Source organism: Schistocerca serialis, chromosome 9, assembly GCF_023864345.2.
Source record: "Schistocerca serialis cubense isolate TAMUIC-IGC-003099 chromosome 9, iqSchSeri2.2, whole genome shotgun sequence".
Lineage (NCBI taxonomy): Eukaryota > Metazoa > Arthropoda > Insecta > Orthoptera > Acrididae > Schistocerca > Schistocerca serialis.
In genome coordinates this window covers 539748703-539820791 of record NC_064646.1, presented here as the reverse complement: position 1 = coordinate 539820791, position 72089 = coordinate 539748703, and positions in this window count along the sequence as shown.

The following is a 72089-nucleotide window of genomic DNA, read 5'->3' as shown; positions in this document are numbered from 1 at the left end:
TAGTGTGACACTAGTTATAGATTCCGATGCTTCACTTCAGGTTTACTGTATCCCTTGGACCTTATTATTGACGATGAAACACAGAAATTGCATCGGAATTAAATACAAAAGGCACAATGTCGACTTACGTACAAGAAGACTGACTCTTCCTACTGTCTACGTTTTGAACCATTCCTGTGACACTAGTGATAGATTCCGATGCTTCACTTCAGGTTTACTGTATCCCTCTGACCTTATTGACGATGAAACACAGAAATTGCATCGGAATTAAATACAAAAGGCACAATGCCGACTTAAGGACAAGAAGACTGACTCTTCTTACTGACTATGTTTGAACCATTCCTGTGACACTAGTTATAGATTCCGATGCTTCTCTTCAGCTTTACCGTATCCCTTGTACCTTCTTATTGACGATGAAACAAAGAAATTGCATCGGAATTAAATACAAAAGGCACAATGCCGACTTAAATACATGAAGACCGACTCTTCTTATTGACAATGATTTGAACCATTCCTGTGACACTAGTTATAGATTCCGAAGCTTCACCGCAGGTTTACTGTATCCCTTGGACATTCTTATTGACGATGAAACACAGAAATTGCATCGGAATTAAATACAAAAGCCACAATGCCTACTTAAGTACAAGAAGACTGACTCTTCTTACTGACTTTGTTTTGAACCATTCCTGTGACACTAGTTATAGATTCCGATTCTTCACTTCAGGTTTACAGTGTCCCTTGGACCTTCTTATTGACGATGAAACACAGAAATTGCATCGGAATTAAATACAAAAGGCAAAATGCCGACTTAAGTACTCGAAGACTGACTCTTCTTACTGTCTATGATTTGAACCATTCTTGTGACACTAGTTATAGATTCCGATGCTACACTCCAGGTTTACTGTATCCCTTGGACCTCCTTATTGACGATGAAACACAGAAATTGCATCGGAATTAAATAGAAAAGGCACAATGCCGACTTAAGGACAAGAAGACTGACTCTTCTTACTGACTTTGTTTTGAACCATTATTGTGACACTAGTTATAGATTCCGATGCTTCACTTCAGGTTTACTGTATCCCTTGGACCTTCTTATTGAAGCTGAAACACAGAAATTGCATCGGAATTAAATACAAAAGGCACAATGCCGACTTATGTACAAGAAGACTGACTCTTCCTACTGTCTATGTTTTGAACCATTCCTGTGACACTAGTGATAAATTCCGATGCTTCACTTCAGGTTTACTGTATCCCTCTGACCTTCTTATTGACGATGAAACACAGAAATTGCATCGGAATTAAATACAAAAGGCACAATGCCGACATAAGTACAAGAAGACTGACTCTTCCTACTGTCTATGTTTTGAACCATTCCTGTGACACTAGTTATAGATTCCGATGCTTCACTTCAGGTTTACTGTATCCCTGTGACCTTATTGCCGATGGAACACAGAAATTGCATCGGAATTAAATACATAAGGCACAATGCAGACTTAAGGACAAGAAGACTGACTCTTCTTACTGTCTATAATTTGAACCATTCGAGTGACACTAGTTATAGATTCCGATGCTCACTTCAGGTTTACTGTATCCCTTGGACGTTCTTATTGACGATGAAACACTGAAATTGCATCGGAATTAAATACAAAAGGCACAATGCCGACTTAAGTACAAGAAGACCGACTCTTCCTACTGTCTATGTTTTGGACCATTACTGTGACTCTAGTTATAGATTCCGGTGCTTCACTCCAGGTTTACTGTATCCCTTGGACCTACTTATTGACAATAAAACTTAGAAATTGCATCGGAATTAAATACAAAAGGCACAATGCCGGCTTAAGGACAAGAAGACTGACTCTTCTTACTGACTATGTTTTGAACCGTTCCTGTGACACTAGTTATAGATTCCGATGCTTGGCTTCATGTTTACTGTATCCCTCTGACCCTCTTATTGACGTTGAAACACAGAAATTACATCGGAATTCAATACAAAAGGCACAATGCCGACTTAAGTACAAGAAGACTGACTCTTCTTACTGACTATGTTTTGAACCATTCCTGTGACACTGGTTATAGATTCCGATGCTTCACTTCAGGTTTACTGTATCCCTCTGACCTTCTTAGTGACGATGAAACACAGAAATTGCATCGGAATTAAATAGAAAAGACACAATGCCGACTTAAGTACTAGAAGACTGACTCTTCTTACTGTCTATGTTTTGAACTAACCCTGCGACACTAGTTGTAAATTCCGATGCTTCACTTCAGGTTTACTGTATCCCTTGGACCTTCTTATTGACGATGAATCACAGAAATAGCATCGGAATTAAATACAAAAGTCACAATGGCGACTTAAGTACAAGAATACTGACTCTTCGTACTGTCTATGTTTTGAAACATTCCTGTGACACTAGTTATAGATTCCGATGCTTCACTCCAGGTTTACTATATCCCGTGGACCTTCTTATTGACGATAAAACACAGAAATTGCATCGGAATGAAATACAAAAGGCACAATGCCGACATAAGGACAAGAAGACTGACTCTTCTTACTGACTATGTTTGAACCATTCCTGTGACACTATTTATAGATTCCGACGCTTCACTTCAGGTTTACTGTATCCCTCTTACCTTCTTATTGACGATTAAACTCAGAAATAGCATCCGAATTTAATTCAAGAGGCACAATGCCCACTTAAGTACAAGAAGAGTGACTCTTCTTACTGTCTATGTTTTGAACCATTCCATTGACACTAGGTACAGATTCCGATGCTTCACTCAAGGTTTACTGTATCCCTTGGACCTACTTATTGACGATGAAATACAGAAATTGCATTGGATTTAAATAGAAAAGGCACAATGCCGACGTAAGTACAAGAAGACTTACTCTTCTTACTGACTATGTTTTGAACCATTCCTGTGCCACTAGTTATAGATTCCGATGCTTCACTTCAGTGTTATTGTATCCCTCTGACCTACTTATTGACGATGAAACACAGATATTGCATCGGAATTAAATAGATAAGGCACAATGCCGATTTAAGTACAAGAAAACTGACTCTTCTTACTGATTATAGTTTGAACCATTCCTGAGACACTAGTCATAGATTCCGTTGCTTTTCGTCAGGTTTATTGTATACCTTGGACCTTCTTATTGACAATGAAACACAGAAATTGCATCGGAATTAAATACAAAATCCACAATGCCGACTTAAGTACAAGAAGACTGACTCTTCTTACTGTCTATGATTTGAACCATTCCTGTGACACTAGTTGTGGATTCCGATGCTTCACTACAGGTTTACTGTATCCCTCTGACCTTCTTATTGACGATGAAACACAGAAATTGCATCGGAATTAAATACAATAGTCACAACGCCGACTTAAGTACAAGAAGATTGACTCTTCTTACTGACTATGTTTTGAACCATTCCTGTGACACTAGATATAGATTCCGATGCTTCACTTCAGGTTTGCTGTATACCTTGGACCTTCTTATTAACGATGAAACACAGAAATTGCATCGGAATTAAATAAAAAAGGCACAATGCCGACTTACGTACAAGAAGACTGACTCTTCCTAATGTCTATGTTTGAACCATTCCTGTGACACTAGTTTTGGATTCCGATGCTTCACTTCAGGTTTACTGTATCACTCTGACCTTCTTATTGACGATGAAACACACAAATTGCATCGGAATTAAATACAAAAGGCACAATGCCGACTTAAGTACAAGAAGACTGATTCTTCCTACTGTCTATGTTTTTACCATTCCTGTGACACTAGTTGTGGATTCCGATGCTTCACTTCAGGTTTACTGTATCCCTCTGACTTTCTTATTGACGATGAAACACAGAAATTGCATCGGAATTAAATACAAAAGGCACAATGCCGACTTAAGTACAAGAAGACTGATTCTTCTTACTGACTATGTTTTGAACCATTCCTGTGACACTAGTTATAGTTTCCGATGCTTCACTTCAGGTTTGCTGTATACCTTGGACCTTCTTATTGACGATGAAACACAGAAATTGCATCGGAATTAAATACAAAAGGAACAATGCCGACTTACGTACAAGAAGACTGACTCTTCCTACTGTCTATGTTTTGAACCATACATGTGACACTAATTTTGGATTCCGATGCTTCACTTCAGGTTTACTGTATCCCTCTGACCCTCTTATTGACGATGAAATACAGAAATTGCATCGGAATTGAATACAAAAGGTACAATGCCGACATAAGTACAAGAAGACTGACTCTTCCTACTGTCTATGTTTTGAACCATTCCTGTGACACTAGTTATAGATTTCGATGCTTCACTTCAGGTTTACTGTATCCCTTGGACCTTATAATTGACGATGAAACACAGAAATTGCATCGGAATTAAATACAAAAGGCACAATGCCGAATTAAGTACAAGAACACAGACTCATCCTACTGTCTATGTTTTGAACCATTCCTGTGACACTAGTTATAAATTCCGACGCTTCACTTCAGGTTTACTGCATCCCTTGTACCGTCTTATTGACGATGAAACACTGATATTGCATCGGAATTAAATACAAAAGGCACAATGCCGAATTAAGTACATGAAGACCGCCTCTTCTTATTGACAATGATTTGAACCATTCCTGTGTTACTAGTTATAGATTCCGATGCTTCACTTCAGGTTTACTGTATCCCTTGGACATTCTTATTGACGATGAAACACAGAAATTGCATCGGAATTAAATACAAAAGGCACAATGCCGACTTAAGTACAAGAAGACTGACACTTCTTACTGTCCTTGTTTTGAACCTTTTCTGTGACACTTGTTATAGTTTCCGATGCTACACTCCAGGTTTACTCTATCCCTTGGACCTTCTTATTGACGATGAAACACAGAAATAGCATCGGAATTAAATAGAAAAGTCACAATGCCGACTTAAGTACAAGTAGACTGACACTTCTTACTGTCCTTGTTTTGAACCTTTCCTGTGACACTTGTTATAAATTCCGATGCTTCACTCCAGGTTTACTTTATCCCTTGAACCTTCTTATTGACGATGAAACACAGATATTGCATCGGAATTAAATAGAAAAGGCACAATGCCGACTTAAGTACAAGAAAACTGACCCTTCTTACTGATTATAGTTTGAACCATTCCTGAGACACTAGTTATAGATTCCGATGCTTTACGTCAGGTTTACTGTATACCTTGGACCTTCTTATTGACGATGAATCACAGAAATTGCATTGGAATTAAATACAAAAGGCACAATGCCGACTTAAGTACAAGAAGACTGACTCTTCCTACTGTCGATGTTTTGAACCATTAGTGTGACACTAGTTGTGGATTCCGATGCTTCTCTACAGGTTTACTGTATACCTCTGACCTTCTTATTGACGATGAAACACAGAAATTGCATCGGAATTAAATACAATAGTCACAACGCCGACTTAAGGACAAGACGACTGACTCTTCTTACTGACTATGTTTTTAACCATTCCTGTGACACTAGTTATAGATTCCGATGCTTCACTTCAGGTTTGCTGTATTCCATGGACCTTCTTATTGACGATGAAACACAGAAATTGCATCGGAATTAAATACAAAAGGCACAATGCCGACTTACGGACATGAAGACTGACTCTTCCTAATGTCTATGTTTGAACCATTCCTGTGACACTAGTTTTGGATTTCGATGCTTCACTTCAGGTTTACTGTATCCCTCAGACCTTCTTATTGACGATGAAACACAGAAATTGCATTGGAATTAAATACAAAAGGCATAATGCCGACTTAAGTACAAGAAGACTGACTCTTCCTACTGTCAATGTTTTGAACCATTCCTGTGACACAAGTTATAGATTACGATGCTTCACTTCAGGTTTACTGTATCCCTCTGACCTTATTGCAGATGAAACACAGAAATTGCAACGGAATTAAATAGAAAAGGCATCATGCCGACTTAAGGACAAGAAGACTGACTCTTCTTACTGACTATGTTTTGAACCACTCCTGTGACACTAGTTATATATTCCGATGCTTCACTTCAGGTTTACTGTATCAATATGACCTTCTTATTGACGATGAAACACAGAAATTGCATCGGAATTAAATAGAAAAGGCACAATGCCGACTTAAGTACAAGTAGACTGACACTTCTTACTGTCCTTGTTTTGAACCTTTCCTGTGACACTTGTTATAAATTCCGATGCTTCACTCCAGGTTTACTTTATCCCTTGAACCTTCTTATTGACGATGAAACACAGATATTGCATCGGAATTAAATAGAAAAGGCACAATGCCGACTTAAGTACAAGAAAACTGACCCTTCTTACTGATTATAGTTTGAACCATTCCTGAGACACTAGTTATAGATTCCGATGCTTTACGTCAGGTTTACTGTATACCTTGGACCTTCTTATTGACGATGAATCACAGAAATTGCATTGGAATTAAATACAAAAGGCACAATGCCGACTTAAGTACAAGAAGACTGACTCTTCCTACTGTCGATGTTTTGAACCATTAGTGTGACACTAGTTGTGGATTCCGATGCTTCTCTACAGGTTTACTGTATACCTCTGACCTTCTTATTGACGATGAAACACAGAAATTGCATCGGAATTAAATACAATAGTCACAACGCCGACTTAAGGACAAGACGACTGACTCTTCTTACTGACTATGTTTTTAACCATTCCTGTGACACTAGTTATAGATTCCGATGCTTCACTTCAGGTTTGCTGTATTCCATGGACCTTCTTATTGACGATGAAACACAGAAATTGCATCGGAATTAAATACAAAAGGCACAATGCCGACTTACGGACATGAAGACTGACTCTTCCTAATGTCTATGTTTGAACCATTCCTGTGACACTAGTTTTGGATTTCGATGCTTCACTTCAGGTTTACTGTATCCCTCAGACCTTCTTATTGACGATGAAACACAGAAATTGCATTGGAATTAAATACAAAAGGCATAATGCCGACTTAAGTACAAGAAGACTGACTCTTCCTACTGTCAATGTTTTGAACCATTCCTGTGACACAAGTTATAGATTACGATGCTTCACTTCAGGTTTACTGTATCCCTCTGACCTTATTGCAGATGAAACACAGAAATTGCAACGGAATTAAATTGAAAAGGCATCATGCCGACTTAAGGACAAGAAGACTGACTCTTCTTACTGACTATGTTTTGAACCACTCCTGTGACACTAGTTATATATTCCGATGCTTCACTTCAGGTTTACTGTATCAATATGACCTTCTTATTGACGATGAAACACAGAAATTGCATCGGAATTAAATACAAAATCCACAATGCCGACTTAAGTACAAGAAGACTGACTCTTCGTACTGTCTATGTGTGGAACCATTCCTGTGACACTAGTTATAGATTCCGATGCTTCACTTCAGGTTTACTGTATCCCTTGGACCGTCCTATTGACGATGAAACACAGAAATTGCATCGAAATTAAATACAAAAGGCACAATTCCGACTTAAGTACAAGAAGACCGACTCTTCTTACTGTCTATGTTTGAACCATTACTGTGACTCTAGTTATATATTCCGGTGCTTCACTCCAGGTTTACTGTATCTCTTGGACCTACTTATGGACGAAGAAACACAGATATTGCATCGGAATTAAATACAAAAGGCACAAGCCGACTTACGTACAAGAAGACTGACTCTTCCTAATGTCTATGTTTTGAACCATTCCTGTGACACTAGTTTTGGATTCCGATGCTTCACTTCAGGTTTACTGTATCCCTCTGACCTTTTTATTGACGATGAAACACAGATATTGCATCGGAATTACCAACAAAAGGCACAATGCCGACTTAAGTACAAGAAGACTGACTCTTCCTACTGTCTATGTTTTGAACCATTCCTGTGACACTAGTTATAGATTCCGATGCTTCACTTCAGGTTTACTGTATCCCTCTGACCTTATTGCCGATGAGACACTGAAATTGCATCGGAATTAAATACAAAAGGCACAATGCCGACTTAAGTACAAGAAGACTGACTCTTCTTACTGTCTATGATTTGAACCATTCCTGTGACACTAGTTGTGGATTCCGATGCTTCACTACAGGTTTACTGTATCCCTCTGACCTTCTTATTGACGATGAAACACAGAAATTGTATCGGAATTAAATACAATAGTCACAACGCCGACTTAAGTACAAGAAGATTGACTCTTCTTACTGACTATGTCTTGAACCATTCCTGTGACACTAGATATAGATTCCGATGCTTCACTTCAGGTTTGCTGTATACCGTGGACCTTCTTATTGACGATGAAACACAGAAATTGCATCGGAATTAAATAAAAAAGGCACAATGCCGACTTACGTACAAGAAGACTGACTCTTCCTAATGTCTATGTTTGAACCATTCCTGTGACACTAGTTTTGGATTCCGATGCTTCACTTCAGGTTTACTGTATCACTCTGACCATCTTATTGACGATGAAATACACAAATTGCATCGGAATTAAATACCAAAGGCACAATGCCGACTTAAGTACAAGAAGACTGATTCTTCCTACTGTCTATGTTTTTACCATTCCTGTGACACTAGTTGTGGATTCCGATGCTTCACTTCAGGTTTACTGTATCCCTCTGACCTTCTTATTGACGATGAAACGCAGAAATTGCATCGGAATTAAATAGAAAAGGCACAATGCCGACTAAAGTACAAGAAGACTGATTCTTCTAACTGACTATGTTTTGAACCATTCCTGTGACACTAGTTATAGTTTCCGATGCTTCACTTCAGGTTTGCTGTTTACCTTGGACCTTCTTATTGACGATGAAACACAGAAACTGCATCGGAATTAAATACAAAAGGAACAATGCCGACTTACGTACAAGAAGACTGACCCTTCCTACTGTTTATGTTTTGAACCATACATGTGACACTAATTTTGGATTCCGATGCTTCACTTCAGGTTTGCTGTATACCTTGGACCTTCTTATTGACGATGAAACACAGAAATTGCATCGGAATTAATTACAAAAGGCACAATGCCGACTTACGGACATGAAGACTGACTCTTCCTAATGTCTATGTTTGAACCATTCCTGTGACACTAGTTTTGGATTTCGATGCTTCACTTCAGGTTTACTGTATCCCTCAGACCTTCTTATTGACGATGAAACACAGAAATTGCATTGGAATTAAATACAAAAGGCATAATGCCGACTTAAGTACAAGAAGACTGACTCTTCCTACTGTCAATGTTTTGAACCATTCCTGAGACACAAGTTATAGATTACGATGCTTCACTTCAGGTTTACTGTATCCCTCTGACCTTATTGCAGATGAAACACAGAAATTGCATCGGAATTAAATACAAAAGGCATAATGCCGACTTAAGGACAAGAAGACTGACTCTTCTTACTGACTATGTTTTGAACCACTCCTGTGACACTAGTTATATATTCCGATGCTTCACTTCAGGTTTACTGTATCAATATGACCTTCTTATTGACGATGAAACACAGAAATTGCATCGGAATTAAATACAAAAGCCACAATGCCGACTTAAGTACAAGAAGACTGACTCTTCGTACTGTCTATGTGTGGAACCATTCCTGTGACACTAGTTATAGATTCCGATGCTTCACTTCAGGTTTACTGTATCCCTTGGACCTTCTTATTGACGATGAAACACTGAAATTGCATCGGAATTAAATACAAAAGGCACAAGCCGACTTACGTACAAGAAGACTGACTCTTCCTAATGTCTATGTTTTGAACCATTCCTGTGACACTAGTTTTGGATTCCGATGCTTCACTTCAGGTTTACTGTATCCCTCTGACCTTTTTATTGACGATGAAACACAGATATTGCATCGGAATTAAATACAAAAGGCACAATGCCGACTTAAGTACAAGAAGACTGACTCTTCCTGCTGTCTATGTTTTGAACCATTCCAGTGACACTAGTTATAGATTCCGATGCTTCACTTCAGGTTTACTGTATCCCTCTGACCTTATTGCCGATGAGACACTGAAATTGCATCGGATTTAAATACAAAAGGCACAATGCCGACTTAAGTACAAGAAGACTGACTTTTCTTACTGACTATGTTTTGAACCATTCCTGTGACACTAGTTATAGATTCCGATGCTTCACTTCAGGTTTACTGTATCCCTCTAACCTTCTTATTGACGATGAAACACAGAAATTGCATCGGAATTAAATACAAAAGCCACAATGCCGACTTAAGTACAAGAAGACTGACTCTTCGTACTGTCTATGTGTGGAACCATTCCTGTGACACTAGTTACAGATTCCGATGCTTCACTTCAGGTTTACTGTTTCCCTTGGACCTTCTTATTGACGATGAATCTCAGAAATTGCATCGGAATTAATTACAAAAGGCACAATGTCGACTTAAGTACAAGAAGACTGACTCTTCTTGCTGTCTATATTTTTAACCATTCCAGTGACACTAATTACAGATTCCGATGCTTCACTTCAGATTTACTGTATCCCTTGGACCTTCTTATTGACGATGAAACACAGAAATTGCATCGGAATTAAATACAAAAGGCACAATGCCGACTTAAGTACAAGAAGACCGACTCTTCTTACTGTCTATGTTTGAACCATTACAGTGACTCTAGTTATAGATTCCGGTGCTTCACTCCAGGTTTACTGTATGCCTTGGACCTACTTATGGACGATGAAACACAGAAATTGAATCGGAATTAAATACAAAAGGCACAATGCCGACTTAAGGACAAGAAGACTGAATCTTCTTACTGACTATGCTTTGAACCATTCCTGTGACACAAGTTATAGATTCCGATGGTTCACTTCATGTTTACTGTATCCCTCTGACCCTCTTATTGACGATGAAACACAGAAATTGCATCGGAATTAAATACAAAAGACACAATGCCGACTTAAATACAAGAAGACTGACTCTTCTTACTGCATATGTTTGAACCATTCCTGTGACACTAGTTATAGATTCCGATGCTTCACTTCAGGTTTACTGTATCCCTTGGACCTTCTTATTGACGAAGAAACACAGAAATTGCATCGAAATAAAACACGAAAGGCACAATACCGACTTAAGTACAAGAAGACGGTATCTTCTTACTGACTATGCTTTGAACCATTCCTGTGACACTAGTTATAGATTCCCATGCTTCACTTCAGGTTTACTGTATCCCTCTGACCTTCTTATTGACGATGAAACACAGAAATTGCATCGGAATTAAATAGAAAAGGCACAATGCCGAATTAAGTACAAGAAGACTGACTCTTCTTACTGTCTATGATTTGAACCATTCCTGTGACACTAGTTATAGATTCCGATGCTTCACTCCAAGTTTACTGTATCCCTTGGGCCTTCTTATTGACGATGACACACAGAAATTGCATCGCAATTAAATAGAAAATGCACAATGCCGACTTAAGTACAAGAAGACTGACTCTGCTTGCTAACTAAGTTATTAACCGTTCTAGTGACACTAGTTGTAGATTCCGATGCTTCACTTCAGGTTTACTGTATACTTTGGACCTTCTTATTGACGAAGAAACACAGAAATTGCATCGGAATTAAATAAAAAAGGCACAATGGCGACTTACCTATAAGAAGACTGACTTTTCTTACTGTCTATGTTTTGAACCATTCCTGTGACACTAGTTTTGGATTCCGATGCTTAACTTCAGGTTTACTGTATCCCTCTGACCTTTTTGCCGATGAAACACAGAAATTGCATCGGAATTAAATACAATAGTCACAACGCCGACTTAAGTACAAGAAGATTGACTCTTCTTACTGACTATGTTTTGAACCATTCCTGTGACACTAGATATAGATTCCGATGCTTCACTTCAGGTTTGCTGTATACCGTGGACCTTCTTATTGACGATGAAACACAGAAATTGCATCGGAATTAAATAAAAAAGGCACAATGCCGACTTACGTACAAGAAGACTGACTCTTCCTAATGTCTATGTTTGAACCATTCCTGTGACACTAGTTTTGGATTCCGATGCTTCACTTCAGGTTTACTGTATCACTCTGACCTTCTTATTGACGATGAAATACACAAATTGCATCGGAATTAAATACAAAAGGCACAATGCCGACTTAAGTACAAGAAGACTGATTCTTCCTACAGTCTATGTTTTTACCATTCCTGTGACACTAGTTGTGGATTCCGATGCTTCACTTCAGGTTAACTTTATCCCTCTGACCTTCTTAGTGACGAGGAAACACATAAATTGCATCGGAATTAAATACAAAAGCCACAATGCCGACTTAAGTACAAGAAGACTAACTCTTCGTACTGTCTATGTTTGGAACCAATCCTGTGACACTAGTTATAGATTCTGATGCTCTACTTCAGGTTTACGGTATACCTTGGACCATCTTGTTGACGATGATACACAGAAATTGCATCGGAATTAAATACAAAAGGCACAATGCCGACTTAAGTACAAGAAGACTGACTCTTCGTACTGTCTATGTTTGGAACCATTCCTGTGACACTAGTTATAGATTGCGATGCTTCACGTCAGGCTTATTGTATCCCTCTGACCTTCTTATTGACGATGAAACACAGAAATTGCATCGGAATTAAATGGAAAAGGCACAATGTCGACCTAAGTACAAGAGGACCGACTCTTCTTACTCTCTATGGTTTGAACCATTCCTGTGACACTAGGTATAGATTCCGATGCTTCACCTCAGGTTTACTGTATCCCTCTGACCTTATTGCCGATGAAACACAGAAATTGCATCGGAATTAAATACAAAAGGCACAATGCCGACTTAAGGACAAGAATTCTGACTCTTCTTACTGTATATGTTTGAACCATTCCTGTGACACTGGTTATAGATTCCGATGCTTCACTTCAGGTTTACTGTATCCCTCTGACCTTCTTATTGACGGTGAAACACAGAAATTGCATCGGAATTAAATACGAAAGGCACAATGCCGACTTAAGTACAAGAAGACTGACTCTTCTTACTGACTATGTTTTGAACCATTCCTGTGACACTAGTTACAGATTCCGATGCTTCACTTCAGGTTTAGTGTATCCCTCTGACCTTCTTATTGACGATGAAACACAGAAATTGCATCGGAATTAAATAGAAAAGGCACAATGCCGATTTAAGTACAAGAAGACTGACTGTTCTTTTTGTCTATGTTTTGAACCAATCCTGTGAAACTAGTTGTAGATTCCGATGCTTCACTTCAGGTTTACAGTATCCCTTGGACCTTATTATTGACGATGAAACACAGAAATTGCATCGGAATTAAATACAAAAGGCACAATGCCGACTTAAGTAAAAGAACACAGACTCATTCTACTGTCTATGTTTTGAACCATTCCTGTGACACTAGTTATAAATTCCGACGCTTCACTTCAGGTTTACTGCATCCCTAGTACCATCTTATTGACGATGAAACACTGATATTGCATCGGAATTAAATACAAAAGGCACAATGCCGACTTAAGTACATGAAGACCGCCTCTTCTTATTGACAATGATTTGAACCATTCCTGTGTTACTAGTTATAGATTCCGATGCTTCACTTCAGGTTTACTGTACCCCTTGGACATTCTTATTGACGATGAAACACAGAAATTGCATCGGAATTAAATACAAAAGGCACAATGCCGACTTAAGTACAAGAAGACTGACACTTCTTACTGTCCTTGTTTTGAACCTTTTCTGTGACACTTGTTATAGATTCCGATGCTACACTCCAGGTTTACTGTATCCCTTGGACCTTCTTATTGACGATGAAACACAGAAATAGCATCGGAATTAAATAGAAAAGGCACAATGCCGACTTAAGTACAAGTAGACTGACACTTCTTACTGTCCTTGTTTGAACCTTTCCTGTGACACTTGTTATAAATTCCGATGCTTCACTCCAGGTTTACTTTATCCCTTGAACCTTCTTATTGACGATGAAACACAGATATTGCATCGGAATTAAATAGAAAAGGCACAATGCCGACTTAAGTACAAGAAAACTGACCCTTCTTACTGATTATAGTTTGAACCATTCCTGTGACACTGGTTATAGATTCCGATGCTTCACTTCAGGTTTACTGTATCCCTCAGACCTTCTTATTGACGATGAAACACAGAAATTGCATTGGAATTAAATACAAAAGGCATAATGCCGACTTAAGTACAAGAAGACTGACTCTTCCTACTGTCAATGTTTTGAACCATTCCTGAGACACAAGTTATAGATTACGATGCTTCACTTCAGGTTTACTGTATCCCTCTGACCTTATTGCAGATGAAACACTGAAATTGCATCGGAATTAAATACAGAAGGCATAATGCCGACTTAAGGACAAGAAGACTGACTCTTCTTACTGACTATGTTTTGAACCACTCCTGTGACACTAGTTATATATTCCGATGCTTCACTTCAGGTTTACTGTATCAATATGACCTTCTTATTGACGATGAAACACAGAAATTGCATCGGAATTAAATACAAAAGCCACAATGCCGACTTAAGTACAAGAAGACTGACTCTTCGTACTGTCTATGTGTGGAACCATTCCTGTGACACTAGTTATATATTCCGATGCTTCACTTCAGGTTTACTGTATCAATATGACCTTCTTATTGACGATGAAACACAGAAATTGCATCGGAATTAAATACAAAAGGCACAATGCCGACTTAAGTACAAGAAGACTGACTCTTCCTGCTGTCTATGTTTTGAACCATTCCTGTGACACTAGTTATAGATTCCGATGCTTCACTTCAGGTTTACTGTATCCCTCTAACCTTCTTATTGACGATGAAACACAGAAATTGCATCGGAATTAAATACAAAAGCCACAATGCCGACTTAAGTACAAGAAGACTGACTCTTCGTACTGTCTATGTGTGGAACCATTCCTGTGACACTAGTTACAGATTCCGATGCTTCACTTCAGGTTTACTGTTTCCCTTGGACCTTCTTATTGGCGATGAAACAAAGAAATTGCATCGGAATTAAATACAAAAGGCACAATGCCGACTTAAGTATGAGATTACTGACTCTTCCTACTGACTATGTTTTGAACCATTTTTGTGACACTAGTTTTGAGTCCGATGCTTCACTTCAGGTTTACTGTATCCCTTGGACCTTCTTATTGACGAAGTATCACAGAAATTGCATCGGAATTAAATACAAAAGGCACAATGTCGACTTAAGTACAAGAAGACTGACTCTTCTTGCTGTCTATATTTTTAACCATTCCAGTGACACTAATTACAGATTCCGATGCTTCACTTCAGATTTACTGTATCCCTTGGACCTTCTTATTGACGATGAAACACAGAAATTGCATCGGAATTAAATACAAAAGGCACAATGCCGACTTAAGTACAAGAAGACCGACTCTTCTTACTGTCTATGTTTGAACCATTACAGTGACTCTAGTTATAGATTCCGGTGCTTCACTCCAGGTTTACTGTATGCCTTGGACCTACTTATGGACGATGAAACACAGAAATTGAATCGGAATTAAATACAAAAGGCACAATGCCGACTTAAGGACAAGAAGACTGAATCTTCTTACTGACTATGCTTTGAACCATTCCTGTGACACAAGTTATAGATTCCGATGGTTCACTTCATGTTTACTGTATCCCTCTGACCCTCTTATTGACGATGAAACACAGAAATTGCATCGGAATTAAATACAAAAGACACAATGCCGACTTAAATACAAGAAGACTGACTCTTCTTACTGTATATGTTTGAACCATTCCTGTGACACTGGTTATAGATTCCGATGCTTCACTTCAGGTTTACTGTATCCCTTGGACCTTCTTATTGACGAAGAAACACAGAAATTGCATCGGAATAAAACACGAAAGGCACAATACCGACTTAAGTACAAGAAGACGGTATCTTCTTACTGACTATGCTTTGAACCATTCTTGTGACACTAGTTATAGATTCCCATGCTTCACTTCAGGTTTACTGTATCCCTCTGACCTTCTTATTGACGATGAAACACAGAAATTGCATCGGAATTAAATAGAAAAGGCACAATGCCGAATTAAGTACAAGAAGACTGACTCTTCTTACTGTCTATGATTTGAACCATTCCTGTGACACTAGTTATAGATTCCGATGCTTCACTCCAAGTTTACTGTATCCCTTGGGCCTTCTTATTGACGATGACACACAGAAATTGCATCGCAATTAAATAGAAAATGCACAATGCCGACTTAAGAACAAGAAGACTGACTCTTCTTGCTGACTAAGTTATTAACCGTTCTAGTGACACTAGTTGTAGATTCCGATGCTTCACTTCAGGTTTACTGTATACTTTGGACCTTCTTATTGACGAAGAAACACAGAAATTGCATCGGAATTAAATAAAAAAGGCACAATGGCGACTTACCTACAAGAAGACTGACTTTTCTTACTGTCTATGTTTTGAACCATTCCTGTGACACTAGTTTTGGATTCCGATGCTTAACTTCAGGTTTACTGTATCCCTCTGACCTTTTTGCCGATGAAACACAGAAATTGCATCGGAATTAAATACAAAAGGCACAATTTTGACTTAAGAACAAGAAGACTGACTCTTCTTACTGACTATGTTTTAAACCATTCCTGTGACACTAGTTATAGATTGCGATGCTTCACTTTCGGTTTACCGTATCCCTCTGACCTTCTTATTGACGATGAAACACAGAAATTGCATCGGAATTAAATACAAAAGGCACAATGCCGACTTAAGGACAAGAAGACTGAATCTTCTTACTGACTATGCTTTGAACCATTCCTGTGACACAATTTATAGATTCCGATGGTTCACTTCATGTTTACTGTATCCCTCTGACCCTCTTATTGAGGATGAAACACAGAAATTGCATCGGAATTAAATACAAAATACACAATGCCGACTTAAGTACAAGAAGACTGACTCTTCTTACTGTATATGTTTGAACCATTCCTGTGACACTAGTTATAGATTCCGATGCTTCACTTCAGGTTTACTGTATCCCTTGGACCTTCTTATTGACGAAGAAACACAGAAATTGCATCGGAATAAAATACGAAAGGCACAATACCGACTTAAGTACAAGAAGACGGTATCTTCTTTCTTTATATGTTTGAACCATTCCTGTGACACTGGTTATAGATTCCGATGCTTCACTACAGGTTTACTGTATCACTCTGACCTTCTTATTGACGGTGAAGCACAGAAATTGCATCGGAATTAAATACGAAAGGCACAATGCCGACTTAAGTTCAAGAAGGCTGACTCGTCTTACTGACTATGTTTTGAACCATTCCTATGACACTAGTTATAGATTCCGATGCTTCACTTCAGGTTTACTGTATCCCTCTGACCTTTTTGCCGATGAAACACAGAAATTGCATCGGAATTAAATACAAAAGGCACAATTTTGACTTAAGAACAAGAAGACTGACTCTTCTTACAGACTATGTTTTGAACCATTCCTGTGACACTGGTTATAGATTCCGATGCTTCACTTCAGGTTTACTGTATCCCTCTGACCTTCTTAGTGACGATGAAACACAGAAATTGCATCGGAATTAAATACATAAGCCACAATGCCGACTTAAGTACAAGAAGACTGACTCTTCGTACTGTCAATGTTTGGAACCATTCCTGTGACACTAGTTATAGAATCCGATGCGTCACTTCAGGTTTGCTGTTTCCCTTGGACCTTCTTATTGACGATGAATCACAGAAATTGAATCGGAATTAAATACGAAAGGCACAATGCCGACTTAAGTACAAGAAGACTGACTCTTCTTACTGACTACGTTTTCAACCATTCCTGTGACACTAGTTATGGATTCCGATGCTTCACTTCAGGTTTACTGTATCCCTCTGACCTTTTTATTGACGGTGAAACACAGAAATTGCATCGGAATTAAATACAAAAGGCACAATGCCGACTTAAGTACTAGAAGACCGACTCTTCTTACTGACTATGCTTTGAACCATTCCTGTGACACTAGTTATAGACTCCGATGCTTGACTTCATGTTTACTGTATCCCTCTGACCCTCTTATTGACGATGAAACACAGAAATTGCATTGGAATTAAATACAAAAGGCACAATGCCGACTTAAGTACAAGAAGACTGACTCTTCTTACTGTATATGTTTGAACCATTCTTGTGACACTGTTTATAGATTCCGATGCTTCACTTCAGGTTTACTGTGTCCCTCTGACCTTCTTATTGACGGTGAAACACAGAAATTGCATCGGAATTAAGTACGAAAGGCACAATGCCGACTTAAGTACAAGAAGACTGACTCTTGTTACTGACTATGTTTTCAACCATTCCTGTGACACTAGTTATGGATTCCGATGCTTTACTTCAGGTTTACTGTATCCCTCTGACCTTCTTAGTGACGATGAAACACAGAAATTGCATCGGAATTAAATAGAAAAGGCACAATGCCGACTTAAGCACATGAAGACTGACTCTTCTTACTGTCTATGTTTTGATCCATTCCTGTGACACTAGTTATAGAATCAGACGCTTCACTTCAGGTTTACTGTATGCCTTGTACCTTCTTATTGACGATGAAATACAGAAATTGCATCGGAATTAAATACAAAAGGCACAATGCCGACTTAAGTACATGAAGACCGACTCTTGTTATTAACAATGATTTGAACCATTCCTGTTATACTAGTTATAGATTCCGATGCTTCACTTCAGATTTACTGTATCCCTTGGACATTCTTATTGACGATGAAACACAGAAATTGCATCTGAATTAAATACAAAAGGCACAATGCCGTTTTAAGTACAAGAAGACTGACTCTTCTTACGGTCGATGTTTGAACCATTCCTGTCACACTAGTTATAGATTCCGATGCTTCACTCCAGGTTTACTATATCCCTTGGACCTTCTTATTGGCGATGAAACACAGAAATTGCATCGGAATTAAATACAAAAGGCACAATGCCGACTTAAGGACAAGAAGACTGACTCTTCTTACTGACTATGCTTTGAATTATTCCTGTGACACTAGTTATAGATTCCGATGCTTCACTTCAGGTTTACTGTATCCCTCTGACCTTCTTATTGACGATGAAACTCAGAAATAGCATCGGAATTAAATACAAAAGGCACAATGCCGACTTAAGTACAAGAAAACTGACTCTTGTTACTGTATATGTTTTAACCATTCCTGTGACACTGGTTATAGATTCCGATGCTTCACTTCAGGTTTACTGTATCCCTCTGACCTTCTTATGGACGGTGAAACACAGAAATTGCATCGGAATTAAATACGAAAGGCACAATGCCGACTTAAGTACAAGAAGACTGACTCTTCTTACTGACTATGTTTTCAACCATTCCTGTGACACTGGTTATAGATTCCGATGCTTCACTTCAGGTTTACTGTATCCCTCTGACCTTCTTAGTGACGATGAAACACAGAAATTGCATCGGAATTAAATAGAAAAGGCACAATGCCGACTGAAGTACATGAAGACTGACTCTTCTTACTGTCTATGTTTTGAACCATTCCTGTGACACTAGTTATAGATTCCGACGCTTCACTTCAGGTTTACTGATTCCCTTGTACCTTCTTATTGACGATGAAACACAGAAATTGCTTCGGAAGTAAATACAAAAGGCACAATGCCGACTTAAGTACATGAAGACCGACTCTTATTATTGACAATGATTTGAACCATTCCTGTGATACTAGTAATAGATTCCGATGCTTCACTTCAGGTTTACTGTATCCCTTGGACATTCTTATTGACGATGAAACACAGAAATTGAATCGGAATTAAAAACAAAAGGCACAATGCCGACATAAGTACAAGAAGACTGCCTCTTCGTACTGTCTATGTTTTGAACCATTCCTGTGACACTAGTTATAGATTCCGATGCTTCACTCCAGGTTTACTATATCCCTTGGACCTTCTTAATGACGATGAAACACAGAAAATGCTTCGGAATTAAATACAAATGACACAATGCCGACTTAAGGACAAGAAGGCTGACTCTTCTTACTGTCTATGTTTTGAACCATTCCTGTGACACTAGTTATAGATTTCGATGCTTCACTCCAGGTTTACTATATCCCGTGGACCTTCTTATTGACGAAGAAAGTCAGAAATTGCATCGGAATTAAAAACAAAAGGCACAATGCTGACTGAAGTACAAGTAGACTGACTCGTCTTCCTGACTATGTTTTGAACCATTCCTGTGACACTAGGTATAGATTCCGATGCTTCACCTCAGGTTTACTGTATCCCTCTGACCTTCTTATTGACGATGAAACACAGAAATTGCATTGGAATTAAATAGAAAAGGCACAATGCCGACTTAAGTACAAGAAGACTGACTGTTCTTACTGTCTATGTTTTGAACCTTTCCTGTGACACTTGTTATAGATTCCGATGCTTCACTCCAGGTTTGCTGTATCCCTTGGACCTTCTTATTGACGATGAAACACAGAAATTGCATCGGAATTAAATAGAAAAGCCACAATGCCAACTTAAGTACAAGAAGACTGACTCTTCGTACTGTCTACGTTTGGAACCATTCCTGTGACACAAGTTATAGATTCCGATGCGCCACTTCAGGTTTACTGTTTCCCTTGGACCTTCTTATTGACGATGAATCACAGAAATTGCATCGGAAATAAATAGAAAAGGCACAATGCCGACTTAAGTACAATAAGACTGACTCTTCTTATTGTCTATATTTTGAACCATTCCAGTGACACTAGTTATAGATTCCGATGCTTCCCTTCAGGTTTACTGTATCACTTGGACCTTCTTATTGACGATGAAACACTGATATTGCATCGGAATTAAATACAAAACGCACAGTGCCGACTTAAGTACATGAAGACCGACTCTTCTTATTAACAATGATTTGAACCATTCCTGTGATACTAGTTATAGATTCCGATGCTTCACTTCAGGTTTACTGTATCCCTTGGACATTCTTATTGACGATGAAACACAGAAATTGCATCGGAATTAAATACAATAGGCTCAATGCCGTTTTAAGTACAAGAAGACTGACTCTTCTTACTGTCTATGTTTTGAACCATTCCTGTGACACTAGTTATAGATTCCGATGCTTTACTCCAGGTTTACTATATCCCTTGGACCTTCTTATTGGCGATGAAACACAGAAATTGCATCGGAATTAAATGCAAAAGTCACAATGCCGACTTAAGGACAAGAAGACTGACTCTTCTTACTGACTATGTTTTGAATTATTCCTGTGACGCTAGTTATAGATTCCGATGCTTCACTTCAGGTTTACTGTATCCCTCTGACCTTCTTATTGACAATGAAACTCAGAAATAGCATCGGAATTAAATACAAAAGGCACAATGCCGACTTAAGTACAAGAAGACTGACTCTTCTTACTGTATATGTTTTAACCATTCCTGTGACACTGGTTATAGATTCCGATGCTTCACTTCAGGTTTACTGTATCCCTCTGACCTTCTTATTGACGGTGAAACACAGAAATTGCATCGGAATTAAACACGAAAGGCACAATGCCGACTTAAGTACAAGAAGACTGACCCTTCTTACTGACTATGTTTTCAACCATTCCTGTGACACTAGTTATAGATTCCGATGCTTCACTTCAGGTTTACTGTATCCCTCTGACCTTCTTAGTGACGATGAAAGACAGAACTTGCATCGGAATTAAATAGAAAAGGCACAATGCCGACTTACGTACATGAAGACTGACTCTTCTTACTGTCTATGTTTTGAACCATTCCGTTTACTATATCCCTTGGACCTTCTTATTGACGATGAAACACAGAAATTGCATCGGAATTAAATACATAAAGACACAATGCCGACTTAAGGACAGTAAGACTGACTCTTCTTACTGTCTATGTTTTGAACCATTCCTGTGACACTAGTTATAGATTTCGATGCTTCACTCCATGTTTACTATATGCCTTGGACCTTCCTATTGACGATGAAAGCCAGAAATTGCATCGGAATTAAAAACAAAAGGCACAATGCTGACTGAAGTACAAGAAGACTGACTCGTCTTCCTGACTATGTTTTGAACCATTCCTGTAACACTAGGTATTGATTCCGATGCCTCACCTCAGGTTTACTGTATCCCTCTGACCTTCTTATTGACGATGAAACACAGAAATTGCATCGGAATTAAATAGAAAAGGCACAATGCCGACTTAAGTACAAGAAGACTGACTCTTCTTACTGTCTATCTTTTGAACCTTTCCTGTGACACTTGTTATAGATTCCGATGCTTCACTCCTGGTTTACTGTGTCCCTTGGACCTTCATATTGACGATGAAACACAGAAATTGCATCGGAATTAAATAGAAAAGGCACAATGCCGACTTAAGTACAAGAAGACTGACTCTTCTTACTGATTATAGTTTGAACCATTCCTGTGACACTAGTTATAGATTCCGATTCTTTACGTCAGGTTTACTGTATACCTTGGACCTTCTTATTGACGATGAAACACAGAAATTGCATCGGAATTAAATACAAAAGGCACAATGCCGAATTAAGTACAAGATGACTGACTCTTCCCACTGCCTATGCTTTGAACCATTCCTGTGACACTAGTTGTGGATTCCGATGCATCACTTCAGGTTTACTGTATCCCTCTGCCCTTCTTATTGACGATGAAACACAGAAATTGCATCGGAATTAAATACAAAAGGTAAAATACCGACATAAGTACACGAAGACTGACTATTCTTACTGTCTATGATTTGAAACATTCCTGTGACACTAGTTATAGATTGCGATGCTTCACTTCGGGCTAATTGTATCCCTCTGACCTTCTTATTGACGATGAAACACAGAAATTGCATCGGAATTAAATGGAAAAGGCACAATGTCGACCTAAGTACAAGAGGACTGACTCTTCTTACTGTCTATGCTTTGAACCATTCCTGTGACTCTAGTGATAGATTCCGATGCTTCACTCCAGGTTTACTGTATCCCTTGGAGCTTCTTATTGACGATGAAACACAGAAATTGCATCGGAATTAAATAGAAAAGGCATAACGCCGACTTAAGTACAAGAAGACTGACTCTTCCTATCGTCTATGTTTTGAACCATTCCTGTGACATTAGATTCCGATGCTTCACTTTAGGTTTACTGTATCCCTCTGACCTTATTGCCGATGAAACACAGAAATTGCATCGGAATTAAATACAAAATTCGCAATGCCGTCTTAAGGACAGGAAGACTGACTCTTCTTACTGACTATGTTTTGAACCATTCCTGTGACACTAGTTATTGATTCCGATATTTCACTTCAGGTTTACTGTATCCCTCTGACCTTCTTATTGACGATGAAACACAGAAATTGCATCGGAATTAAATAGAAAAGCCACAATGCCAACTTAAGTACAAGAAGACTGACTCTTCGTACTGTCTACGTTTAGAACGATTCCTGTGACAATAGTTATAGATTCCGATGCGTCACTCCAGGTTTACTGTATCCCTTGTACCATCTTATTGACGATGAAATACAGAAATTGCATCGGAATTAAATACAAAAGGCACAATACCGACTTAAGTACATGAAGACCGACTCTTCTTATTAACAATGAATTGAACCATTCCTGTGATACTACTTATAGATTCCGATGCTTCACTTCAGGTTTACTGTATCCCTTGGACATTCTTATTGACGATGAAACACAGAAATGGCATCGGAATTAAATACAAAAGGCTCAATGCCGTTTTAAGTACAAGAAAACTGACTCTTCTTACTGTCTATGTTTTGAACCATTCCTGTGACACTAGTTATAGATTCCGATGCTTCACTCCATGTTTACTATATCCTTTGGACCTTCTTATTGTCGATGAAACACAGAAATTGCATCGGAATTAAATACAAAAGTCACAATGCCGACTTAAGGACAAGAAGACTGACTCTTCTTACTGACTATGTTTTGAATTATTCCTGTGACACTAGTTATAGATTCCGATGCTTCACTTCAGGTTTACTGTATCCCTCTGACCTTCTTATTGACGATGAAACTCAGAAATAGCATCGGAATTAAATACAAAAGGCACAATGCCGACTTAAGTACAAGAAGACTGACTCTTCTTTCTGTATATGTTTTAACCATTCCTGTGACACTGGTTATAGATTCCGATGCTTCACTTCAGGTTTACTGTATCCCTCTGACCTTCTTATTGACGGTGAAACACAGAAATCGCATCGGAATTAAATACGAAAGGCACAATGCCGACTTAAGTACAAGAAGACTGACTCTTCTTATTGTCTATGTTTTGAACCATTCCTGTGACACTAGTTATAGATTCCGACGCTTCACTTCAGGTTTACTGTATCGCTTGGACTTTCTTATTGACGATGAAACACAGAAATTGCATCGGAATTAAATAGAAAATGCACAATGCCGACTTAAGTACAAGAAGACCGACTCTTCTTACTGTCTATGTTTGAACCATTACAGTGACTCTAGTTATAGATTCCGGTGCTTCACTCCAGGTTTACTGTATGCCTTGGACCTACTTATGGACGATGAAACACAGAAATTGCATCGGAATTAAATAAAAAAGGCACAATGGCGACTTACCTACAAGAAGACTGACTTTTCTTACTGTCTATGTTTTGAACCATTCCTGTGACACTAGTTTTGGATTCCGATGCTTAACTTCAGGTTTACTGTATCCCTCTGACCTTTTTGCCGATGAAACACAGAAATTGCATCGGAATTAAATACAAAAGGCACAATTTTGACATAAGAACAAGAAGACTGACTCTTCTTACTGACTATGTTTTAAACCATTCCTGTGACACTAGTTATAGATTGCGATGCTTCACTTTCGGTTTACCGTATCCCTCTGACCTTCTTATTGACGATGAAACACAGAAATTGAATCGGAATTAAATACAAAAGGCACAATGCCGACTTAAGGACAAGAAGACTGAATCTTCTTACTGACTATGCTTTGAACCATTCCTGTGACACAATTTATAGATTCCGATGGTTCACTTCATGTTTACTGTATCCCTCTGACCCTCTTATTGAGGATGAAACACAGAAATTGCATCTGAATTAAATACAAAAGGCACAATGCCGTTTTAAGTACAAGAAGACTGACTCTTCTTACGGTCGATGTTTGAACCATTCCTGTCACACTAGTTATAGATTCCGATGCTTCACTCCAGGTTTACTATATCCCTTGGACCTTCTTATTGGCGATGAAACACAGAAATTGCATCGGAATTAAATACAAAAGGCACAATGCCGACTTAAGGACAAGAAGACTGACTCTTCTTACTGACTATGCTTTGAATTATTCCTGTGACACTAGTTATAGATTCCGATGCTTCACTTCAGGTTTACTGTATCCCTCTGACCTTCTTATTGACGATGAAACTCAGAAATAGCATCGGAATTAAATACAAAAGGCACAATGCCGACTTAAGTACAAGAAAACTGACTCTTGTTACTGTATATGTTTTAACCATTCCTGTGACACTGGTTATAGATTCCGATGCTTCACTTCAGGTTTACTGTATCCCTCTGACCTTCTTATGGACGGTGAAACACAGAAATTGCATCGGAATTAAATACGAAAGGCACAATGCCGACTTAAGTACAAGAAGACTGACTCTTCTTACTGACTATGTTTTCAACCATTCCTGTGACACTGGTTATAGATTCCGATGCTTCACTTCAGGTTTACTGTATCCCTCTGACCTTCTTAGTGACGATGAAACACAGAAATTGCATCGGAATTAAATAGAAAAGGCACAATGCCGACTGAAGTACATGAAGACTGACTCTTCTTACTGTCTATGTTTTGAACCATTCCTGTGACACTAGTTATAGATTCCGACGCTTCACTTCAGGTTTACTGATTCCCTTGTACCTTCTTATTGACGATGAAACACAGAAATTGCTTCGGAAGTAAATACAAAAGGCACAATGCCGACTTAAGTACATGAAGACCGACTCTTATTATTGACAATGATTTGAACCATTCCTGTGATACTAGTAATAGATTCCGATGCTTCACTTCAGGTTTACTGTATCCCTTGGACATTCTTATTGACGATGAAACACAGAAATTGAATCGGAATTAAAAACAAAAGGCACAATGCCGACATAAGTACAAGAAGACTGCCTCTTCGTACTGTCTATGTTTTGAACCATTCCTGTGACACTAGTTATAGATTCCGATGCTTCACTCCAGGTTTACTATATCCCTTGGACCTTCTTAATGACGATGAAACACAGAAAATGCTTCGGAATTAAATACAAATGACACAATGCCGACTTAAGGACAAGAAGGCTGACTCTTCTTACTGTCTATGTTTTGAACCATTCCTGTGACACTAGTTATAGATTTCGATGCTTCACTCCAGGTTTACTATATCCCGTGGACCTTCTTATTGACGAAGAAAGTCAGAAATTGCATCGGAATTAAAAACAAAAGGCACAATGCTGACTGAAGTACAAGAAGACTGACTCGTCTTCCTGACTATGTTTTGAACCATTCCTGTGACACTAGGTATAGATTCCGATGCTTCACCTCAGGTTTACTGTATCCCTCTGACCTTCTTATTGACGATGAAACACAGAAATTGCATTGGAATTAAATAGAAAAGGCACAATGCCGACTTAAGTACAAGAAGACTGACTGTTCTTACTGTCTATGTTTTGAACCTTTCCTGTGACACTTGTTATAGATTCCGATGCTTCACTCCAGGTTTGCTGTATCCCTTGGACCTTCTTATTGACGATGAAACACAGAAATTGCATCGGAATTAAATAGAAAAGCCACAATGCCAACTTAAGTACAAGAAGACTGACTCTTCGTACTGTCTACGTTTGGAACCATTCCTGTGACACAAGTTATAGATTCCGATGCGCCACTTCAGGTTTACTGTTTCCCTTGGACCTTCTTATTGACGATGAATCACAGAAATTGCATCGGAAATAAATAGAAAAGGCACAATGCCGACTTAAGTACAATAAGACTGACTCTTCTTATTGTCTATATTTTGAACCATTCCAGTGACACTAGTTATAGATTCCGATGCTTCCCTTCAGGTTTACTGTATCACTTGGACCTTCTTATTGACGATGAAACACTGATATTGCATCGGAATTAAATACAAAACGCACAGTGCCGACTTAAGTACATGAAGACCGACTCTTCTTATTAACAATGATTTGAACCATTCCTGTGATACTAGTTATAGATTCCGATGCTTCACTTCAGGTTTACTGTATCCCTTGGACATTCTTATTGACGATGAAACACAGAAATTGCATCGGAATTAAATACAATAGGCTCAATGCCGTTTTAAGTACAAGAAGACTGACTCTTCTTACTGTCTATGTTTTGAACCATTCCTGTGACACTAGTTATAGATTCCGATGCTTCACTCCAGGTTTACTATATCCCTTGGACCTTCTTATTGGCGATGAAACACAGAAATTGCATCGGAATTAAATGCAAAAGTCACAATGCCGACTTAAGGACAAGAAGACTGACTCTTCTTACTGACTATGTTTTGAATTATTCCTGTGACGCTAGTTATAGATTCCGATGCTTCACTTCAGGTTTACTGTATCCCTCTGACCTTCTTATTGACAATGAAACTCAGAAATAGCATCGGAATTAAATACAAAAGGCACAATGCCGACTTAAGTACAAGAAGACTGACTCTTCTTACTGTATATGTTTTAACCATTCCTGTGACACTGGTTATAGATTCCGATGCTTCACTTCAGGTTTACTGTATCCCTCTGACCTTCTTATTGACGGTGAAACACAGAAATTGCATCGGAATTAAACACGAAAGGCACAATGCCGACTTAAGTACAAGAAGACTGACCCTTCTTACTGACTATGTTTTCAACCATTCCTGTGACACTAGTTATAGATTCCGATGCTTCACTTCAGGTTTACTGTATCCCTCTGACCTTCTTAGTGACGATGAAAGACAGAACTTGCATCGGAATTAAATAGAAAAGGCACAATGCCGACTTACGTACATGAAGACTGACTCTTCTTACTGTCTATGTTTTGAACCATTCCGTTTACTATATCCCTTGGACCTTCTTATTGACGATGAAACACAGAAATTGCATCGGAATTAAATACATAAAGACACAATGCCGACTTAAGGACAGTAAGACTGACTCTTCTTACTGTCTATGTTTTGAACCATTCCTGTGACACTAGTTATAGATTTCGATGCTTCACTCCATGTTTACTATATGCCTTGGACCTTCCTATTGACGATGAAAGCCAGAAATTGCATCGGAATTAAAAACAAAAGGCACAATGCTGACTGAAGTACAAGAAGACTGACTCGTCTTCCTGACTATGTTTTGAACCATTCCTGTAACACTAGGTATTGATTCCGATGCCTCACCTCAGGTTTACTGTATCCCTCTGACCTTCTTATTGACGATGAAACACAGAAATTGCATCGGAATTAAATAGAAAAGGCACAATGCCGACTTAAGTACAAGAAGACTGACTCTTCTTACTGTCTATCTTTTGAACCTTTCCTGTGACACTTGTTATAGATTCCGATGCTTCACTCCTGGTTTACTGTATCCCTTGGACCTTCATATTGACGATGAAACACAGAAATTGCATCGGAATTAAATAGAAAAGGCACAATGCCGACTTAAGTACAAGAAGACTGACTCTTCTTACTGATTATAGTTTGAACCATTCCTGTGACACTAGTTATAGATTCCGATTCTTTACGTCAGGTTTACTGTATACCTTGGACCTTCTTATTGACGATGAAACACAGAAATTGCATCGGAATTAAATACAAAAGGCACAATGCCGAATTAAGTACAAGATGACTGACTCTTCCCACTGCCTATGCTTTGAACCATTCCTGTGACACTTGTTGTGGATTCCGATGCATCACTTCAGGTTTACTGTATCCCTCTGACCTTCTTATTGACGATGAAACACAGAAATTGCATCGGAATTAAATACAAAAGGTAAAATACCGACATAAGTACACGAAGACTGACTATTCTTACTGTCTATGATTTGAAACATTCCTGTGACACTAGTTATAGATTGCGATGCTTCACTTCGGGCTAATTGTATCCCTCTGACCTTCTTATTGACGATGAAACACAGAAATTGCATCGGAATTAAATGGAAAAGGCACAATGTCGACCTAAGTACAAGAGGACTGACTCTTCTTACTGTCTATGCTTTGAACCATTCCTGTGACTCTAGTGATAGATTCCGATGCTTCACTCCAGGTTTACTGTATCCCTTGGAGCTTCTTATTGACGATGAAACACAGAAATTGCATCGGAATTAAATAGAAAAGGCATAACGCCGACTTAAGTACAAGAAGACTGACTCTTCCTATCGTCTATGTTTTGAACCATTCCTGTGACATTAGATTCCGATGCTTCACTTTAGGTTTACTGTATCCCTCTGACCTTATTGCCGATGAAACACAGAAATTGCATCGGAATTAAATACAAAATTCGCAATGCCGTCTTAAGGACAGGAAGACTGACTCTTCTTACTGACTATGTTTTGAACCATTCCAGTGACACTAGTTATTGATTCCGATATTTCACTTCAGGTTTACTGTATCGCTCTGACCTTCTTATTGACGATGAAACACAGAAATTGCATCGGAATTAAATAGAAAAGCCACAATGCCAACTTAAGTACAAGAAGACTGACTCTTCGTACTGTCTACGTTTAGAACGATTCCTGTGACAATAGTTATAGATTCCGATGCGTCACTCCAGGTTTACTGTATCCCTTGTACCATCTTATTGACGATGAAATACAGAAATTGCATCGGAATTAAATACAAAAGGCACAATACCGACTTAAGTACATGAAGACCGACTCTTCTTATTAACAATGAATTGAACCATTCCTGTGATACTACTTATAGATTCCGATGCTTCACTTCAGGTTTACTGTATCCCTTGGACATTCTTATTGACGATGAAACACAGAAATGGCATCGGAATTAAATACAAAAGGCTCAATGCCGTTTTAAGTACAAGAAAACTGACTCTTCTTACTGTCTATGTTTTGAACCATTCCTGTGACACTAGTTATAGATTCCGATGCTTCACTCCATGTTTACTATATCCTTTGGACCTTCTTATTGTCGATGAAACACAGAAATTGCATCGGAATTAAATACAAAAGTCACAATGCCGACTTAAGGACAAGAAGACTGACTCTTCTTACTGACTATGTTTTGAATTATTCCTGTGACACTAGTTATAGATTCCGATGCTTCACTTCAGGTTTACTGTATCCCTCTGACCTTCTTATTGACGATGAAACTCAGAAATAGCATCGGAATTAAATACAAAAGGCACAATGCCGACTTAAGTACAAGAAGACTGACTCTTCTTTCTGTATATGTTTTAACCATTCCTGTGACACTGGTTATAGATTCCGATGCTTCACTTCAGGTTTACTGTATCCCTCTGACCTTCTTATTGACGGTGAAACACAGAAATCGCATCGGAATTAAATACGAAAGGCACAATGCCGACTTAAGTACAAGAAGACTGACTCTTCTTATTGTCTATGTTTTGAACCATTCCTGTGACACTAGTTATAGATTTCGACGCTTCACTTCAGGTTTACTGTATCGCTTGGACTTTCTTATTGACGATGAAACACAGAAATTGCATCGGAATTAAATAGAAAATGCACAATGCCGACTTAAGTACAAGAAGACCGACTCTTCTTACTGTCTATGTTTGAACCATTACAGTGACTCTAGTTATAGATTCCGGTGCTTCACTCCAGGTTTACTGTATGCCTTGGACCTACTTATGGACGATGAAACACAGAAATTGCATCGGAATTAAATAAAAAAGGCACAATGGCGACTTACCTACAAGAAGACTGACTTTTCTTACTGTCTATGTTTTGAACCATTCCTGTGACACTAGTTTTGGATTCCGATGCTTAACTTCAGGTTTACTGTATCCCTCTGACCTTTTTGCCGATGAAACACAGAAATTGCATCGGAATTAAATACAAAAGGCACAATTTTGACATAAGAACAAGAAGACTGACTCTTCTTACTGACTATGTTTTAAACCATTCCTGTGACACTAGTTATAGATTGCGATGCTTCACTTTCGGTTTACCGTATCCCTCTGACCTTCTTATTGACGATGAAACACAGAAATTGAATCGGAATTAAATACAAAAGGCACAATGCCGACTTAAGGACAAGAAGACTGAATCTTCTTACTGACTATGCTTTGAACCATTCCTGTGACACAATTTATAGATTCCGATGGTTCACTTCATGTTTACTGTATCCCTCTGACCCTCTTATTGAGGATGAAACACAGAAATTGCATCGGAATTAAATACAAAAGACACAATGCCGACTTAAGTACAAGAAGACTGACTCTTCTTACTGTATATGTTTGAACCATTCCTGTGACACTAGTTATAGATTCCGATGCTTCACTTCAGGTTTACTGTATCCCTTGGACCTTCTTATTGACGAAGAAACACAGAAATTGCATCGGAATAAAATACGAAAGGCACAATACCGACTTAAGTACAAGAAGACGGTATCTTCTTTCTTTATATGTTTGAACCACTCCTGTGACACTGGTTATAGATTCCGATGCTTCACTACAGGTTTACTGTATCACTCTGACCTTCTTATTGACGGTGAAGCACAGAAATTGCATCGGAATTAAATACGAAAGGCACAATGCCGACTTAAGTTCAAGAAGGCTGACTCGTCTTACTGACTATGTTTTGAACCATTCCTATGACACTAGTTATAGATTCCGATGCTTCACTTCAGGTTTACTGTATCCCTTGGACATTCTTATTGACGATGAAACACAGAAAATGCTTCGGAATTAAATACAAAAGACACAATGCCGACTTAAGGACAAGAAGGCTGACTCTTCTTACTGTCTATGTTTTGAACCATTCCTGTGACACTAGTTATAGATTTCGATGCTTCACTCCAGGTTTACTATATCCCTTTGACCTTCTTATTGACGAAGAAAGTCAGAAATTGCATCGGAATTAAAAACAAAATGCACAATGCTGACTGAAGTACAAGAAGACTGACTCGTCTTCCTGACTATGTTTTGAACCATTCCTGTGACACTAGGTATAGATTCCGATGCTTCACCTCAGGTTTACTGTATCCCTCTGACCTTCTTATTGACGATGAAACACAGAAATTGCATCGGAATTAAATAGAAAAGGCACAATGCCGACTTATGTACAAGAAGACTGACTCTTCTTACTGATTATAGTTTGAACCATTCCTGTGACACTAGTTATAGATTCCGATGCTTTACGTCAGGTTTACTGTATACCTTGGACCTTCTTATTGACGATGAAACACAGAAATTGCATCGGAATTAAATACAAAAGGCAAAATACCGACATAAGTACACGAAGACTGACTCTTCTTACTGTCTATGTTTTGAACCATTCCTGTGACACTAGTTATAGATTGCGATGCTTCACGTCAGGCTTATTTTATCCCTCTGACCTTCTTATTGACGATGAAACACAGAAATTGCATCGGAATTAAATGGAAAAGGCACAATGTCGACCTAAGTACAAGAGGACCGACTCTTCTTACTGTCTATGGTTTGAACCATTCCTGTGACTCTAGTGATAGATTCCGATGCTTCACTCCAGGTTTACTGTATCCCTCTGACCTTCTTATTGACGATGAAACACAGAAATTGCATCGGAATTAAATAGAAAAGGCACAACGCCGACTTAAGTACAAGAAGACTGACTCTTCCTATCGTCTATGTTTTGAACCATTCCTGTGACATTAGATTCCGATGCTTCACTTAAGGTTTACTGTATCCCTCTGACCTTCTTATTGACGATGAAACACAGAAATTGCATCGGAATTAAATAGAAAAGCCACAATGCCAACTTAAGTACAAGAAGACTGACTCTTCGTACTGTCTACGTTTGGAACCATTCCTGTGACACAAGTTATAGATTCCGATGCGCCACTTCAGGTTTACTGTTTCCCTTGGACCTTCTTATTGACGATGAATCACAGAAATTGCATCGGAAATAAATAGAAAAGGCACAATGCCGACTTAAGTACAATAAGACTGACTCTTCTTATTGTCTATATTTTGAACCATTCCAGTGACACTAGTTATAGATTCCGATGCTTCCCTTCAGGTTTACTGTATCACTTGGACCTTCTTATTGACGATGAAACACTGATATTGCATCGGAATTAAATACAAAACGCACAGTGCCGACTTAAGTACATGAAGACCGACTCTTCTTATTAACAATGATTTGAACCATTCCTGTGATACTAGTTATAGATTCCGATGCTTCACTTCAGGTTTACTGTATCCCTTGGACATTCTTATTGACGATGAAACACAGAAATTGCATCGGAATTAAATACAATAGGCTCAATGCCGTTTTAAGTACAAGAATACTGACTCTTCTTACTGTCTATGTTTTGAACCATTCCTGTGACACTAGTTATAGATTCCGATGCTTCACTCCAGGTCTACTATATCCCTTGGACCTTCTTATTGGCGATGAAACACAGAAATTGCATCGGAATTAAATGCAAAAGTCACAATGCCGACTTAAGGACAAAAAGACTGACTCTTCTTACTGACTATGTTTTGAATTATTCCTGTGACACTAGTTATAGATTCCGATGCTTCACTTCAGGTTTACTGTATCCCTCTGACCTTCTTATTGACAATGAAACTCAGAAATAGCATCGGAATTAAATACAAAAGGCACAATGCCGACTTAAGTACAAGAAGACTGACTCTTCTTACTGTATATGTTTTAACCATTCCTGTGACACTGGTTATAGATTCCGATGCTTCACTTCAGGTTTACTGTATCCCTCTGACCTTCTTATTGACGGTGAAACACAGAAATTGCATCGGAATTAAACACGAAAGGCACAATGCCGACTTAAGTACAAGAAGACTGACTCTTCTTACTGACTATGTTTTCAACCATTCCTGTGACACTAGTTATAGATTCCGATGCTTCACTTCTGGTTTACTGTATCCCTCTGACCTTCTTAGTGACGATGAAAGACAGAACTTGCATCGGAATTAAATAGAAAAGGCACAATGCCGACTTACGTACATGAAGACTGACTCTTCTTACTGTCTATGTTTTGAACCATTCCGTTTACTATATCCCTTGGACCTTCTTATTGACGATGAAACACAGAAATTGCATCGGAATTAAATACAAAAGACACAATGCCGACTTAAGGACAGTAAGACTGACTCTTCTTACTGTCTATGTTTTGAACCATTCCTGTGACACAAGTTATAGATTTCGATGCTTCACTCCAGGTTTACTATATGCCTTGGACCTTCCTATTGACGATGAAAGCCAGAAATTGCATCGGAATTAAAAACAAAAGGCACAATGCTGACTGAAGTACAAGAAGACTGACTCGTCTTCCTGACTATGTTTTGAACCATTCCTGTGACACTAGGTATTGATTCCGATGCCTCACCTCAGGTTTACTGTATCCCTCTGACCTTCTTATTGACGATGAAACACAGAAATTGCATCGGAATTAAATAGAAAAGGCACAATGCCGACTTAAGTACAAGAAGACTGACTCTTCTTACTGTCTATGTTTTGAACCTTTCCTGTGACACTTGTTATAGATTCCGATGCTTCACTCCTGGTTTACTGTATCCCTTGGACCTTCATATTGACGATGAAACACAGAAATTGCATCGGAATTAAATAGAAAAGGCACAATGCCGACTTAAGTACAAGAAGACTGACTCTTCTTACTGATTATAGTTTGAAGCATTCCTGTGACACTAGTTATAGATTCCGATTCTTTACGTCAGGTTTACTGTATACCTTGGACCTTCTTATTGACGATGAAACACAGAAATTGCATCGGAATTAAATACAAAAGGCACAATGCCGAATTAAGTACAAGATGACTGACTCTTCCCACTGCCTATGCTTTGAACCATTCCTGTGACACTAGTTGTGGATTCCGATGCATCACTTCAGGTTTACTGTATCCCTCTGACCTTCTTATTGACGATGAAACACAGAAATTGCATCGGAATTAAATACAAAAGGTAAAATACCGACATAAGTACACGAAGACTGACTCTTCTTACTGTCTATGATTTCAACCATTCCTGTGACACTAGTTATAGATTGCGATGCTTCACTTCAGGCTTATTGTATCCCTCTGACCTTCTTATTGACGATGAAACACAGAAATTGCATCGGAATTAAATGGAAAAGGCACAATGTCGACCTAAGTACAAGAGGACTGACTCTTCTTACTGTCTATGCTTTGAACCATTCCTGTGACTCTAGTGATAGATTCCGATGCTTCACTCCAGGTTTACTGTATCCCTTGGAGCTTCTTATTGACGATGAAACACAGAAATTGCATCGGAATTAAATAGAAAAGGCATAACGCCGACTTAAGTACAAGAAGACTGACTCTTCCTATCGTCTATGTTTTGAACCATTCCTGTGACATTAGATTCCGATGCTTCACTTTAGGTTTACTGTATCCCTCTGACCTTATTGCCGATGAAACACAGAAATTGCATCGGAATTAAATACAAAATTCGCAATGCCGTCTTAAGGACAAGAAGACTGACTCTTCTTACTGACTATGTTTTGAATTATTCCTGTGACACTAGTTATAGATTCCGATGCTTCACTTCAGGTTTACTGTATCCCTCTGACCTTCTTATTGACGATGAAACTCAGAAATAGCATCGGAATTAAATACAAAAGGCACAATGCCGACTTAAGTACAAGAAGACTGACTCTTCTTTCTGTATATGTTTTAACCATTCCTGTGACACTGGTTATAGATTCCGATGCTTCACTTCAGGTTTACTGTATCCCTCTGACCTTCTTATTGACGGTGAAACACAGAAATCGCATCGGAATTATATACGAAAGGCACAATGCCGACTTAAGTACAAGAAGACTGACTCTTCTTATTGTCTATGTTTTGAACCATTCCTGTGACACTAGTTATAGATTCCGACGCTTCACTTCAGGTTTACTGTATCGCTTGGACTTTCTTATTGACGATGAAACACAGAAATTGCATCGGAATTAAATAGAAAATGCACAATGCCGACTTAAGTACAAGAAGACCGACTCTTCTTACTGTCTATGTTTGAACCATTACAGTGACTCTAGTTATAGATTCCGGTGCTTCACTCCAGGTTTACTGTATGCCTTGGACCTACTTATGGACGATGAAACACAGAAATTGAATCGGAATTAAATACAAAAGGCACAATGCCGACTTAAGGACAAGAAGACTGAATCTTCTTACTGTCTATGTTTTGAACCATTCCTGTGACACTAGTTATAGATTCCGATGCTTCACATCAGGTTTACTGTATCCCTTGGACCTTCTTATTGACGAAGAAACACAGAAATTGCATCGGAATAAAACACGAAAGGCACAATACCGACTTAAGTACAAGAAGACGGTATCTTCTTACTGACTATGCTTTGAACTATTCCTGTGACACTAGTTATAGATTCCCATGCTTCACTTCAGGTTTACTGTATCCCTCTGACCTTCTTATTGACGATGAAACACAGAAATTGCATCGGAATTAAATAGAAAAGGCACAATGCCGAATTAAGTACAAGAAGACTGACTCTTCTTACTGTCTATGATTTGAACCATTCCTGTGACACTAGTTATAGGTTCCGATGCTTCACTCCAAGTTTACTGTATCCCTTGGGCCTTCTTATTGACGATGACACACAGAAATTGCATCGCAATTAAATAGAAAATGCACAATGCCGACTTAAGAACAAGAAGACTGACTCTTCTTGCTGACTAAGTTATTAACCGTTCTAGTGACACTAGTTGTAGATTCCGATGCTTCACTTCAGGTTTACTGTATACTTTGGACCTTCTTATTGACGAAGAAACACAGAAATTGCATCGGAATTAAATTAAAAAGGCACAATGGCGACTTACCTACAAGAAGACTGACTTTTCTTACTGTCTATGTTTTGAACCATTCCTGTGACACTAGTTTTGGATTCCGATGCTTAACTTCAGGTTTACTGTATCCCTCTGACCTTTTTGCCGATGAAACACAGAAATTGCATCGGAATTAAATACAAAAGGCACAATGCCGACTTAAGGACAAGAAGACTGAATCTTCTTACTGACTATGCTTTGAACCATTCCTGTGACACAATTTATAGATTCCGATGGTTCACTTCATGTTTACTGTATCCCTGTGACCCTCTTATTGAGGATGAAACACAGAAATTGCATCGGAATTAAATACAAAAGACACAATGCCGACTTAAGTACAAGAAGACTGACTCTTCTTACTGTATATGTTTGAACCATTCCTGTGACACTAGTAATAGATTCCGATGCTTCACTTCAGGTTTACTGTATCCCTTGGACCTTCTTATTGACGAAGAAACACAGAAATTGCATCGGAATAAAATACGAAAGGCACAATACCGACTTAAGTACAAGAAGACGGTATCTTCTTTCTTTATATGTTTGAACCACTCCTGTGACACTGGTTATAGATTCCGATGCTTCACTACAGGTTTACTGTATCACTCTGACCTTCTTATTGACGGTGAAGCACAGAAATTGCATCGGAATTAAATACGAAAGGCACAATGCCGACTTAAGTTCAAGAAGGCTGACTCGTCTTACTGACTATGTTTTGAACCATTCCTATGACACTAGTTATAGATTCCGATGCTTCACTTCAGGTTTACTGTATCCCTTGGACATTCTTATTGACGATGAAACACAGAAAATGCTTCGGAATTAAATACAAAAGACACAATGCCGACTTAAGGACAAGAAGGCTGACTCTTCTTACTGTCTATGTTTTGAACCATTCCTGTGACACTAGTTGTAGATTTCGATGCTTCACTCCAGGTTTACTATATCCCTTGGACCTTCTTATTGACGAAGAAAGTCAGAAATTGCATCGGAATTAAAAACAAAATGCACAATGCTGACTGAAGTACAAGAAGACTGACTCGTCTTCCTGACTATGTTTTGAACCATTCCTGTGACACTAGGTATAGATTCCGATGCTTCACCTCAGGTTTACTGTATCCCTCTGACCTTCTTATTGACGATGAAACACAGAAATTGCATCGGAATTAAATAGAAAAGGCACAATGCCGACTTAAGTACAAGAAGACTGACTCTTCTTACTGATTATAGTTTGAACCATTCCTGTGACACTAGTTATAGATTCCGATGCTTTACGTCAGGTTTACTGTATACCTTGGACCTTCTTATTGACGATGAAACACAGAAATTGCATCGGAATTAAATACAAAAGGCAAAATACCGACATAAGTACACGAAGACTGACTCTTCTTACTGTCTATGTTTTGAACCATTCCTGTGACACTAGTTATAGATTGCGATGCTTCACGTCAGGCTTATTTTATCCCTCTGACCTTCTTATTGACGATGAAACACAGAAATTGCATCGGAATTAAATGGAAAAGGCACAATGTCGACCTAAGTACAAGAGGACCGACTCTTCTTACTGTCTATGGTTTGAACCATTCCTGTGACTCTAGTGATAGATTCCGATGCTTCACTCCAGGTTTACTGTATCCCTCTGACCTTCTTATTGACGATGAAACACAGAAATTGCATCGGAATTAAATAGAAAAGGCACAACGCCGACTTAAGTACAAGAAGACTGACTCTTCCTATCGTCTATGTTTTGAACCATTCCTGTGACATTAGATTCCGATGCTTCACTTAAGGTTTACTGTATCCCTCTGACCTTCTTATTGACGATGAAACACAGAAATTGCATCGGAATTAAATAGAAAAGCCACAATGCCAACTTAAGTACAAGAAGACTGACTCTTCGTACTGTCTACGTTTGGAACCATTCCTGTGACACAAGTTATAGATTCCGATGCGCCACTTCAGGTTTACTGTTTCCCTTGGACCTTCTTATTGACGATGAATCACAGAAATTGCATCGGAAATAAATAGAAAAGGCACAATGCCGACTTAAGTACAATAAGACTGACTCTTCTTATTGTCTATATTTTGAACCATTCCAGTGACACTAGTTATAGATTCCGATGCTTCCCTTCAGGTTTACTGTATCACTTGGATCTTCTTATTGACGATGAAACACTGATATTGCATCGGAATTAAATACAAAACGCACAGTGCCGACTTAAGTACATGAAGACCGACTCTTCTTATTAACAATGATTTGAACCATTCCTGTGATACTAGTTATAGATTCCGATGCTTCACTTCAGGTTTACTGTATCCCTTGGACATTCTTATTGACGATGAAACACAGAAATTGCATCGGAATTAAATACAATAGGCTCAATGCCGTTTTAAGTACAAGAAGACGGTATCTTCTTACTGACTATGCTTTGAACTATTCCTGTGACACTAGTTATAGATTCCCATGCTTCACTTCAGGTTTACTGTATCCCTCTGACCTTCTTATTGACGATGAAACTCAGAAATAGCATCGGAATTAAATACAAAAGGCACATTGCCGACTTAAGTACAAGAAGACTGACTCTTCTTTCTGTATATGTTTTAACCATTCCTGTGACACTGGTTATAGATTCCGATGCTTCACTTCAGGTTTACTGTATCCCTCTGACCTTCTTATTGACGGTGAAACACAGAAATCGCATCGGAATTATATACGAAAGGCACAATGCCGACTTAAGTACAAGAAGACTGACTCTTCTTATTGTCTATGTTTTGAACCATTCCTGTGACACTAGTTATAGATTCCGACGCTTCACTTCAGGTTTACTGTATCGCTTGGACTTTCTTATTGACGATGAAACACAGAAATTGCATCGGAATTAAATAGAAAATGCACAATGCCGACTTAAGTACAAGAAGACCGACTCTTCTTACTGTCTATGTTTGAACCATTACAGTGACTCTAGTTATAGATTCCGGTGCTTCACTCCAGGTTTACTGTATGCCTTGGACCTACTTATGGACGATGAAACACAGAAATTGAATCGGAATTAAATACAAAAGGCACAATGCCGACTTAAGGACAAGAAGACTGAATCTTCTTACTGTCTATGTTTTGAACCATTCCTGTGACACTAGTTATAGATTCCGATGCTTCACATCAGGTTTACTGTATCCCTTGGACCTTCTTATTGACGAAGAAACACAGAAATTGCATCGGAATAAAACACGAAAGGCACAATTCCGACTTAAGTACAAGAAGACGGTATCTTCTTACTGACTATGCTTTGAACTATTCCTGTGACACTAGTTATAGATTCCCATGCTTCACTTCAGGTTTACTGTATCCCTCTGACCTTCTTATTGACGATGAAACACAGAAATTGCATCGGAATTAAATAGAAAAGGCACAATGCCGAATTAAGTACAAGAAGACTGACTCTTCTTACTGTCTATGATTTGAACCATTCCTGTGACACTAGTTATAGGTTCCGATGCTTCACTCCAAGTTTACTGTATCCCTTGGGCCTTCTTATTGACGATGACACACAGAAATTGCATCGCAATTAAATAGAAAATGCACAATGCCGACTTAAGAACAAGAAGACTGACTCTTCTTGCTGACTAAGTTATTAACCGTTCTAGTGACACTAGTTGTAGATTCCGATGCTTCACTTCAGGTTTACTGTATACTTTGGACCTTCTTATTGACGAAGAAACACAGAAATTGCATCGGAATTAAATTAAAAAGGCACAATGGCGACTTACCTACAAGAAGACTGACTTTTCTTACTGTCTATGTTTTGAACCATTCCTGTGACACTAGTTTTGGATTCCGATGCTTAACTTCAGGTTTACTGTATCCCTCTGACCTTTTTGCCGATGAAACACAGAAATTCCATCGGAATTAAATACAAAAGGCACAATTTTGACTTAAGAACAAGAAGACTGACTCTTCTTACTGACTATGTTTTAAACCATTCCTGTGACACTAGTTATAGATTGCGATGCTTCACTTTCGGTTTACCGTATCCCTCTGACCTTCTTATTGACGATGAAACACAGAAATTGAATCGGAATTAAATACAAAAGGCACAATGCCGACTTAAGGACAAGAAGACTGAATCTTCTTACTGACTATGCTTTGAACCATTCCTGTGACACAATTTATAGATTCCGATGGTTCACTTCATGTTTACTGTATCCCTGTGACCCTCTTATTGAGGATGAAACACAGAAATTGCATCGGAATTAAATACAAAAGACACAATGCCGACTTAAGTACAAGAAGACTGACTCTTCTTACTGTATATGTTTGAACCATTCCTGTGACACTAGTAATAGATTCCGATGCTTCACTTCAGGTTTACTGTATCCCTTGGACCTTCTTATTGACGAAGAAACACAGAAATTGCATCGGAATAAAATACGAAAGGCACAATACCGACTTAAGTACAAGAAGACGGTATCTTCTTTCTTTATATGTTTGAACCACTCCTGTGACACTGGTTATAGATTCCGATGCTTCACTACAGGTTTACTGTATCACTCTGACCTTCTTATTGACGGTGAAGCACAGAAATTGCATCGGAATTAAATACGAAAGGCACAATGCCGACTTAAGTTCAAGAAGGCTGACTCGTCTTACTGACTATGTTTTGAACCATTCCTATGACACTAGTTATAGATTCCGATGCTTCACTTCAGGTTTACTGTATCCCTTGGACATTCTTATTGACGATGAAACACAGAAAATGCTTCGGAATTAAATACAAAAGACACAATGCCGACTTAAGGACAAGAAGGCTGACTCTTCTTACTGTCTATGTTTTGAACCATTCCTGTGACACTAGTTGTAGATTTCGATGCTTCACTCCAGGTTTACTATATCCCTTGGACCTTCTTATTGACGAAGAAAGTCAGAAATTGCATCGGAATTAAAAACAAAATGCACAATGCTGACTGAAGTACAAGAAGACTGACTCGTCTTCCTGACTATGTTTTGAACCATTCCTGTGACACTAGGTATAGATTCCGATGCTTCACCTCAGGTTTACTGTATCCCTCTGACCTTCTTATTGACGATGAAACACAGAAATTGCATCGGAATTAAATAGAAAAGGCACAATGCCGACTTAAGTACAAGAAGACTGACTCTTCTTACTGATTATAGTTTGAACCATTCCTGTGACACTAGTTATAGATTCCGATGCTTTACGTCAGGTTTACTGTATACCTTGGACCTTCTTATTGACGATGAAACACAGAAATTGCATCGGAATTAAATACAAAAGGCAAAATACCGACATAAGTACACGAAGACTGACTCTTCTTACTGTCTATGTTTTGAACCATTCCTGTGACACTAGTTATAGATTGCGATGCTTCACGTCAGGCTTATTTTATCCCTCTGACCTTCTTATTGACGATGAAACACAGAAATTGCATCGGAATTAAATGGAAAAGGCACAATGTCGACCTAAGTACAAGAGGACCGACTCTTCTTACTGTCTATGGTTTGAACCATTCCTGTGACTCTAGTGATAGATTCCGATGCTTCACTCCAGGTTTACTGTATCCCTCTGACCTTCTTATTGACGATGAAACACAGAAATTGCATCGGAATTAAATAGAAAAGGCACAACGCCGACTTAAGTACAAGAAGACTGACTCTTCCTATCGTCTATGTTTTGAACCATTCCTGTGACATTAGATTCCGATGCTTCACTTAAGGTTTACTGTATCCCTCTGACCTTCTTATTGACGATGAAACACAGAAATTGCATCGGAATTAAATAGAAAAGCCACAATGCCAACTTAAGTACAAGAAGACTGACTCTTCGTACTGTCTACGTTTGGAACCATTCCTGTGACACAAGTTATAGATTCCGATGCGCCACTTCAGGTTTACTGTTTCCCTTGGACCTTCTTATTGACGATGAATCACAGAAATTGCATCGGAAATAAATAGAAAAGGCACAATGCCGACTTAAGTACAATAAGACTGACTCTTCTTATTGTCTATATTTTGAACCATTCCAGTGACACTAGTTATAGATTCCGATGCTTCCCTTCAGGTTTACTGTATCACTTGGATCTTCTTATTGACGATGAAACACTGATATTGCATCGGAATTAAATACAAAACGCACAGTGCCGACTTAAGTACATGAAGACCGACTCTTCTTATTAACAATGATTTGAACCATTCCTGTGATACTAGTTATAGATTCCGATGCTTCACTTCAGGTTTACTGTATCCCTTGGACATTCTTATTGACGATGAAACACAGAAATTGCATCGGAATTAAATACAATAGGCTCAATGCCGTTTTAAGTACAAGAAGACGGTATCTTCTTACTGACTATGCTTTGAACTATTCCTGTGACACTAGTTATAGATTCCCATGCTTCACTTCAGGTTTACTGTATCCCTCTGACCTTCTTATTGACGATGAAACTCAGAAATAGCATCGGAATTAAATACAAAAGGCACAATGCCGACTTAAGTACAAGAAGACTCACTCTTCTTTCTGTATATGTTTTAACCATTCCTGTGACACTGGTTATAGATTCCGATGCTTCACTTCAGGTTTACTGTATCCCTCTGACCTTCTTATTGACGGTGAAACACAGAAATCGCATCGGAATTATATACGAAAGGCACAATGCCGACTTAAGTACAAGAAGACTGACTCTTCTTATTGTCTATGTTTTGAACCATTCCTGTGACACTAGTTATAGATTCCGACGCTTCACTTCAGGTTTACTGTATCGCTTGGACTTTCTTATTGACGATGAAACACAGAAATTGCATCGGAATTAAATAGAAAATGCACAATGCCGACTTAAGTACAAGAAGACCGACTCTTCTTACTGTCTATGTTTGAACCATTACAGTGACTCTAGTTATAGATTCCGGTGCTTCACTCCAGGTTTACTGTATGCCTTGGACCTACTTATGGACGATGAAACACAGAAATTGAATCGGAATTAAATACAAAAGGCACAATGCCGACTTAAGGACAAGAAGACTGAATCTTCTTACTGTCTATGTTTTGAACCATTCCTGTGACACTAGTTATAGATTCCGATGCTTCACATCAGGTTTACTGTATCCCTTGGACCTTCTTATTGACGAAGAAACACAGAAATTGCATCGGAATAAAACACGAAAGGCACAATACCGACTTAAGTACAAGAAGACGGTATCTTCTTACTGACTATGCTTTGAACTATTCCTGTGACACTAGTTATAGATTCCCATGCTTCACTTCAGGTTTACTGTATCCCTCTGACCTTCTTATTGACGATGAAACACAGAAATTGCATCGGAATTAAATAGAAAAGGCACAATGCCGAATTAAGTACAAGAAGACTGACTCTTCTTACTGTCTATGATTTGAACCATTCCTGTGACACTAGTTATAGGTTCCGATGCTTCACTCCAAGTTTACTGTATCCCTTGGGCCTTCTTATTGACGATGACACACAGAAATTGCATCGCAATTAAATAGAAAATGCACAATGCCGACTTAAGAACAAGAAGACTGACTCTTCTTGCTGACTAAGTTATTAACCGTTCTAGTGACACTAGTTGTAGATTCCGATGCTTCACTTCAGGTTTACTGTATACTTTGGACCTTCTTATTGACGAAGAAACACAGAAATTGCATCGGAATTAAATTAAAAAGGCACAATGGCGACTTACCTACAAGAAGACTGACTTTTCTTACTGTCTATGTTTTGAACCATTCCTGTGACACTAGTTTTGGATTCCGATGCTTAACTTCAGGTTTACTGTATCCCTCTGACCTTTTTGCCGATGAAACACAGAAATTGCATCGGAATTAAATACAAAAGGCACAATTTTGACTTAAGAACAAGAAGACTGACTCTTCTTACTGACTATGTTTTAAACCATTCCTGTGACACTAGTTATAGATTGCGATGCTTCACTTTCGGTTTACCGTATCCCTCTGACCTTCTTATTGACGATGAAACACAGAAATTGAATCGGAATTAAATACAAAAGGCACAATGCCGACTTAAGGACAAGAAGACTGAATCTTCTTACTGACTATGCTTTGAACCATTCCTGTGACACAATTTATAGATTCCGATGGTTCACTTCATGTTTACTGTATCCCTGTGACCCTCTTATTGAGGATGAAACACAGAAATTGCATCGGAATTAAATACAAAAGACACAATGCCGACTTAAGTACAAGAAGACTGACTCTTCTTACTGTATATGTTTGAACCATTCCTGTGACACTAGTAATAGATTCCGATGCTTCACTTCAGGTTTACTGTATCCCTTGGACCTTCTTATTGACGAAGAAACACAGAAATTGCATCGGAATAAAATACGAAAGGCACAATACCGACTTAAGTACAAGAAGACGGTATCTTCTTTCTTTATATGTTTGAACCACTCCTGTGACACTGGTTATAGATTCCGATGCTTCACTACAGGTTTACTGTATCACTCTGACCTTCTTATTGACGGTGAAGCACAGAAATTGCATCGGAATTAAATACGAAAGGCACAATGCCGACTTAAGTTCAAGAAGGCTGACTCGTCTTACTGACTATGTTTTGAACCATTCCTATGACACTAGTTATAGATTCCGATGCTTCACTTCAGGTTTACTGTATCCCTTGGACATTCTTATTGACGATGAAACACAGAAAATGCTTCGGAATTAAATACAAAAGACACAATGCCGACTTAAGGACAAGAAGGCTGACTCTTCTTACTGTCTATGTTTTGAACCATTCCTGTGACACTAGTTGTAGATTTCGATGCTTCACTCCAGGTTTACTATATCCCTTGGACCTTCTTATTGACGAAGAAAGTCAGAAATTGCATCGGAATTAAAAACAAAATGCACAATGCTGACTGAAGTACAAGAAGACTGACTCGTCTTCCTGACTATGTTTTGAACCATTCCTGTGACACTAGGTATAGATTCCGATGCTTCACCTCAGGTTTACTGTATCCCTCTGACCTTCTTATTGACGATGAAACACAGAAATTGCATCGGAATTAAATAGAAAAGGCACAATGCCGACTTAAGTACAAGAAGACTGCCTCTTCTTACTGATTATAGTTTGAACCATTCCTGTGACACTAGTTATAGATTCCGATGCTTTACGTCAGGTTTACTGTATACCTTGGACCTTCTTATTGACGATGAAACACAGAAATTGCATCGGAATTAAATACAAAAGGCAAATACCGACATAAGTACACGAAGACTGACTCTTCTTACTGTCTATGTTTTGAACCATTCCTGTGACACTAGTTATAGATTGCGATGCTTCACGTCAGGCTTATTTTATCCCTCTGACCTTCTTATTGACGATGAAACACAGAAATTGCATCGGAATTAAATGGAAAAGGCACAATGTCGACCTAAGTACAAGAGGACCGACTCTTCTTACTGTCTATGGTTTGAACCATTCCTGTGACTCTAGTGATAGATTCCGATGCTTCACTCCAGGTTTACTGTATCCCTCTGACCTTCTTATTGACGATGAAACACAGAAATTGCATCGGAATTAAATAGAAAAGGCACAACGCCGACTTAAGTACAAGAAGACTGACTCTTCCTATCGTCTATGTTTTGAACCATTCCTGTGACATTAGATTCCGATGCTTCACTTAAGGTTTACTGTATCCCTCTGACCTTCTTATTGACGATGAAACACAGAAATTGCATCGGAATTAAATAGAAAAGCCACAATGCCAACTTAAGTACAAGAAGACTGACTCTTCGTACTGTCTACGTTTGGAACCATTCCTGTGACACAAGTTATAGATTCCGATGCGCCACTTCAGGTTTACTGTTTCCCTTGGACCTTCTTATTGACGATGAATCACAGAAATTGCATCGGAAATAAATAGAAAAGGCACAATGCCGACTTAAGTACAATAAGACTGACTCTTCTTATTGTCTATATTTTGAACCATTCCAGTGACACTAGTTATAGATTCCGATGCTTCCCTTCAGGTTTACTGTATCACTTGGATCTTCTTATTGACGATGAAACACTGATATTGCATCGGAATTAAATACAAAACGCACAGTGCCGACTTAAGTACATGAAGACCGATTCTTCTTATTAACAATGATTTGAACCATTCCTGTGATACTAGTTATAGATTCCGATGCTTCACTTCAGGTTTACTGTATCCCTTGGACATTCTTATTGACGATGAAACACAGAAATTGCATCGGAATTAAATACAATAGGCTCAATGCCGTTTTAAGTACAAGAAGACTGACTCTTCTTACTGTCTATGTTTTGAACCATTCCTGTGACACTAGTTATAGATTCCGATGCTTCACTCCAGGTCTACTATATCCCTTGGACCTTCTTATTGGCGATGAAACACAGAAATTGCATCGGAATTAAATGCAAAAGTCACAATGCCGACTTAAGGACAAAAAGACTGACTCTTCTTACTGACTATGTTTTGAATTATTCCTGTGACACTAGTTTTAGATTCCGATGCTTCACTTCAGGTTTACTGTATCCCTCTGACCTTCTTATTGACAATGAAACTCAGAAATAGCATCGGAATTAAATACAAAAGGCACAATGCCGACTTAAGTACAAGAAGACTGACTCTTCTTACTGTATATGTTTTAACCATTCCTGTGACACTGGTTATAGATTCCGATGCTTCACTTCAGGTTTACTGTATCCCTCTGACCTTCTTATTGACGGTGAAACACAGAAATTGCATCGGAATTAAACACGAAAGGCACAATGCCGACTTAAGTACAAGAAGACTGACTCTTCTTACTGACTATGTTTTCAACCATTCCTGTGACACTAGTTATAGATTCCGATGCTTCACTTCTGGTTTACTGTATCCCTCTGACCTTCTTAGTGACGATGAAAGACAGAACTTGCATCGGAATTAAATAGAAAAGGCACAATGCCGACTTACGTACATGAAGACTGACTCTTCTTACTGTCTATGTTTTGAACCATTCCGTTTACTATATCCCTTGGACCTTCTTATTGACGATGAAACACAGAAATTGCATCGGAATTAAATACAAAAGACACAATGCCGACTTAAGGACAGTAAGACTGACTCTTCTTACTGTCTATGTTTTGAACCATTCCTGTGACACAAGTTATAGATTTCGATGCTTCACTCCAGGTTTACTATATGCCTTGGACCTTCCTATTGACGATGAAAGCCAGAAATTGCATCGGAATTAAAAACAAAAGGCACAATGCTGACTGAAGTACAAGAAGACTGACTCGTCTTCCTGACTATGTTTTGAACCATTCCTGTGACACTAGGTATTGATTCCGATGCCTCACCTCAGGTTTACTGTATCCCTCTGACCTTCTTATTGACGATGAAACACAGAAATTGCATCGGAATTAAATAGAAAAGGCACAATGCCGACTTAAGTACAAGAAGACTGACTCTTCTTACTGTCTATGTTTTGAACCTTTCCTGTGACACTTGTTATAGATTCCGATGCTTCACTCCTGGTTTACTGTATCCCTTGGACCTTCATATTGACGATGAAACACAGAAATTGCATCGGAATTAAATAGAAAAGGCACAATGCCGACTTAAGTACAAGAAGACTGACTCTTCTTACTGATTATAGTTTGAAGCATTCCTGTGACACTAGTTATAGATTCCGATTCTTTACGTCAGGTTTACTGTATACCTTGGACCTTCTTATTGACGATGAAACACAGAAATTGCATCGGAATTAAATACAAAAGGCACAATGCCGAATTAAGTACAAGATGACTGACTCTTCCCACTGCCTATGCTTTGAACCATTCCTGTGACACTAGTTGTGGATTCCGATGCATCACTTCAGGTTTACTGTATCCCTCTGACCTTCTTATTGACGATGAAACACAGAAATTGCATCGGAATTAAATACAAAAGGTAAAATACCGACATAAGTACACGAAGACTGACTCTTCTTACTGTCTATGATTTCAACCATTCCTGTGACACTAGTTATAGATTGCGATGCTTCACTTCAGGCTTATTGTATCCCTCTGACCTTCTTATTGACGATGAAACACAGAAATTGCATCGGAATTAAATGGAAAAGGCACAATGTCGACCTAAGTACAAGAGGACTGACTCTTCTTACTGTCTATGCTTTGAACCATTCCTGTGACTCTAGTGATAGATTCCGATGCTTCACTCCAGGTTTACTGTATCCCTTGGAGCTTCTTATTGACGATGAAACACAGAAATTGCATCGGAATTAAATAGAAAAGGCATAACGCCGACTTAAGTACAAGAAGACTGACTCTTCCTATCGTCTATGTTTTGAACCATTCCTGTGACATTAGATTCCGATGCTTCACTTTAGGTTTACTGTATCCCTCTGACCTTATTGCCGATGAAACACAGAAATTGCATCGGAATTAAATACAAAATTCGCAATGCCGACTTAAGGACAGGAAGACTGACTCTTCTTACTGACTATGTTTTGAACCATTCCTGTGACACTAGTTATTGATTCCGATATTTCACTTCAGGTTTACTGTATCCCTCTGACCTTCTTATTGACGATGAAACACAGAAATTGCATCGGAATTAAATAGAAAAGCCACAATGCCAACTTAAGTACAAGAAGACTGACTCTTCGTACTGTCTACGTTTTGAACGATTCCTGTGACAATAGTTATAGATTCCGATGCGTCACTCCAGGTTTACTGTATCCCTTGTACCTTCTTATTGACGCTGAAATACAGAAATTGCATCGGAATTAAATACAAAAGGCACAATGCCGACTTAAGTACATGAAGACCGACTCTTCTTATTAACAATGAATTGAACCATTCCTGTGATACTACTTATAGATTCCGATGCTTCACTTCAGGTTTACTGTATCACTTGGACCTTCTTATTGACGATGAAACACTGATATTGCATCGGAATTAAATACAAAACGCACTGTGCCGACTTAAGTACATGAAGACCGACTCTTCTTATTAACAATGATTTGAACCATTCCTGTGATACTAGTTATAGATTCCGATGCTTCACTTCAGGTTTACTGTATCCCTTGGACATTCTTATTGACGATGAAACACAGAAATTGCATCGGAATTAAATACAAAAGTCTCAATGCCGTTTTAAGTACAAGAAGACTGACACTTCTTACTGTCTATGTTTTGAACCATTCCTGTGACACTAGTTATAGATTCCGATGCTTCACTCCAGGTTTACTATATCCCTTGGACCTTCTTATTGGCGATGAAACACAGAAATTGCATCGGAATTAAATACAAAAGTCACAATGCCGACTTATGGACAAGAAGACTGGCTCTTCTTACTGACTATGTTTTGAATTATTCCTGTGACACTAGTTATAGATTCCGATGCTTCACTTCAGGTTTCCTGTATCCCTCTGACCTTCTTATTGACGATGAAACTCAGAAATAGCATCGGAATTAAATACAAAAGGCACAATGCCGACTTAAGTACAAGAAGACTGACTCTTCTTACTGTATATGTTTTAACCATTCCTGTGACACTGGTTATAGATTCCGATGCTTCACTTCAGGTTTACTGTATCCCTCTGACCTTCTTATTGACGGTGAAACACAGAAATTGCATCGGAATTAAATACGAAAGGCACAATGCCGACTTAAGTACAAGAAGACTGACTCTTCTTACTGACTATGTTTTCAACCATTCCTGTGACTCTAGTTATAGATTCCGATACTTCACTTCAGGTTTACTGTATCCCTCTGACCTTCTTAGTGACGATGAAACACAGAAATTGCATCGGAATTAAATAGAAAAGGCACAATGCCGACTTACGTACATGAAGACTGACTCTTCTTACTGTCTATGTTTTGAACCATTCCGTTTACTATATCCCTTGGACCTTGTTATTGACGATGAAACACAGAAATTGCATCGGAATGAAATACAAAAGACACAATGCCGACTTAAGGACAGGAAGACTGACTCTTCTTACTGTCTATGTTTTGAACCATTCCTGTGACACTAGTTATAGATTTCGATGCTTCACTCCAGGTTTACTATATCCCTTGGACCTTCTTATTGACGATGAAAGCCAGAAATTGCATCGGAATTAAAGACAAAAGGCACAATGCTGACTGAAGTACAAGAAGACTGACTGGTCTTCCTGATTATGTTTTGAACCATTCCTGTGACACTAGGTATAGATTCCGATGCTTCACCTCAGGTTTACTGTATCCCTCTGACCTTCTTATTGACGATGAAACACAGAAATTGCATCGGAATTAAATAGAAAAGGCAGAATGCCGACTTAAGTGCAAGAAGACTGACTCTTCTTACTGTCTATGTTTTGAACCTTTCCTGTGACACTTGTTATAGATTCCGATGCTTCACTCAAGGTTTACTGTATCCCTTGGACCTTCATATTGACGATGAAACACAGAAATAGCATCGGAATTAAATAGAAAAGGCACAAAGCCGACTTAAGTACAAGAAGACTGACTCTTCTTACTGATTATAGTTTGAACCATTCCTGTGCACTAGTTATAGATTCCGATGCTTTACGTCAGGTTTACTGTATACCTTGGACCTTCTTATTGACGATGAAACACAGAAATTGCATCGGAATTAAATATAAAAGGCACAATGCCGAATTAAGTACAAGATGACTGACTCTTCCCACTGCCTATGCTTTGAACCATTCCGTTTACTATATCCCTTGGACCTTCTTATTGACGATGAAACACAGAAATTGCATCGGAATTAAATACAAAAGACACAATGCCGACTTAAGGACAGGAAGACTGACTCTTCTTACTGTCTATGTTTTGAACCATTCCTGTGACACTAGTTATAGATTTCGATGCTTCACTCCAGGTTTACTATATCCCTTGGACCTTCTTATTGACGATGAAAGCCAGAAATTGCATCGGAATTAAAAACAAAAGGCACAATGCTGACTGAAGTACAAGAAGACTGACTCGTCTTCCTGACTATGTTTTGAACCATTCCTGTGACACTAGGTATAGATTCCGATGCTTCACCTCAGGTTTACTGTATCCCTCTGACCTTCTTATTGACGATGAAACACAGAAATTGCATCGGAATTAAATAGAAAAGGCACAACGCCGACTTAAGTACAAGAAGACTGACTCTTCCTATCGTCTATGTTTTGAACCATTCCTGTGACATTAGATTCCGATGCTTCACTTTAGGTTTACTGTATCCCTCTGACCTTATTGCCGATGAAACACAGAAATTGCATCGGAATTAAATACAAAAGGCGCAATGCCGACTTAAGGACAGGGAGACTGACTCTTCTTACTGACTATGTTTTGAACCATTCCTGTGACACTAGTTATAGATTCCGATGCTTCACTTCAGGTTTACTGTATCCCTCTGACCTTCTTATTGACGATGAAACACACAAATTGCATCAGAATTAAATAGAAAAGCCACAATGCCAACTTAAGTACAAGAAGACTGACTCTTCGTACTGTCTACGTTTGGAACGATTCCTGTGACAATAGTTATAGATTCCGATGCGTCACTTCAGGTTTACTGTTTCCCTTGGACCTTCTTATTGACGATGAATCACAGAAAATGCATCGGAAATAAATAGAAAAGGCACAATGCCGACTTAAGTACAAGAAGACTGACTCTTCTTACTGTATATGTTTTAACCATTCCTGTGACACTGGTTATAGATTCCGATGCTTCACTTCAGGTTTACTGTATCCCTCTGACCTTCTTATTGACGGTGAAACACAGAAATTGCATCGGAATTAAATACAAAACGCACAGTGCCGACTTAAGTACAAGAATACCGACTATTCTTACTGTCTATGTTTTGAACCATTACTGTGACTCTAGTTATAGATTCCGGTGCTTCACTCCAGGTTTACTGTATCCCTTGGACATTCTTATTGACGATGAAACACAGAAATTGCATCGGAATTAAATACAAAAGGCTCAATGCCGTTTTATGTACAATAAGACTGACTCTTCTTACTGTCTATGTTTTGAACCATTCCTGTGACACTAGTTATAGATTCCGATGCTTCACTTCAGGTTTACTGTATCCCTCTGACCTTCTTATTGACGATGAAACTCAGAAATAGCATCGGAATTAAATACAAAAGGCACAATGACGACATAAGTACAAGAAGACTGACTCTTCTTACTGTATATGTTTTAACCATTCCTGTGACACTGGTTATAGATTCCGATGCTTCACTTCAGGTTTACTGTATCCCTCTGATCTTCTTATTGACGGTGAAACACAGAAATTGCATCGGAATTAAACACGAAAGGCACAATGCCGACTTAAGTACAAGAAGACTGACTCTTCTTACTGACTATGTTTTCAACCATTCCTGTGACACTAGTTATAGATTCCGATGCTTCACTTCTGGTTTACTGTATCCCTCTGACCTTCTTAGTGACGATGAAAGACAGAACTTGCATCGGAATTAAATAGAAAAGGCACAATGCCGACTTACGTACATGAAGACTGACTCTTCTTACTGTCTATGTTTTGAACCATTCCGTTTACTATATCCCTTGGACCTTCTTATTGACGATGAAACACAGAAATTGCATCGGAATTAAATACAAAAGACACAATGCCGACTTAAGGACAGTAAGACTGACTCTTCTTACTGTCTATGTTTTGAACCATTCCTGTGACACAAGTTATAGATTTCGATGCTTCACTCCAGGTTTACTATATGCCTTGGACCTTCCTATTGACGATGAAAGCCAGAAATTGCATCGGAATTAAAAACAAAAGGCACAATGCTGACTGAAGTACAAGAAGACTGACACGTCTTCCTGACTATGTTTTGAACCATTCCTGTGACACTAGGTATTGATTCCGATGCCTCACCTCAGGTTTACTGTATCCCTCTGACCTTCTTATTGACGATGAAACACAGAAATTGCATCGGAATTAAATAGAAAAGGCACAATGCCGACTTAAGTACAAGAAGACTGCCTCTTCTTACTGTCTATGTTTTGAACCTTTCCTGTGACACTTGTTATAGATTCCGATGCTTCACTCCTGGTTTACTGTATCCCTTGGACCTTCATATTGACGATGAAACACAGAAATTGCATCGGAATTAAATAGAAAAGGCACAATGCCGACTTAAGTACAAGAAGACTGACTCTTCTTACTGATTATAGTTTGAAGCATTCCTGTGACACTAGTTATAGATTCCGATTCTTTACGTCAGGTTTACTGTATACCTTGGACCTTCTTATTGACGATGAAACACAGAAATTGCATCGGAATTAAATACAAAAGGCACAATGCCGAATTAAGTACAAGATGACTGACTCTTCCCACTGCCTATGCTTTGAACCATTCCTGTGACACTAGTTGTGGATTCCGATGCATCACTTCAGGTTTACTGTATCCCTCTGACCTTCTTATTGACGATGAAACACAGAAATTGCATCGGAATTAAATACAAAAGGTAAAATACCGACATAAGTACACGAAGACTGACTCTTCTTACTGTCTATGATTTCAACCATTCCTGTGACACTAGTTATAGATTGCGATGCTTCACTTCAGGCTTATTGTATCCCTCTGACCTTCTTATTGACGATGAAACACAGAAATTGCATCGGAATTAAATGGAAAAGGCACAATGTCGACCTAAGTACAAGAGGACTGACTCTTCTTACTGTCTATGCTTTGAACCATTCCTGTGACTCTAGTGATAGATTCCGATGCTTCACTCCAGGTTTACTGTATCCCTTGGAGCTTCTTATTGACGATGAAACATAGAAATTGCATCGGAATTAAATAGAAAAGGCATAACGCCGACTTAAGTACAAGAAGACTGACTCTTCCTATCGTCTATGTTTTGAACCATTCCTGTGACATTAGATTCCGATGCTTCACTTTAGGTTTACTGTATCCCTCTGTCCTTATTGCCGATGAAACACAGAAATTGCATCGGAATTAAATACAAAATTCGCAATGCCGACTTAAGGACAGGAAGACTGACTCTTCTTACTGACTATGTTTTGAACCATTCCTGTGACACTAGTTATTGATTCCGATATTTCACTTCAGGTTTACTGTATCCCTCTGACCTTCTTATTGACGATGAAACACAGAAATTGCATCGGAATTAAATAGAAAAGCCACAATGCCAACTTAAGTACAAGAAGACTGACTCTTCGTACTGTCTACGTTTAGAACGATTCCTGTGACAATAGTTATAGATTCCGATGCGTCACTCCAGGTTTACTGTATCCCTTGTACCTTCTTATTGACGCTGAAATACAGAAATTGCATCGGAATTAAATACAAAAGGCACAATGCCGACTTAAGTACATGAAGACCGACTCTTCTTATTAACAATGAATTGAACCATTCCTGTGATACTACTTATAGATTCCGATGCTTCACTTCAGGTTTACTGTATCACTTGGACCTTCTTATTGACGATGAAACACTGATATTGCATCGGAATTAAATACAAAACGCACTGTGCCGACTTAAGTACATGAAGACCGACTCTTCTTATTAACAATGATTTGAACCATTCCTGTGATACTAGTTATAGATTCCGATGCTTCACTTCAGGTTTACTGTATCCCTTGGACATTCTTATTGACGATGAAACACAGAAATTGCATCGGAATTAAATACAAAAGTCTCAATGCCGTTTTAAGTACAAGAAGACTGACTCTTCTTACTGTCTATGTTTTGAACCATTCCTGTGACACTAGTTATAGATTCCGATGCTTCACTCCAGGTTTACTATATCCCTTGGACCTTCTTATTGGCGATGAAACACAGAAATTGCATCGGAATTAAATACAAAAGTCACAATGCCGACTTATGGACAAGAAGACTGGCTCTTCTTACTGACTATGTTTTGAATTATTCCTGTGACACTAGTTATAGATTCCGATGCTTCACTTCAGGTTTCCTGTATCCCTCTGACCTTCTTATTGACGATGAAACTCAGAAATAGCATCGGAATTAAATACAAAAGGCACAATGCCGACTTAAGTACAAGAAGACTGACTCTTCTTACTGTATATGTTTTAACCATTCCTGTGACACTGGTTATAGATTCCGATGCTTCACTTCAGGTTTACTGTATCCCTCTGACCTTCTTATTGACGGTGAAACACAGAAATTGCATCGAAATTAAATACGAAAGGCACAATGCCGACTTAAGTACAAGAAGACTGACTCTTCTTACTGACTATGTTTTCAACCATTCCTGTGACTCTAGTTATAGATTCCGATACTTCACTTCAGGTTTACTGTATCCCTCTGACCTTCTTAGTGACGATGAAACACAGAAATTGCATCGGAATTAAATAGAAAAGGCACAATGCCGACTTACGTACATGAAGACTGACTCTTCTTACTGTCTATGTTTTGAACCATTCCGTTTACTATATCCCTTGGACCTTGTTATTGACGATGAAACACAGAAATTGCATCGGAATGAAATACAAAAGACACAATGCCGACTTAAGGACAGGAAGACTGACTCTTCTTACTGTCTATGTTTTGAACCATTCCTGTGACACTAGTTATAGATTTCGATGCTTCACTCCAGGTTTACTATATCCCTTGGACCTTCTTATTGACGATGAAAGCCAGAAATTGCATCGGAATTAAAGACAAAAGGCACAATGCTGACTGAAGTACAAGAAGACTGACTGGTCTTCCTGATTATGTTTTGAACCATTCCTGTGACACTAGGTATAGATTCCGATGCTTCACCTCAGGTTTACTGTATCCCTCTGACCTTCTTATTGACGATGAAACACAGAAATTGCATCGGAATTAAATAGAAAAGGCAGAATGCCGACTTAAGTGCAAGAAGACTGACTCTTCTTACTGTCTATGTTTTGAACCTTTCCTGTGACACTTGTTATAGATTCCGATGCTTCACTCAAGGTTTACTGTATCCCTTGGACCTTCATATTGACGATGAAACACAGAAATAGCATCGGAATTAAATAGAAAAGGCACAAAGCCGACTTAAGTACAAGAAGACTGACTCTTCTTACTGATTATAGTTTGAACCATTCCTGTGCACTAGTTATAGATTCCGATGCTTTACGTCAGGTTTACTGTATACCTTGGACCTTCTTATTGACGATGAAACACAGAAATTGCATCGGAATTAAATATAAAAGGCACAATGCCGAATTAAGTACAAGATGACTGACTCTTCCCACTGCCTATGCTTTGAACCATTCCGTTTACTATATCCCTTGGACCTTCTTATTGACGATGAAACACAGAAATTGCATCGGAATTAAATACAAAAGACACAATGCCGACTTAAGGACAGGAAGACTGACTCTTCTTACTGTCTATGTTTTGAACCATTCCTGTGACACTAGTTATAGATTTCGAGGCTTCACTCCAGGTTTACTATATCCCTTGGACCTTCTTATTGACGATGAAAGCCAGAAATTGCATCGGAATTAAAAACAAAAGGCACAATGCTGACTGAAGTACAAGAAGACTGACTCGTCTTCCTGACTATGTTTTGAACCATTCCTGTGACACTAGGTATAGATTCCGATGCTTCACCTCAGGTTTACTGTATCCCTCTGACCTTCTTATTGACGATGAAACACAGAAATTGCATCGGAATTAAATAGAAAAGGCACAACGCCGACTTAAGTACAAGAAGACTGACTCTTCCTATCGTCTATGTTTTGAACCATTCCTGTGACATTAGATTCCGATGCTTCACTTTAGGTTTACTGTATCCCTCTGACCTTATTGCCGATGAAACACAGAAATTGCATCGGAATTAAATACAAAAGGCGCAATGCCGACTTAAGGACAGGGAGACTGACTCTTCTTACTGACTATGTTTTGAACCATTCCTGTGACACTAGTTATAGATTCCGATGCTTCACTTCAGGTTTACTGTATCCCTCTGACCTTCTTATTGACGATGAAACACACAAATTGCATCAGAATTAAATAGAAAAGCCACAATGCCAACTTAAGTACAAGAAGACTGACTCTTCGTACTGTCTACGTTTGGAACGATTCCTGTGACAATAGTTATAGATTCCGATGCGTCACTTCAGGTTTACTGTTTCCCTTGGACCTTCTTATTGACGATGAATCACAGAAAATGCATCGGAAACAAATAGAAAAGGCACAATGCCGACTTAAGTACAAGAAGACTGACTCTTCTTACTGTATATGTTTTAACCATTCCTGTGACACTGGTTATAGATTCCGATGCTTCACTTCAGGTTTACTGTATCCCTCTGACCTTCTTATTGACGGTGAAACACAGAAATTGCATCGGAATTAAATACAAAACGCACAGTGCCGACTTAAGTACAAGAATACCGACTATTCTTACTGTCTATGTTTTGAACCATTACTGTGACTCTAGTTATAGATTCCGGTGCTTCACTCCAGGTTTACTGTATCCCTTGGACATTCTTATTGACGATGAAACACAGAAATTGCATCGGAATTAAATACAAAAGGCTCAATGCCGTTTTATGTACAATAAGACTGACTCTTCTTACTGTCTATGTTTTGAACCATTCCTGTGACACTAGTTATAGATTCCGATGCTTCACTTCAGGTTTACTGTATGCCTCTGACCTTCTTATTGACGATGAAACTCAGAAATAGCATCGGAATTAAATACAAAAGGCACAATGACGACATAAGTACAAGAAGACTGACTCTTCTTACTGTATATGTTTTAACCATTCCTGTGACACTGGTTATAGATTCCGATGCTTCACTTCAGGTTTACTGTATCCCTCTGACCTTCTTATTGACGGTGAAACACAGAAATTGCATCGGAATTAAATACGAAAGGCACAACGCCGACTTAAGTACAAGAAGACTGACTCTTCTTACTGACTATGTTTCAACCATTCCTGTGACACTAGTTATAGATTCCGATGCTTCACTTCAGGTTTACTGTATCCCTCTGACCTTCTTAGTGACGATGAAACACAGAAATTGCATCGGAATTAAATAGAAAAGGCACAATGCCGACGTAAGTACATGAAGACTGACTCTTCTTACTGTCTATGTTTTGAACCATTCCTGTGACACTAGTTATAGATTCCGACGCTTCACTTCAGGTTTACTGTATCCCTTGTACCTTCTTATTGACGATGAAACACAGAAATTGCTTCGGAATTAAATAAAAAAGGCACAATGCCGACTTAAGTACATGAAGACCGACTCTTCTTATTGACAATGATTTGAACCATTCCTGTGATACTAGTTATAGATTCCGATGCTTCACTTCAGGTTTACTGTATCCCTTGGACATTCTTATTGACGATGAAACACAGAAATTGAATCGGAATTAAATACAAAAGGCACAATGCCGACTTAAGTACAAGAAGACTGACTCTTCTTACTCTCTATGTTTTGAACCATTCCTGTGACACTAGTTATAGTTTCCGATGCTTCACTCCAGGTTTACTATATCCCTTGGACCTTCTTATTGACGATGAAACACAGAAATTGCATCGGAATTAAATACAAAAGACACAATGCCGACTTAAGGACAAGAAGACTGACTCTTCTTACTGTCTATGTTTTGAACCATTTCTGTGACACTAGTTATAGATTTCGATGCTTCACTCCAGGTTTACTATTTCCCTTGGACAGTCTTATTGACGATGAAAGTCAGAAATTGCATCGGAATTAAATACAAAAGTCACAATGCTGACTGAAGTACAAGAAGACTGACTCGTCTTCCTGACTATGTTTTGAACCATTCCTGTGACACTAGGTATAGATTCCGATGCTTCACCTCAGGTTTACTCTATCCCTCTGACCTTCTTATTGACGATGAAACACAGAAATTGCATCGGAATTAAATAGAAAAGGCACAATGCTGACTTAAGTACAAGAAGACTGACTCTTCTTACTGTCTATGTTTTGAACCTTCCCTGTGACACTTGTTATAGATTCCGATGCTTCACTCCAGGTTTACTGTATCCCTTGGACCTTCTTTTTGACGATGAAACACTGAAATTGCATCGGAATTAAATAGAAAAGGCACAATGCCGACTTAAGTACAACAAGACTGACTCTTCTTACTGATTATAGTTTGAACCATTCCTGTGACACTAGTTATAGATTCCGATGCTTTACGTCAGGTTTACTGTATATCTTGGACCTTCTTATTGACGATGAAACAGAGAAATTGCATCGGAATTAAATACAAAAGGCACAATGCCGAATTAAGTACAAGATGACTGACTCTTCCCACTGCCTATGCTTTGAACCATTCCTGTGACACTAGTTGTGGATTCCGATGCATCACTTCAGGTTTACTGTATCCCTCTGACCTTCTTATTGACGATGAAACACAGAAATTGCATCGGAATTAAATACAAAAGGCAAAATACCGACATAAGTACACGAAGACTGACTCTTCTTACTGTCTATGATTTTTGAACCATTCCTGTGACACTAGTTATAGATTGCGATGCTTCACTTCAGGCTTATTGTATTCCTCTGACCTTCTTATTGACGATGAAACACAGAAATTGCATCGGAATTAATTGGAAAAGGCACAATGTCGACCTAAGTACAAGAGGACTGACTCTTCTTACTGTCTATGCTTTGAACCATTCCTGTGACTCCAGTGATAGATTCCGATGCTTCACTCCAGGTTTACTGTATCCCTTGGACCTTCGTATTGACGATGAAACACAGAAATTGCATCGGAATTAAATAGAAAAGGCACAATGCCGACTTAAGTACAAGATGACTGACTCTTCCTATCGTCTATGTTTTGAATCATTCCTGTGACACTAGATTCCGATACTTCACTTAAGGTTTACTGTATCCCTCTGACCTTATTGCCGATGAAACACAGAAATTGCATCGGAATTAAATACAAAAGGCGCAATGCCGACTTAAGGACAGGAAGACTGACTCTTCTTACTGACTATGTTTCGAACCATTCCTGTGACACTAGTTATAGATTCCGATGCTTCACTTCAGGTTTACTGTATCCCTCTGACCTTTTTATTGACGGTGAAACACAGAAATTGCATCGGAATTAAATAGAAAAGCCACAATGCCAACTTAAGTACAAGAAGATTGACTCTTCGTACTGTCTGTATTTGGAACCATTCCCTTGACAATAGTTATAGATTCCGATGCGTCACTTCAGGTTTACTGTTTCCCTAGGACCTTCTTATTGACGATGAATCACAGAAATTGCATCGGAAATAAATAGCAAAGGCACAATGCCGACTTAAGTACAAGAAGACTGACTCTTCTTACTGTCTATATTTTGAACCATTCCAGTGACACTAGTTATAGATTCCGATGCTTCCCTTCAGGCTTACTGTATCACTTGGACCTTCTTATTGACGATGAAACACTGATATTGCATCGGAATGAAATACAAACGCACAGTGCCGACTTAAGTACAAGAATACCGACTCTTCTTACTGTCTATGTTTTGAACCATTACTGTGACTCTAGTTATAGATTCCGGTGCTTCACTCCAGGTTCACTGTATCCCTTGGACCTACTTCTTGACGATGAAACACAGAAATTGCATCGGAATTAAATACAAAAGGCACAATGCCGAGTTAAGGACACGAAGACTGACTCTTCTTACTGACTATGCTTTGAACCATTCCTGTGACACTAGTTATAGATTGCGATGCTTCACTTCAGGCTTATTGTATCCCTCTGACCTTCTTATTGACGATGAAACACAGAAATTGCATCGGAATTAAATGGAAAAGGCACAATGCCAACTTAAGTACAAGAAGACTGACTCTTTGTACTGTCTACGTTTGGAACCATTCCTGTGACACTAGTTATAGATTCCGATGCTTCACTCCAGGTTTACTATATCCCTTGGACCTTCTTATTGTCGACGAAACACAGAAATTGCATCGGAATTAAATACAAAAGTCACAATGCCGACTTAAGGACAAGAAGACTGACTCTTCTTACTGACTATGTTTTGAATTATTCCTGTGACACTAGTTATAGATTCCGATGCTTCACTTCAGGTTTACTGTATCCCTCTGACCTTCTTATTGACGATGAAACTCAGAAATAGCATCGGAATTAAATACAAAAGGCACAATGCCGACTTAAGTACAAGAAGACTGTCTCTTCTTACTGTATATGTTTTAACCATTCCTGTGACACTGGTTATAGATTCCGATGCTTCACTTCAGGTTTACTGTATCCCTCTGACCTTCTTATTGACGGTGAAAAACAGAAATTGCATCGGAATTAAATACGAAAGGCACAATGCCGACTTAAGTACAAGAAGACTGACTCTTCTTACTGACTATGTTTTCAACCATTCCTGTGACACTAGTTATAGATTCCGATGCTTCACTTCAGGTTTACTGTATCCCTCTGACCTTCTTAGTGACAATGAAACACAGAAATTGCATCGGAATTAAATAGAAAAGGCACAATGCCGACTTAAGTACATAAAGACTGACTCTTCTTACTGTCTATGATTTGAACCATTCCTGTGACACTAGTTATAGATTCCGACGCTTCACTTCAGGATTACTGTATCCCTTGTACCTACTTATTGACGATGAAACACAGAAATTGCTTCGGAATTAAATAAAAAAGCACAATGCCGACTTAAGTACATGAAGACCGACTCTTCTTATTGACAATGATTTGAACCACTCCCGTGATACTAGTTATAGATTCCGATGCTTCACTTCAGGTTTACTGTATCCCTTGGACATTCTTATTGACGATGAAACACAGAAATTGAATCGGAATTAAATACAAAAGGCACAATGCCGACTTAAGTACAAGAAGACTGACTCTTCTTACTGTCTATGTTTTGAACCATTCCTGTGACACTAGTTATAGATTCCGATGCTTCACTCCAGGTTTACTATATCCCTTGGACCTTCTTATTGACGCTGAAACACAGAAATTGCATCGGAATTTAATACAAAAGACACAATCCCGACTTAAGGACAAGAAGACTGACTGTTCTTACTGTCTATGTTTTGAACCACTCCTGTGACACTAGTTATAGATTTCGATGCCTCACTCCAGGTTTACTATATCCCTTGGACCTTCTTATTGACGATGAATGTCAGAAATTGCATCGGAATTAAATACAAAAGTCACAATGCTGACTGAAGTACAAGAAGACTGACTCGTCTTCCTGACTATGTTTTGAACCATTCCTGTGACACTAGGTATAGATTCCGATGCTTCACCTCAGGTTTACTGTATCCCTTTGACCTTCTTATTGACGATGAAACACAGAAATTGCATCGGAATTAAATAGAAAAGGCACAATGCCGACTTAAGTACAAGAAGACTGACTCTTCTTACTGTCTATGGTTTGAACCTTTCCTGTGACACTTGTTGTAGATTCCGATGCTTCACTCCAGGTTTACTGTATCCCTTGGACCTGCTTTTTGACGATGAAACACTGAAATTGCATCGGAATTAAATAGAAAAGGCACAATGCCGACTTAAGTACAAGAAGACTGACTCGTCTTACTGATTATAATTTGAACCTTTCCTGTGACACTTGTTATAGATTCCGATGCTTCACTCCAGGTTTACTGTATCCCTTGGACCTTCTTTTTGACGATGAAACACAGAAATTGCATCGGAATTAAATAGAAAAGGCACAATGCCGACTTAAGTACAAGATGACTGACTCTTCCTATCGTCTATGTTTTGAACCATTCCTGTGACACTAGATTCCGATGCTTCACTTAAGGTTTACTGTATCCCTCTGACGTTATTGCCGATGAAACACAGAAATTGCATCGGAATTAAATACAAAAGGCGCAATGCCGACTTAAGGACAGGAAGACTGACTCTTCTTACTGACTATGTTTTGAACCATTCCTGTGACACTAGTTATAGATTCCGATGCTTCACTTCAGGTTTACTGTATCCCTCTGACCTTTTTATTGACGGTGAAACACAGAAATTGCATCGGAATTAAATAGAAAAGCCACAATGCCAACTTAAGTACAAGAAGACTGACTCTTCGTACTGTCTACGTTTGGAACCATTCCCTTGACAATAGTTATAGATTCCGATGCGTCACTTCAGGTTTACTGTTTCCCTTGCACCTTCTTATTGACGATGAATCACAGAAATTGCATCGGAAATAAATAGCAAAGGCACAATGCCGACTTAAGTACAAGAAGACTGACTCTTCTTACTGTCTATATTTTGAACCATTCCAGTGACACTAGTTATAGATTCCGATGCTTCCCTTCAGGTTTACTGTATCACTTGGACCTTCTTATTGACGATGAAACACTGATATTGCATCGGAATTAAATACAAAACGCACAGTGCCGACTTAAGTACAAGAATACCGACTCTTCTTACTGTCTATGTTTTGAACCATTACTGTGACTCTAGTTATAGATTCCGGTGCTTCACTCCAGGTTCACTGTATCCCTTGGACCTACTTCTTGACGATGAAACACAGAAATTGCATCGGAATTAAATACAAAAGGCACAATGCCGACTTAAGGGCACGAAGACTGACTCTTCTTACTGACTATGATTTGAACCATTCCTGTGACACTAGTTATAGATTGCGATGCTTCACGTCAGGCTTATTGTATCCCTCTGACCTTCTTATTGACGATGAAACACAGAAATTGCATCGGAATTAGATGGAAAAGGCACAATGCCAACTTAAGTACAAGAAGACTGACTCTTCGTACTGTCTACGTTTGGAACCATTCCTGTGACAATAGTTATAGATTCAGATGCGTCACTTCAGGTTTACTGTTTCCCTTGGACCTTCTTATTGACGATGAATCACAGAAATTGCATCGGAAATAAATAGAAAAGGCACAATGCCGACTTAAGTACAATAAGACTGACTCTTCTTACTGTCTGTATTTTGAACCATTCCAGTGACACTAGTTATAGATTCCGATGCTTCCCTTTAGGTTTACTGTTTCACTTGGACCTTCTTATTGACGATGAAACACTGATATTGCATCGGAATTTAATACAAAACGCACAGTGTCGACTTAAGTACAAGAATACCGACTCTTCTTACTGACTATGCTTTGAATTATTCCTGTGACACTAGTTATAGATTCCGATGCTTCAATTCAGGTTTACTGTATCCCTCTGACCTTCTTATTGACGATGAAACTCAGAAATAGCATCGGAATTAAATACAAAAGGCACAATGCCGACTTAAGTACAAGAAGACTGACTCTTCTTACTGTATATGTTTTAACCATTCCTGTGACACTGGTTATAGATTCCGATGCTTCACTTCAGGTTTACTGTATCCCTCTGACCTCCTTATTGACGGTGAAACACAGAAATTGCATCGGAATTAAATACGAAAGGCACAATGCCGACTTAAGTACAAGAAGACTGACTCTTCTTACTGACTATGATTTCAACCATTCCTGTGACACTAGTTATAGATTCCGATGCTTCACTTCAGGTTTACTGTATCCCTCTGACCTTCTTAGTGACGATGAAACACAGAAATTGCATCGGAATTTAATAGAAAAGGCACAATGCCGACTTAAGTACATGAAGACTGACTCTTCTTACTGTCTATGATTTGAACCATTCCTGTGACACTAGTTATAGATTCCGACGCTTCACTTCAGGATTACTGTATCCCTAGTACCTTCTTATTGACGATGAAACACAGAAATTGCTTCGGAATTAAATAAAAAAGCACAATGCCGACTTAAGTACATGAAGACCGACTCTTCTTATTGACAATGATTTGAACCATTCCTGTGATACTAGTTATAGATTCCGATGCTTCACTTCAGGTTTACTGTATCCCTTGGACATTCTTATTGACGATGAAACACAGAAATTGAATCGGAATTAAATACAAAAGGCACAATGCCGACTTAAGTACAAGAAGACTGACTCTTCATACTGTCTATGTTTTGAACCATTCCTGTGACACTAGTTATAGATTCCGATGCTTCACTCTAGGTTTACTATATCCCTTGGACCTTCTTATTGACGATGAATGTCAGAAATTGCATCGGAATTATATACAAAAGTCACAATGCTGACTGAAGTACAAGAAGACTGACTCGTCTTCCTGACTATGTTTTGAACCATTCCTGTGACACTAGGTATAGATTCCGATGCTTCACCTCAGGTTTACTGTATCCCTTTGACCTTCTTATTGACGATGAAACACTGAAATTGCATCGGAATTAAATAGAAAAGGCACAATGCCGACTTAAGTACAAGAAGACTGACTCGTCTTACTGATTATAGTTTGAACCTTTCCTGTGACACTTGTTATAGATTCCGATGCTTCACTCCAGGTTTACTGTATCCCTTGGACCTTCTTTTTGACGATGAAACACTGAATTTGCATCGGAATTAAATAGAAAAGGCACAATGCCGACTTAAGTACAAGAAGACTGACTCTTCTTACTGATAATAGTTTGAACCATTCCTGTGACACTAGTTATAGATTCCGATGCTTTACGTCAGGTTTACTGTATACCTTGGACCTTCTTATTGACGATGAAACACAGAAATTGCATCGGAATTAAATACAAAAGGCACATTGCCGAATTAAGTACAAGATGACTGACTCTTCCCACTGCCTATGCTTTGAACCATTCCTGTGACACTAGTTGTGGATTCCGATGCATCACTTCAGGTTTACTGTATCCCTCTGAACTTCTTATTGACGATGAAACAAGGAAATTGCATCGGAATTAAATAGAAAAGCCACAATGCCAACTTAAGTACAAGAAGACTGACTCTTCGTACTGTCTACGTTTGGAACTATTCCTGTGACAATAGTTATAGATTCCGATGCTTCCCTTCAGGTTTACTGTATCACTTGGACCTTCTTATTGACGATGAAACACTGATATTGCATCGGAATTAAATACAAAACGCACAGTGCCGACTTAAGTACAAGAATACCGACTCTTCTTACTGTCTATGTTTTGAACCATTACTGTGACTCTAGTTATAGATTCCGGTGCTTCACTCCAGGTTCACTGTATCCCTTGGACCTACATCTTGACGATGAAACACAGAAATTGCATCGGAATTAAATACAAAAGGCACAATGCCGACTTAAGGACAAGAAGACTGACTCTTCTTACTGACTATGCTTTGAACCACTCCTGTGACACTAGTTATAGATTTCGTTGCTTCACTTCAGGCTTATTGTATCCCTCTGACCTTCTTATTGACGATGAAACACAGAAATTGCATCGGAATTAAATGGAAAAGGGACAATGCCAACTTAAGTACAAGAAGACTGACTCTTCGTACTGTCTACGTTTGGAACCATTCCTGTGACAATAGTTATAGATTCAGATGCGTCACTTCAGGTTTACTGTTTCCCTTGGACCTTCTTATTGACGATGAATCACAGAAATTGCATCGGAAATAAGTAGAATAGGCACAATGCCGACTTAAGTACAATAAGACTGACTCTGCTTACTGTCTATATTTTGAACCATTCCAGTGACACTAGTTATAGATTCCGATGCTTCCCTTCAGGTTTACTGTATCACTTGGACCTTCTTATTGACGATGAAACACTGATATTGCATCGGAATTAAATACAAAACGCACACTGCCGACTTAAGTACAAGAATACCGACTCTTCTTACTGTCTATTTTTTGAACCATTACTGTGACTCTAGTTATAGATTCCGGTGCTGCACACCAGGTTTACTGTATCCCCTGTACCTTCTTATTGACGATGAAATACAGAAATTGCATCGGAATTAAATACAAAAGGCGCAATGCCGACTTAAGTACATGAAGACCGACTCTTCTTATTAACAATGATTTGAACCATTCCTGTGATAGTAGTTATAGATTCCGATGCTTCACTTCAGGTTTACTGTATCCCTCTGACCTTCTTAGTGACGATGAAACACAGAAATTGCATCGGAATTAAATAGAAAAGGCACAATGCCGACTTAAGTACATGAAGACTGACTCTTCTTACTGTCTATGTTTTGAACCATTCCTGTGACACTAGTTATAGATTCCGACGCTTCACTTCAGAATTACTGTATCCCTTGTACCTTCTTATTGACGATGAAACACAGAAATTGCTTCGGAATTAAATAAAAAAGCACAATGCCGACTTACGTACATGAAGACCGACTCTTCTTATTGACAATGATTTGAACCATTCCTGTGATACTAGTTATAGATTCCGATGCTTCACTTCAGGTTTACTGTATCCCTTGGACATTCTTATTGACGATGAAACACAGAAATTGAATCGGAATTAAATACAAAAGGCACAATGCCGACTTAAGTACAAGAAGACTGACTCTTCTTACTGTCTATGTTTTGAACCATTCCTGTGACACTAGTTATAGATTCCGATGCTTCACTCCAGGTTTACTATATCCCTTGGACCTTCTTATTGACGATGAAACACAGAAATTGCATCGGAATTAAATACAAAAGACACAATGCCGACTTAAGGACAAGAAGACTGACTCTTCTTACTGTCTATGTTTTGAACCTCTCCTGTGACACTAGTTATAGATTTCGATGCCTCAATCCAGGTTTACTATATCCCTTGGACCTTCTTATTGACGATGAATGTCAGAAATTGCATCGGAATTAAATACAAAAGTCACAATGCTGACTGAAGTACAAGAAGACTGACTCGTCTTCCTGACTATGTTTTGAACCATTCCTGTGACACTAGGTATAGATTCCGATGCTTCACCTCAGGTTTACTGTATCCCTTTGACCTTCTTATTGACGATGAAACACAGAAATTGCATCGGAATTAAATAGAAAATGCACAATGCCGACTTAAGTACAAGAAGACTGACTCTTCTTACTGTCTATGTTTTGAACCTTTCCTGTGACACTTGTTATAGATTCCAATGCTTCACTCCAGGTTTACTGTATCCCTTGGACCTTCTTTTTGACGATGAAACACTGAAATTGCATCGGAATTAAATAGAAAAGGCACAATGCCGACTTAAGTACAAGAAGACTGACTCTTCTTACTGATTATAGTTTGAACCTTTCCTGTGACACTTGTTATAGATTCCGATGCTTCACTCCAGGTTTACTGTATCCCTTGGACCTTCTTTTTGACGATGAAACACTGAAGTTGCATCGGAATTAAATAGAAAAGGCACAATGCCGACTTAAGTACAAGAAGACTGACTCTTCTTACTGATTATAGTTTGAACCATTCCTGTGACACTAGTTATAGATTCCGATGCTTTACGTCAGGTTTACTGTATACCTTGGACCTTCTTATTGACGATGAAACACAGAAATTGCATCGGAATTAAATACAAAAGGCACATTGCCGAATTAAGTAAAAGATGACTGACTCTTCCCACTGCCTATGCTTTGAACCATTCCTGTGACACTAGTTGTGGATTCCGATGCATCACTTCAGGTTTACTGTATCCCTCTGAACTTCTTATTGACGATGAAACACAGAAATTGCATCGGTATTAAATACAAAAGGCAAAATACCGACATAAGTACACGAAGACTGACTCTACTTACTGTCTATGATTTTTGAACCATTCCTGTGAGTCTAGTGATAGATACCGATGCTTCACTCCAGGTTTACTGTATCCCTTGGACCTTCTTATTGACGATGAAACACAGAAATTGCATCGGAATTAAATAGAAAAGGCACAATGCCGACTTAAGTACAAGATGACTGACTCTTCCTATCGTCTATGTTTTGAACCATTCCTGTGATACTAGATTCCGATGCTTCACTTAAGGTTTACTGTATCCCTCTGACCTTATTGCCGATGAAACACAGAAATTGCATCGGAATTAAATACAAAAGGCGCAATGCCGACTTAAGGACAGGTGGACTGACTCTTCTTACTGACTATGTTTTGAACCATTCCTGTGACACTAGTTATAGATTCCGATGCTTCACTTCAGGTTTACTGTATCCCTCTGACCTTTTTATTGACGATGAAACACAGAAATTGCATCGGAATTAGATAGAAAAGCCACAATGCCAACTTTAGTACAAGAAGACTGACTTTTCGTACTGTCTACGTTTGGAACCATTCCTGTGACAATAGTTATAGATTCCGATGCGTCACTTCAGGTTTACTGTTTCCCTTGGACCTTCTTATTGACGATGAATCACAGAAATTGCATCGGAAATAAATAGCAAAGGCAGAATGCCGACTTAAGTACAAGAAGACTGACTCTTCTTACTGATTATAGTTTGAACCATTCCTGTGACACTAGTTATAGATTCCGATGCTTTACGTCAGGTTTACTGTATACCTTGGACCTTCTTATTGACGATGAAACACAGAAATTGGATCGGAATTAAATACAAAAGGCACATTGCCGAATTAAGTACAAGATGACTGACTCTTCCCACTGCCTATGCTTTGAACCATTCCTGTGACACTAGTTGTGGATTCCGATGCATCACTTCAGGTTTACTGTATCCCTCTGAACTTCTTATTGACGATGAAACACAGAAATTGCATCGGTATTAAATACAAAAGGCAAAATACCGACATAAGTACACGAAGACTGACTCCTCTTACTGTCTATGATTTTTGAACCATTCCTGTGACACTAGTTATAGATTGCGATGCTTCACTTCAGGCATATTGTTTCCCTCTGACCTTCTTATTGACGATGAAACACAGAAATTGCATCGGAATTAATTGGAAAAGGCACAATGTCGACCTAAGTACAAGAGGACTGACTCTTCTTACTGTCTATGCTTTGAACCATTCCTGTGAGTCTAGTGATAGATTCCGATGCTTCACTCCAGGTTTACTGTATCCCTTGGACCTTCTTATTGACGATGAAACACAGAAATTGAAACAGAATTAAATAGAAAAGGCACAATGCCGACTTAAGTACAAGATGACTGACTCTTTCTATCGTCTATGTTTTGAACCATTCCTGTGACACTAGTTATAGATTCCGATGCTTCACTTCAGGTTTACTGTATCCCTCTGACCTTTTTATTGACGATGAAACACAGAAATTGCATCGGAATTAAATAGAAAAGCCGCAATGCCAACTTAAGTACAAGAAGACTGACTCTTCGTACTGTCTACGTTTGGAACCATTCCTATGACAATAGTTATAGATTCCGATGCTTCCCTTCAGGTTTACTGTATCACTTGGACCTTCTTTTTGACGATGAAACACTGAAATTGCATCGGAATTAAATAGAAAAGGCACAATGCCGACTTAAGTACAAGAAGACTGACTCTTCTTACTGATTATAGTTTGAACCTTTCCTGTGACACTTGTTATAGATTCCGATGCTTCACTCCAGGTTTACTGTATCCCTTGGACCTTCTTTTTGACGATGAAACACTGAAATTGCATCGGAATTAAATAGAAAAGGCACAATGCCGACTTAAGTACAAGAAGACTGACTCTTCTTACTGATTATAGTTTGAACCATTCCTGTGACACTAGTTATAGATTCCGATGCTTTACGTCAGGTTTACTGTATACCTTGGACCTTCTTATTGACGATGAAACACAGAAATTGCATCGGAATTAAATACAAAAGGCACATTGCCGAATTAAGTAAAAGATGACTGACTCTTCCCACTGCCTATGCTTTGAACCATTCCTGTGACACTAGTTGTGGATTCCGATGCATCACTTCAGGTTTACTGTATCCCTCTGAACTTCTTATTGACGATGAAACACAGAAATTGCATCGGTATTAAATACAAAAGGCAAAATACCGACATAAGTACACGAAGACTGACTCTACTTACTGTCTATGATTTTTGAACCATTCCTGTGAGTCTAGTGATAGATTCCGATGCTTCACTCCAGGTTTACTGTATCCCTTGGACCTTCTTATTGACGATGAAACACAGAAATTGCATCGGAATTAAATAGAAAAGGCACAATGCCGACTTAAGTACAAGATGACTGACTCTTCCTATCGTCTATGTTTTGAACCATTCCTGTGACACTAGATTCCGATGCTTCACTTAAGGTTTACTGTATCCCTCTGACCTTATT